Genomic DNA, 72,089 nt, shown 5'->3' with positions numbered 1-72,089 from the left:
TATTTTTTCACATTGACTTACAGAAATCAACACTGATTTACAGGAATAAAAACACAAAAAAAAGTCTTACCTGAAATATATTTTATAAAGATTAAATATTTGATAGAAATTTACAAAAGTGTGATCAATATTTCTGAAACATGATATAGACAGCTGTTATATTTCATATGATAACAATATCATGTAATTTCTGTTTTGCCAAAATACCTCATCAAATAATCGTCTCTTTTTATTTTTCATTACAAGGAAATCATCTGAAAATTTCAAGTTCAAAATTCTTCGAATTGGATGTGAAATTGTCATGTTTTAATTATAGATTTTTATTTTAAATTTTATATAATAAAACATAAAACTTGTATCTTAAAGATTGTAAGGCCGTAGAATTCAAATGTATTTTTTCTCATTTGTTCGTCAATTCGTTCGTTCGCTCACTATGTATTAATAACAAAATTCTGTTTTGTGAAATTAGGACCATTTTTTTTACAACATTACATCTAATCAAGTCCCTTTCAAATTTAAATTTTATTTAAAGCAATCGTACTAACAGTCATATAAGTTAAATCGCTAAACAAAATAAGGCAATTTGTCACATATAACTCAAAAGAATGCCTCTCTTAATCCTAATGACTATTTTAAAAAACGTAAGGTATAATTTGATTGTTTACAAATGAAGGTTTTTTTTAGGTTTTCCAAAAAAAAATATTTTCAAACGTAACTTCTTACGAATTACAAGTAAAATTTTATTTTTCATGATTTTTCAAATTAATTTACGGGTATTCAAATTAACAAACATAGACTAATGTTTATGCTTGGTGATAAACCATTTTGTTTCTACAATTACAAATAAAGTTTTGTCAGTTTCAAATCATAAACAATAAGACATCCTCCGTTTTCCTTTTGACTCTTGGTAAGGAATTTTCCGTTTTTGTTTCCCTTGAAGATCGTTTTTTTTGTTATTTACTTTTCAGGTAATTTTTAGGTTTCTGACATCCCTTGTATGCATTCACCCTTCCTTGTTAAATTTTACATGCACATTTGTTTACTTAAAAACATTACCAAATCTACATTGACATATGCACAATCTGGTTTACGGACGAGTATAAAATGCAGCTTTGTGATTACTAAGTCTCTTTAAATGTTATCAAATGATCTTTATTTCTATATATACTAAGGTTATATCTAGACTCCACTTTTTTATGTTGTCTACTGCTAAATGTTCTTACATATTTTGATTTCTTTTATTGAATAACATTTTAATATCTATGTTCATATTGCAATTGCAAGTTCGATATCGTCAGTTTATTTATTTCTAAATGTTTTACCAATCGCAACAATTATATATATACGCCTTAATTATAGTAAAAACACATTAAAATGAAAATAATACCAAAATCAAATCACGCTTTTTTTCTCTTTATATTCTATACGCTGTATGGCACATTTGGCATTTCATGCATTTTCTGCAAAACATCCACGATGAATACTTATGTTTATTTATTGTTTATCTGTACGTTTGTAACCAAAGTTATTTGGTGTGACACAGAAGCAAAGATGAAAATCTTGGGAAGTCTTACTGCCACTGGTATGTATAGATTATTTTGCTTGGTAGTGTCTTTCTTTTGAAGTCATTTGAAAATTAATGTTAATTTATCATTGGCCCTAGCATTAAAGTTTTAAGATTTAAAAAAATGTAAAAGCCAAAAATTTCATATTACTTGACCATAGATTGTATATCATTTTTTTTTATCTTATTTATAAAATAAACTTTCCAGTAAAAAAACACATAACACTATCGTTTCGGTTTATGGTGAAGATTGGTTCCTATAAAAATCTGTAAACACACTGCATTGGTTGCACTTGTCATAAATCAAGAACCAGATGTTCAGTGGCTGTCGTTTGTTGATGTGGTTCATAAGTGTTTCTCGTTTCTCGTTTTTTATATAGAGAGAGCGTTGATTTTCCCGTTGGAATTGTATTACACTGGTCATTTCGGGGCCTTTATAGCTTCTGTTCGTTGTAAGTCATTGCTCCGTGGTGAAGAGCGTACTTAGATCTATAAAAGTTTACTTTTACAAATAGTGATTTGAATGGTGAGTTGTCTCATTGGCACTCTTCTACATCTTTTTATATATCTAGTAAACAACTAATGAAAAGTAATGTTTAAATTATAGACTTAAATATTACCCTGCACATTTTGTTGATATGACTATTTTTTTTTATTCAGGTACAATGAAAAACTTTGCAAAGGACACCAGCAAAACAGTTAAACTTGCCACCGAGATTAAGAATATGCTGAACGGTTTGTATTTTGCATTATTACTAAGAATTGTTTCATAAAAATGAATATGTGTTCACCCCCTAAATTAATGTTCTATGTACTACATAAAATTGAGAAGATATTGGATAATGTTTGCACCTTTTTAAAAATTGATGCTTTGTTTTACAGGAATGTGTACGTACAGCAAATATCAAAACAGTTACGAGAAGATTCATAAAAAGGTTCAGAATATCTCTACAGGTACTTTCTATATTTAAAAAAAACGATGCCAGTAGTGGATATGCTGCAATATATGTTTATTTTGATAAATCACGTGACAGATGAAAGTGCTAGATTTTAAACATTTCTAAGTGTTTATTTTGTGTTAATTCTATTTCATATATATTATATAAAACTACATGTATGTCATATATGAAATACCCTCTGGATTCAAAGTTTTAGGATTATTAAAACATTTTAAGTTTTAAAATGTTTAAAGTAAGTTCGAAGGAACAGATGCATATTTGAGACTTAGTATGTAAGTCATTATACCAACAACTGATAGCTGATGTATTTGGTTTAATTTGAAGTCTGTGTCAAGTTATTATTTACCAAATACCAGTACAATGTTACATACAGTCATTTTGTGCGAGTTTGACATCTTAAAGAGTCAGACAATATCAACCAAAAAGGTTGCTCTGTATTTCGTTTTATGTACTTGAACTTGGTTTAGTCTTGTGTCAAAGTGTGTTTTCCAGATACTTAGTAGGTTACTATCACATGACTAGATGTGCAAAGGAATCTTGTTAGGATTTTGCAGGTCAAATCTTAGATTAAACATCTAAATCTTCATTTGACTTTGTAGAAATGATGTTAACACCTTAACCACAGCAAAAATACATCACTTCACATAATGATATAAAAACACAAGTGTACACACATTATTCATCGTAACTAATTTCGAATAAAATAATTAAAAAAAAACTTTTTAACTTTTTTAATTACAAGTGTTTATATTTTTTTGTAAATATCAAACATTGTAAGGGGTTGTATGTTGTTCTTTTTTTTACTCAGGAAGTATTCATTTGATTTGTAGACATGGAGGTGATCAAAGAAAAACTTGACAAAATACAGAACTTAGTCAGTAACATTCAATGTGAGTAAAGCGTTCACACAGTTTGCCAATATATTCGGTAACTTTAGCTACTCTTTGTTTAAAAAACAGAATATTTCTTTATAAATAGAATTTGTTCACAGTTTACAAAATTAAATAGACACCAAAATGAAGCTAACTATATTGAAATGGCAACAGAAACAAAACTAAATTTATGAGATTTTTATTACAATTATTTGAATTATTTATATAAAAATAAAACGCCAATTTCAATAATATCATCTAGAAAGCTATAATATTTGAAATCTCCTAATAATACCTTCAAGCTATTTGTTAAAATCACAAAAAAAACTGAACTCCGAGGAAAATTCAAAACTGAAAGGTATTGAACGTGGTTTTTTAGCGCTAAACCTCTCACTTATGACAGTCGCATCAAAGTCCATTATATTTACAACGATGTGTGAACTCAACAGACATAATAGGTAAGTTAACTGTTAAAGAGAAGACCATTTCAGAAATTTTCTATGTTTTATATAGGCAATCCAGATGAGATAGGAGGATGGACTGTAAGTATAGACTAAAATGTAGTACTAAGTAGTTGTAGTGGTGGCTGTATTATTTTGTAATTGTTTACTTACGTTCCTTGTTGTGAGAATCAGAATGTTTTATGCTATTATATTAATATCTTTTTTAATTATCATAAGAATTGCGTTGTACGAGTAATGAAATAGGGAATTATACCATAAATTAGGGATCAATTTGAAAAGCGGAAATTTTTAACTGTGTGATACGGAATTTTATGTGTACTAAACAATGAAGTCAAATTACTTTATACACCCTTAATAATAAAAAAAAAACGTTAAGTTTATTATTATACGGATTATGCATTTATTCAGAAAGGAGTTCTGTTCATTATTTGATAGTATTAGTGATGACAAAAAAATAAGTCAAGCAGTGATGTTCGAATTAACAAACCAGTCATGGGAAGAATTTGAATGTATGATTTGACCACCAATTCAGAATAACTCAAAGAAACTGACAGCTATCATCAGGCTTTTTTATCTTAATTAATGATGTTTGTTTGTCATATTTTGGAATTTCTGTCAGATTTGCGGAATCTTCTGGGTTTTTTTATACGTCTTTTACATGTATAACAATCAGCCATCTGTTAAAGTCTGATAGGATTATAATTTGTTTAAAGAGTTCTTGAGAACTTAAACTTGTCAATGATAAAGCTATGAAAAGTCATGACAGAATATGTCCAAGCCAAACTTTGTATGGCTTATATCTCGAAAGCAAGCACATTGACCTACATATATTTTTTTGCTCTTTTGATTCCTTTATTAACCCCCTATCAATTTAAACGAGTGTTTTGAAAAGCTTAAATGAAGAGATAAGACGCCATTAGTTGTACACCAAAAGTATTCCAACAAGTGGGTTTTTTTTATCGATTACTGAATGTTTGTCTGTGTTGATATCAGAGCTCCTGATATACTTTGAGAGTAGTTTCCTCAGTCCAAGTCTATATTTTTTTATATTACAATTACTTGTTCTGTATTTTGTTGTCTAAATATATACTAGAAATGAGGAGTTTTTATACGTGGTAAATTAAGTGCAGATGTATATATAAAAAAATGCTTTTAGTTGGAAATTATATTCAAATGTATAAGTTACATTATAGATTCATTATAATATCTACAATTTAAGAAATGTTGACAACAGAAAAAAATGATCGGATTTGTTCATATGGGTAATAACGCTTTTCTTTTGTTGTTTTATGTTAGGTTATTCAAAAGCGGTATGAGGGTAGTGTTGAATTCAACAGAAATTGGAAGGATTATGAAAATGGATTTGGAGACAAACGTGGAGAGTTCTGGTTAGGTAAGACAGATAAAATTGTATATACATTTCAAAGTAGGTTTATAATTTGTTCGTAATATAACGTTTTCACAGTAAATGTAAACTGTGGCGTAAAAACTCTCTGTATACACTCTGTATAGCAAACATCTTTCTTCCATTACATTAATTTGTGGATAAAACATACCTTTATTTAAAATGTAGTGTTTTGTTGTAGTCATTAATATACACATATAAATTTCAGGCAATAAGAATATAGCAAAACTAACATCTGAAAAAAATCATGAACTTAGGATAGATGTGGAGGACTGGGATGGAAACAAGCGTTATGCAGTTTATAAAAGCTTTTCAGTAGGCGACGCATCTACAAAATACCAACTCACAATCGGCAATTACTCAGGAAACGCCGGTAAATATAACAACTTATTTTGTGGTGTTAAAGATGGAGTGCTCTGTCTTCTTTTGCAAGAAAACATTGCATATATTGGCATTTGAAATAGTTATCAAAGAGTACCAGGATTGACGTGCGTTTCGTCTACATAAGACTCATCAGTGACGCTCATATCAAAATATTTATTAAGCCAAACAAGTAAAATATTCACATTTACATTACTGTTTATGGATGATAATTCACCAGCAGAATCTGCTATTTTGTAATGCCTATTTAATGGACAAGAACCATCAACATATTTTTAGCTCACCTGGCCCAAAGGGCTAAGTGAGCTTTTCTGATCACTTGGCGTCCGTCGTCCGTCGTCGTAAGGAGTTATTGTCATCAATAGTCAATTCTTAACAATTTTTTGTAAATTTTTGTTATCCTCTACAAAAATCTTCTCCTCTAAAACTATTAAAATAAATCGAATAAAACTTTTCCGCCATCATCATTAGGGTATATAGTTTTAAAAATGTGTCCGATGACCCCGCCCGTGAACTAAGAATTTTTAGATGGCCGACATGGCTAAAAATAGTATATAGGGTAAAGTGCAATTTTTGGCTCATATCTCTTAAACCAAAGCATTAAGAGAATATCTGATGCGGATAAAATTGTACATTAGGTCAAGATCTATCTGCCCTGAAATTTTCAGACCAATCGGACAACTTGTTGTTGGGTTGCTTCCCCTGAATTCGTAATTTTAAGAAAATTTTGCAGCTTTTGGTTTTTATCTTTAATATTATTATAGACAGAGGTAAATTGTCATCAGAAATAATGTTCAGCAAAGTAAGATCTACACATAAGTCAACATAACCAAAGTGGTCAATTGACCCCTTAAGGAGTTATTGCCCTTTATAGTCAATTTCTAACATTTTTGTTTAGCAAGATTTTTCAGTGAAGTAAGATCTACAAATACATCACCAATACCAAAACACAATTTTGTCATGAGTCTGTGTCCTTTATCTAATATGCACATAGACCAAGGTGAGCGACACATGCTCTTTAGAGCCTCTAGTTTTTAATGTTTTTAAGATTTTGTCATAAAGATAGTCATGTGCATACACACTTGGAGTTTTAAGCTTAAAAGCTATATATGTTCGTTAGGTTTATGATCATTGCATCAAATAAAAATGTGTAAGAGTTCCGCGGAACCCAGTGTCTCGCCTTCTTTTGATGTCAACTGCAGGTGAAACAAATATGAGAAAGACAATTAATAAAAATATTCCTCTCGATACTATCTTTTGATTGTAAGAAGCTTCTGTCCAAGTTTGGTAAAAATCAAGGATACTTCATGTATCTTTTATGTTTTAAAAACTTTAACTGCAGACTGTTATGTAATGTTAACCATTTATAAGTAAAATACGGATAAACAGGTACAAAATTTTAACAAAGTTTACTTCTATATACTAGCTTTTGGTCATAAACAAGCTTTGTCCAAGTTTGGAACAAATCCAGGATAGCTTAAGAAAGTTATTAAAATTTTAAAAACTTTTACCACAGAGTGAATGTAATGTTTCCTGGCAGAAAAACTAAGTTCATTTATGGATTTTTTTTTACAAAATTATCTTCTGGATACTATCTTGTGATTATTAACAAGCTTCTGTCCAAGTTTGGTAGAAAATCCAGAATAGCTGAAAAAAGTTATTAAAACATAAAAAAAAACTTTTACCATAGAGTGAATATTTGTGGACGCCGCCTCCGACGACGACGACGACGACGACGGAATGAAGGATCGCTATGTCGCGCTTTTTCGACAAAAGTCGAAGACTCGACAGTAAATGGTAATAATGACACCTTAAATTAGGTTTGATTACTTTTGGTAAAGAGTGGTAAAGAGACGTCAAATTTTATAAGAATAACCACTATGTTTCCGTGTAATTCTCAAAACAAAAAATTGCCCATTAGAATTGTGTTTAAATTAGTAATAAATAAACAAACATGGTCAATCTTGTTATTAGAATCTTTGGATACAATATCTAAATAAACTTATCATTGATAATATAAAAAAAAAGGGATAATGTATTGTTTTGGCAGTTTTCAACGTAATCGTTACATGAAGACAAAATGAATTATGCATATATTCTGACTTTGTTTGTTAACATGTTAGATATTGTGATATCTAATGCAGAATCGTTCTTATTTTCGCGCTAGAATAATTTTTAGAAAAATTAAGAAACGTTCATGGTCTTGTTCTATCAACCTTTAAACAAACGAAGAGATGAGGTCGGTCCTTTTAATTATAAGATTAAATGACTACTTCAATCTGAAGTTGCCCCGAATAGAGAAAGAAAGCCATTTAGGCTGTGTCCATTGATAAACAACTGAGAGGCGAAATATAGCAATGGAGTTTTCTAACCCATAAAACCAAAACATACTGACTATCAAAAATAATGACCAAAAAAAAAACAATGTTTTCAAAAACCCAGAACAGAACATAGAAAATTAAAGACTGAGCAAAACGACGAAATATATGGACTGTATATATCTAGCTGTAAAATAACATGTCGTGGTTAATATTGCATGTATTGAAATCTCGTATCATTCAATTCCGTCAGTGTTCACTTTATTTTCTTACTCATGATGATCCTGCATTCGTTGACATAACACCGTCTTATATATAGACAAAGGGTATTCTTATGATAACATTAAACAAGTTGATATTATACTTACTTCTTCGTAGATTTGTATAGATTATGAAGAACTTATTTGGAAGAAAGTGCTCGATCGTTGTTGGGGATGATACTTAAAAAGGCCGTGAAGTTTCATTCTTTCTTTTCTTTTACAGGTGACGGAATGAGCCAATTTAACGGGATGAAGTTCTCAACATATGATCAAGATAACGACAACTATAGTGATAACTGTGCTGATCATGCCCTATTCAAAGGTGGATGGTGGTACAATGGCTGTTGGAAATCTAATGCCACCATTCTAAATGGACATTACACCCATAGAAATAATACTTCTCAGGGTATTATTTATAAATCGTTTAAAAAAACCTCTCTGAAAAAATCTACCATGAAGATTCGGAAAGTGTAATAACAAGTCTTACAATCAATAAATGCAAGAAAAATATTGTATTTTAGTTTGGTTTATTTTCTCTACATAAGTTTAGTACATACGTGTGGAATGATTATATTGATGAAAATATAATTTTATAAAAGAGGGGCGAAAGATACTTGAGGGGTAGTCAAACTCATAAATCGAAAATAAACTGACAACGCCATGGCTAAATTAGAAAATGACAGACAAACAAAAGTACACAAAATATAACATAGAAAAAAGAGACTTCGCAACACGGACCATACCAAAAAATGGGGTTCATCTCAAGGGAACTGGATAGTAGTCTTTAAATTCTTATTTTATGTTGTGCATTCAATGTGGCTAGTGTTTTCTTTTTTTAACAAATATTTATGCAAATGAATTGACCTTTCAAATACAGCACTTTTTAATTCTCATTTTGAAACCTTCTTGAAGAACAAAAAAAACACTTGTTGTGTTTACTTGTATGCTTTCTATGGCGGTAATCATTATCAAAACAAGGAGATGTTGAATGAAAGAAATTTATCCATCAGACTCTAATGACGGTGATATGAATAGATATACGATGATGTGGTATGAGTGCCAATGAGACAACTTTCCATCCAAGTCACAATTTGTAAAAAAAAAATATACAGAGAAATAGATTTGTTGTGTGTACTTGTATACTTTCCTATGACGGTAGTTAAAATAAAAACAGGGGGATGTTGTATGGTAGACATTTATTCATCAGACTCCAAAGACGGGGATGTAAAGAGATATTATAAGAAAATGTGGTATTTCCCCTCAACATTTGATTACTGTTTCCCCGCAACATAAATTTTGATTAGTAGTGTTTCCTTTCAACATTTGATTAGTGTTTTCACCTCATCATATATATGCTGTGGTAGATGATGTGCTGTTTGGTATTACAAAGTAAATTTTGGATCCGCAATGCTCTTCAACTTTTTACTTGTTTGGCTTTATAAATATTTTGACATGAGCATCACTGATGAGTCTTATGTAGACGAAACGCGCGTCTGACGTACTAAATTGTAATTCTGGTACATTTGATAACTATTTTAAAAGAGAACAACAAAACTTTTTGAGGACTCGACTAGTAACAGTTTCGAAGTGTTTTTTTGGGGGTTTTTTTCCGATACATGAGTTATTACAGCATTTGATTTGTGTTTACTCTCAACATTTCATTAGAGTTTTCCCTTAACTTTTGATGCTTGTAGTAAAATAAATAGATACTAGTCATAAAGTGAAATATTTCTTAGAGAGCAACTGATATTCAATTAGTAAAAAAAAATTGTGAAGCACAAGAAATAAAATAATAAACATTATATAATTAGAGCTAAATACGTACAAAAAAGATCAAAAATGTTTGTTAAATCTAAATACAAGAAAACACAAATGGGAGTATTTATAATGAACCGAGATAGATTGATTTTTTTTCTTTCAATTTTCTCGTTCTTCCCTTATGTTCTTATCCGTTTACAACGGTATATATTTCTGTCTCTCGCATACCAAGTCCCCTTTTTTCGTTTTTTCATCATTCTCTCCTCTTAAAATTTCTTTTGATTCTATCCATTTCTTTTTTTTTTCTTCTCCTTGTCTACAAGCTCCCAAGTTTTACCACATTGCAGATTCTCCTTTTTGTAAAAATTAAGACAATATAAGTCGATCTTAACAAAATGAGATATTTGGTATCTTCAAAAAAGACATCAACCCAAAAACAACAAAGGAAGTCAACACTATATGTTCAATAATAAACAAGTGCCATTTCAATTACACTATGTCAAATTCTAAGTCGTTTTAAAGATTTAAAAAAAAAATGGTTTTGGAATATTTAAGACATGTCATCAATTCTGCCTTCCCCAGTCACACATAAAAAAAAATTTGGATAAGACAAATGATAATCACTAATGGTGGTAATGGGGAGTAATTCAATAAACGAATTTTGAAAGCATAAACAAAATATAAAATACAATTATTTATGTCTGCATAAAAAGGGTAAAAACAATTTCATCAAAATTAAGTTTCATGGTCACAACATATAAACATATCCTTAAAATCACTATTTATTAAAAATACCATTTCAAAGCCTTCGGTATCATTATTGCTTATAAGGAAGAACTGGAGCAGGTGGATCAAATCCAATTGGTGGTAGAGAAGCTGATACTATTTGTCGTTGGAAAAACATCCACATCAAACTTGTCATTGAAGCTCCCATAAACTGCATTTTAGTTGTTGTTGCTGGTGTTTGGAGTATGGTTATTAGTTCCCAACCTTGATTTCCCATATTTCCAATAACATTGTCCCAGTTAGTATCTATCACCATGGTAGATGTGCCAATCCCAGCTGAGACTGACCCTGGAGCTTGGTATTCAACCATGGTACCTTCATACATTGGTGTGTTGTCATTCAAACGAGACTGGGATATCTCAAATATAAAGATGATGTTTAAAAAGGATGTGGTTGAACTTGAACCAAATCCAGTCATACACGAGGAGGTATCAGCTGACATATCGTTAAACACTTCCATTAGACGCCATCATGTTCCTAGATATTGATTCATTACTCCTTGCCAGTCTAATTGTAACCCCCAATTCTGATTTGGTGTACCAAATCCCATGCTAACATTTAACTGCGCGGTAAATTTCAGTGGGACAGCTTGTTACTGGTACAACTCTGGTGTTGTGGTATTTCAAAGAATCAATCGACGCCATAAACTAAAAAAAAAACAGCAACAAGCATACTCACATTAAAAAGATATGTCGAATTGCAATAACGTTATCGAAACTTCTACAACAGCTTACTACACGCTCTATTAAGTGTTATTTGAACCATAAAAGTATTAAATAAGAAACTTTTATATCGTAAACTTAAACACAATATCTATTTCAGTTCCATTGAAGAATATCCTGAAATTAATAATTTGATAACTTAATGACAGCCTCTTTTATATATATATATATATATATACAACTCGTCTAAACATCAACCCAACAATGTTAGATCTGTAAATTTGCTTTCGCAAATTTTTGGTTCTTCCCTCGCCGGGATTTGAACCCATGCTACTGTGATATCGTGACACCAAATCGCCTGCACTGCAGCCGTCCCGCTAGACCACACGACCACCTGGGCTCTCAAAAAAAGAGCTTTCGGTGGTCATATGTTACCTTTCCACGTCAGTTTTAATCTAGCGGCGTACTACAGTACATGATATATAAGGCATGAAGATGTTGGTGTTACAGATCAGCTAAATTATCTATAGTAAAGGATCCTACAAATTAATGTAAGATACAGTCACAGAAAATAATTATATTCATAAGTACGTCTGAGTCAGTGACAACCCTACAACAGATGTATCCATCGGATCGCCATCAATGATGGTGATACATGGCTGTGTACATAATGTATATACAACTCGTCTAAACATCAACCCAACAATGTTAGATCTGTAAATTTGCTTTCGCAAATTTTTGGTTCTTCCCTCGCCGGGATTTGAACCCATGCTACTGTGATATCGTGACACCAAATCGCCTGCACTGCAGCCGTCCCGCTAGACCACACGACCACCTGGGCTCTCAAAAAAAGAGCTTTCGGTGGCCATATGTTACCTTTCCACGTCAGTTTTAATCTAGCGGCGTACTACAGTACATGATATATAAGGCATGAAGATGTTGGTGTTACAGATCAGCTAAATTATCTATAGTAAAGGATCCTACAAATTAATGTAAGATACAGTCACAGAAAATAATTATATTCATAAGTACGTCTGAGTCAGTGACAACCCTACAATAGATGTATCCATCGGATCGCCATCAATGATGGTGATACATGGCTGTGTACATAATGTATATACAACTCGTCTAAACATCAACCCAACAATGTTAGATCTGTAAATTTGCTTTCGCAAATTTTTGGTTCTTCCCTCGCCGGGATTTGAACCCATGCTACTGTGATATCGTGACACCAAATCGCCTGCACTGCAGCCGTCCCGCTAGACCACACGACCACCTGGGCTCTCAAAAAAAGAGCTTTCGGTGGCCATATGTTACCTTTCCACGTCAGTTTTAATCTAGCGGCGTACTACAGTACATGATATATAAGGCATGAAGATGTTGGTGTTACAGATCAGCTAAATTATCTATAGTAAAGGATCCTACAAATTAATGTAAGATACAGTCACAGAAAATAATTATATTCATAAGTACGTCTGAGTCAGTGACAACCCTACAACAGATGTATCCATCGGATCGCCATCAATGATGGTGATACATGGCTGTGTACATAATGTATATACAACTCGTCTAAACATCAACCCAACAATGTTAGATCTGTAAATTTGCTTTCGCAAATTTTTGGTTCTTCCCTCGCCGGGATTTGAACCCATGCTACTGTGATATCGTGACACCAAATCGCCTGCACTGCAGCCGTCCCGCTAGACCACACGACCACCTGGGCTCTCAAAAAAAGAGCTTTCGGTGGCCATATGTTACCTTTCCACGTCAGTTTTAATCTAGCGGCGTACTACAGTACATGATATATAAGGCATGAAGATGTTGGTGTTACAGATCAGCTAAATTATCTATAGTAAAGGATCCTACAAATTAATGTAAGATACAGTCACAGAAAATAATTATATTCATAAGTACGTCTGAGTCAGTGACAACCCTACAACAGATGTATCCATCGGATCGCCATCAATGATGGTGATACATGGCTGTGTACATAATGTATATACAACTCGTCTAAACATCAACCCAACAATGTTAGATCTGTAAATTTGCTTTCGCAAATTTTTGGTTCTTCCCTCGCCGGGATTTGAACCCATGCTACTGTGATATCGTGACACCAAATCGCCTGCACTGCAGCCGTCCCGCTAGACCACACGACCACCTGGGCTCTCAAAAAAAGAGCTTTCGGTGGCCATATGTTACCTTTCCACGTCAGTTTTAATCTAGCGGCGTACTACAGTACATGATATATAAGGCATGAAGATGTTGGTGTTACAGATCAGCTAAATTATCTATAGTAAAGGATCCTACAAATTAATGTAAGATACAGTCACAGAAAATAATTATATTCATAAGTACGTCTGAGTCAGTGACAACCCTACAACAGATGTATCCATCGGATCGCCATCAATGATGGTGATACATGGCTGTGTACATAATGTATATACAACTCGTCTAAACATCAACCCAACAATGTTAGATCTGTAAATTTGCTTTCGCAAATTTTTGGTTCTTCCCTCGCCGGGATTCGAACCCATGCTACTGTGATATCGTGACACCAAATCGCCTGCACTGCAGCCGTCCCGCTAGACCACACGACCACCTGGGCTCTCAAAAAAAGAGCTTTCGGTGGCCAAATGTTACCTTTCCACGTCAGTTTTAATCTAGCGGCGTACTACAGTACATGATATATAAGGCATGAAGATGTTATTGTTACAGATCAGCTAAATTATCTATAGTAAAGGATCCTACAAATTAATGTAAGATACAGTCACAGAAAATAATTATATTCATAAGTACGTCTGAGTCAGTGACAACCCTACAACAGATGTATCCATCGGATCGCCATCAATGATGGTGATACATGGCTGTGTACATAATGTATATACAACTCGTCTAAACATCAACCCAACAATGTTAGATCTGTAAATTTGCTTTCGCAAATTTTTGGTTCTTCCCTCGCCGGGATTTGAACCCATGCTACTGTGATATCGTGACACCAAATCGCCTGCACTGCAGCCGTCCCGCTAGACCACACGACCACCTGGGCTCTCAAAAAAAGAGCTTTCGGTGGCCATATGTTACCTTTCCACGTCAGTTTTAATCTAGCGGCGTACTACAGTACATGATATATAAGGCATGAAGATGTTATTGTTACAGATCAGCTAAATTATCTATAGTAAAGGATCCTACAAATTAATGTAAGATACAGTCACAGAAAATAATTATATTCATAAGTACGTCTGAGTCAGTGACAACCCTACAACAGATGTATCCATCGGATCGCCATCAATGATGGTGATACATGGCTGTGTACATAATGTATATACAACTCGTCTAAACATCAACCCAACAATGTTAGATCTGTAAATTTGCTTTCGCAAATTTTTGGTTCTTCCCTCGCCGGGATTCGAACCCATGCTACTGTGATATCGTGACACCAAATCGCCTGCACTGCAGCCGTCCCGCTAGACCACACGACCACCTGGGCTCTCAAAAAAAGAGCTTTCGGTGGCCAAATGTTACCTTTCCACGTCAGTTTTAATCTAGCGGCGTACTACAGTACATGATATATAAGGCATGAAGATGTTATTGTTACAGATCAGCTAAATTATCTATAGTAAAGGATCCTACAAATTAATGTAAGATACAGTCACAGAAAATAATTATATTCATAAGTACGTCTGAGTCAGTGACAACCCTACAACAGATGTATCCATCGGATCGCCATCAATGATGGTGATACATGGCTGTGTACATAATGTATATACAACTCGTCTAAACATCAACCCAACAATGTTAGATCTGTAAATTTGCTTTCGCAAATTTTTGGTTCTTCCCTCGCCGGGATTCGAACCCATGCTACTGTGATATCGTGACACCAAATCGCCTGCACTGCAGCCGTCCCGCTAGACCACACGACCACCTGGGCTCTAATTTTTACAAAAAGGAGAATCTGCAATGTGTTAAAACTTGGGAGCTTGTAGACAAGGGGAAGAAAAAAAAAAGAAATGGATAGAATCAAAAGAAATTTTAAGAGGAGAGAATGATGAAAAAACGAAAAAAGGGACTTAGTATGCGAGAGACAGAAATATATACCGTTGTAAACGGATAAGAACATAAGGGAAGAACGAGAAAATTGAAAGAAAAAAAATCAATCTATCTCGGTTCATTATAAATACTCCCATTTGTGTTTTTTTGTATTTAGATTTAACAAACATTTTTGATCTTTTTTGTACGTATTTAGAGCCCAGGTGGTCGTGTGGTCTAGCGGGACGGCTGCAGTGCAGGCGATTTGGTGTCACGATATCACAGTAGCATGGGTTCGAATCCCGGCGAGGGAAGAACCAAAAATTTGCGAAAGCAAATTTACAGATCTAACATTGTTGGGTTGATGTTTAGACGAGTTGTATATACATTATGTACACAGCCATGTATCACCATCATTGATGGCGATCCGATGGATACATCTGTTGTAGGGTTGTCACTGACTCAGACGTACTTATATATATATATATATATAAGTTATTCCACAGTCAGCAAACTTTTGTTTCTCTCTTAACAACGCTGTTGCTATGTTTTTTTGTCTCTTAAAAAGCTGTTGCTATGTTTGTTTGTCTCTTATTTACGCTGTTGCTGTTGGAAGAATTTGTGATTTGATTGTAGTTTTATATAACGAATTAAACAAACACGAGAGAAAAATGTGTGGAATACAGATTTGCCTGACTGACAGAAAGAAAGACAAACAGAGCGCAAACATAGTCCCCTTCGACAATGTCGGTTGGGGACTGAAAATACCGGTACCATTGTATACCAAGTGTGTTGTATCATTGCTGATCAGCCATGTGATTGTACTTTTGGCCACTGTGTCTATGCATATGGTATAACTGATTATCAGTTGTTATATCGAGCTCATTTTTAAATGGTTCAATTGAATCTCTGTAAATCAAAGCCACATTTTAGAATGTAAAAGATTGTGAATAAATTCTCATTGTGGATACATTCTTATTGTGAATACATTCTTATTGTCGATTAATTTTGATGGTGAATACATTCTTATTGCGGATAAATTCTTATTGTGGATACATTATTATTGTGAATACATTCTTATTGGAGATACATTCAATTTTATCATAGTATCTGATATATCGGTATGCTCAATCTGAAATTAAACAGATCATGTGTACCCAAGCTAACAAGCACAACTTAGACACAGATTGCTCTACTCTCAGTTTTTTGTTTGGTTTGTTTAGCAGGCAATATTTAGTTTAATTTTCTATGTTTTGTTTGTCTGTTTGTCTTTTCCTTAATAGCCATTAAGTTGTCAGCTTTTTTTTTTTAACTTTGAATGTCCCTTTGGTATCTTGATACATACGATTTTCTCTTAACATGTTAGTTAACTTTAGTACATATGTTCATAGTATACATTCATACATCCGATATTCCCTCTTATTGTTGCGATCTTATGACAGATCACATACAGCAACATAATTACACAATCAACCAAAACGAGGTTAGATTACATTAGCCGTATTTAACACAACTTTTTGGAATTTTGGGTCCTCAAAGCTCTTCAACTTTGTATTTGTTTGGCTTCGTCCCCGAGGGTAACACCAGCCCAGTAGTCAGCACTTCGGTGTTGACATGCATATCAATTATATGGTCATTTTAATAAATTTTTCGAAAAAGTAAGGATTTTCTTATCCCAGGAATAGATTTAACCTTAGCCGTATTTGGCACAACCTTTTGGAATTTTGGAATTTTGAGTCCTCAATGCTCTTCAACTTTTTATTTGTTTGGCTTTTTTAAATATTTTGATCTAAGCGTCACTGATGAGTCTTATGTAGACGAAACGCGCGTCTGGCGTATGAAATTTTAATCCTGGTACCTTTGATAACTATTTACACAACTGGGTCGATGCCTGTGCTGGTGGACGTTTCGTCCTCAAGGGTATCACCAGCGCAGTAGTCAGCACTTCGGTGTTGACATGAATATCAATTATATGGTCATTTTAATAAATTTCCTGTCGACAAAACTTTAATTTTTTCGAAAAACGAAGGATTTTCTTATCCAAGAAATAGATTACCTTAGCCGTATTTGGCACAACTTTTGGAATTTTGGGTCCTTAATGCTCTTCAACTTTGTATTTGTTTTATAAATATGGCTTTATAAATATTTTGATCTGAGCGTCACTGATGAGTCTTATGTAAACGAAACGCGCGTCTGGCGTATGAAATTATAATCCTGGTACCTTTGATAACCATTTGTGCATTCAGTTGGAAGAGAAACAAGCCAATGAATTTGATCAATTAATTGATTGGGGTTGAACACCACTTTCAACACTATTCTGATATTTCGAGGCCGACAATTTTTATTGATAGAGGACGCCAAATCGGCTTTCTCAATCAATAAAACTTCGACTGGCCGCCACGACCATTGATATCCACCGACGTTTAGTATGAAAACTGAATTATTGTCAAAAAAAGATTAGAGTGCCACGTGCGGGATTCGTGGATACAATTGTTAGAATATGTAGACATCTAGGCCAGCGAGGCCCTCGCCAAGGAATTAGAACACTGTTACTCTCTATGTGTTATACAGTAATATGCAACCAATTCTTTTTTACATGCTTTAATAAACATTTCGTAAAAAATAAATACTCAATGCTTATTTGACTGAAAAGAGTGAAATGAATCTAATTGCAAAACGATCGTCTCGCTTTGGTTTTCGTAAACAAGTAAAATTGTTACATACACAAGATACAAAATACTTTACAAATATTCAGAATTTAGTAGTATCTTTGGCATTTTTTTTAATTCTGTTATTATATGTTACGTTCTGGTACAGATGAACTTCATGTAAAATGTGATACGTCATAGATTTTATAATTACAAGAAGCAAATTAAATGAGATGCATTCAATTCGTTCTAGTTTTAGTTAAACCACAACTGATGATCTTTTCGTAGAAGGATAATGAATAATGTAACGCTCACCAAAATATTACCCAGAATGCAACCTGAAAAAAACTCCAATATCAAAAAGGGAACAAAGAAAATAAATTAAAAGGTATGGCCACACCAATTTAATTCCTTGTTCGACGAACCCGCCCGCATCTATTTTTCCTAAACAGAAATTTATTTATTTTTTAAATATTCCCGCTTCCCGCATCCGGAAATGTAATAATGTCCATTTCCCGCACCGTTTAATGTAAATATTATAAAGAGATATTAACACTAGTTTTTTTTAAATTCACAGTCTTACCAGTATATAATGTTTTTAAACCTATTAGCATCCCACCACACTGTAAATATCTATATGAATATTTGATTAATCATTAAACCCATATATCCCAAGTGGGAGTGCTCCGATTATATATATAACAGAGGAAAATACATGTACAGAACAGAACATTGGTTTTCTCCCCCCCTTACTTACATTCCCCATCACAATCTTGCTGATTTTCGTTGTTAAAATAAAGTACGCAGAACTTCTGAAGGAGAAGTATTGCCTTCAACTGCAATTATATTGTATGCCAGCCGAACATCACTATCCAACACCGCTGCATGTTTGTGCACCTGTCCTGATTCACGAGCTTGTTACTCAGTAGTTATCGTTTGTTGATGTGATTCATAGGTATTTCTCCGTTTGTATATATGGATTAGAACGTTGATTTTCCAGTTTGAATTGTTAACACTAGTAATTTTGTGGTCCCTTATAGCTTGCTGTTTGGTCTGGGTCAAAGCCCTGTGTAAAAGGCCGTACTATGTCAATTTCTGAGTCTATGACCTGTTTTTGTTTTTATCAGGTTGGGAAAAACCCTCCCTCGGGCAAGGGGTCATTTTACTGTTGTAGAAAGGAAAATAGAAAAGCTTAGAATTTTAACTTAAAAGGGGGAGAAATACATCATATTCGAAACAACTTTTTTAAAAGAGGGGTCCACTTATTTTGAATAATATAAAAGAAAATGATATATGTTAAAGTCCAGGAATATTACAAATTTCTTGGACATTTTGACCATTTAATACCAGATAGATGTATTGTTCTTTGGAAAAATATGAGCCCATTTGTACTCAAAAGTGGTTTTTTTACAAAAAAGATATATAAATTAAATTGACCCCTCATAAAAGGGATATTGATAACATTGAGGGGTTGTTCCCAACCTGGTTATGACTTGGATGGAGAATTGTCTCATTGGCACGCATACATGTAACACATCTAATTATTCAAATATTTATTGGTGAACAGGGAAAAACACTTCATAAATTAAAGAAATGTCGAAGTACAACTACAAGTGATAAATCAAGCTTAAGTATTGTCAAAACCTATTATTATTTTATGTTTACAAAAAAAAATTATAATTGCTCGCCTTTTCTGTTTAAGCTTCGCCGCAAAAAATTTCAAATTAAATACTTTTTTATAAAAATTTTCAAATCGCTCGCTCGCCACAATTTTTGGAGTCTCTAAAAATCAGTAGAACAAGAAATAAAATTGGTGTGGCTAAATCATACTATTATGGCGTATCAATCGAATTTTAGATTAAAGAGATTTATTTTTTTCCTGAATAGAAAACTTATTAAAGAACGAATTGCCGAGAAAAGACGGACAAAATTAGAAGAAAATGCATATGACAATCATACCGAGCTTGAGACTCGTGTCATTGATAATCCAGTGTCATTGCCAAACATATCCATTGAAGTTCCATTAAGCCAAAGTCCTATATATAGAAAATCAAAACGAATGGACAAATCATGCACAAAGCGTTCAGAAAAGACCACAAAAATTTCCCCTTAGATTAAACGTTCCGACGGGTGATACTCGTGAACCTGTACCTCCGTGGAACTATACTCCTTCTCCGAAGGCTACAAAAAACATATTGTTGGTGTGAATAGTTTAAACCCCAGAATGATTGTGCTATAGTTAGCCTGTGATCCTGGCGTACTTCTCGACAGAGGAGATTTAGGCAGAATAACAGGCTATTGTATTTAATGTGATATAGTTACCTGGACATCATCTATTCGTAAGACCAATACTGAAGTTGGCGTTCATTTGGCTGTATGGGTGTATAAATACGCAGCCAGGTCCGATTCGTTTTAATGGTTTCTGTGTAAAATCATAGATGATAGATATATAACATTATGCGTTGTTACATTGTATTATTTTGTGTGACCGTTTGAAAAAAAACATAAAAGAACATTAAAAAAAAAAGAATACCAATTGAACTTGATATTCTGCAACAAGAGAGTTGCTGAAGTAAAATACTTTACATCAAAATATCAAGTAAATACTTTTATAAAAAAGAAGATGTGGAAATGAGACAACTATCCACAAGAGACCAAATGACACATAAATTAAAATACAACATAAGAAATAGAACATTGATATAATGGAATATGAAAACAGCTCTCTCACAAGCAAAAAACCCTATATATGTATCTTAAACTATCATGACAACCTTCCACATGTACCGTGTACATGATGTCGAGGCACATAGATAAAGCATTATGCAGTATTTTGTACGAAAATTTGTCTTTGAAGAAAGTATAATGTTAACACATACGAAAGTAGGGGTCCTTTTACAAAAGGGATTATTTTACAACAATTAATGAAGTTTGTTAGCTTGTTAAATTTATATTCACCGATATGACTCAAATTCTCATATTGGACTCGATGATTTGTATCAACTTTTCGTGTGTATTTAGTCTAGACTTCATCTAATTAACCATCGAGATGACATCCAAAAACTGTCGACGGTCATATAACCCGATATCAACATAGTTTGATAGTTTATTTTAAACCAGAAGCAATACAGCTTATAGGTATATCATAAATAATTAAATACATATATGTTTATCATAACAGAACATTTTTAATACAATCGTAGGCAAGACGACACAGTATACATCATTCAAAGGATTGTCCTGAAAATTTTATATCTGTAGCGTATTTCAAATATTTTCCTAAATTAGACAATTCCGGTATGATTCTTTGTTGACAATAACGGAATTAATTTTAAAACAGATGCATCTGTATTTCTATAACATACGAAAGCGTATTAGCGCCACACAAATTATTTTTTATATTTCTTTTTATGTTTGCGTTGTAACGCAAACAGTAAATTTACATTTTATGTTTATTATATAATTTGAAAGCAGTGCTTTGTAAATTTCGGCATTTGAGTGAAAATCATTAATGTGATACGATATTCCAGTGCGGCTTGCGTTCGTGATCACGATTTTTTTTATAGAGGTTAACTATTTACAAGGAAGCTATTTAAACAAGCTCCCTTAACGGTTAAGTTGAAGTAATCCCTCTGATGAATCTACTTAATTGGGTTACCTGCTATTACAGGTGACCATGTATATGTTCCATTTGTCGTAGCCGCAATTTTGCCGAATGTAACATCGCCGAGCTTGACCTTCGATTCAAAACTATTGGATACGTCGAAGGAATATCAGGAACTATGTTTGTATCCCATGGTGTTGTAAGCTGTATATTAAAAACAAAGCTTGATATTGAAGATATTTTAGATAAACCACATCATAAATGTTCGAATAACTGAAGGTTTTATAACCGCGTGGGGATTGCAATAGTGTTTAGCATATTATGCTCGATTGATTGGTTCATTTTGGTTTACCTTACTTCTATGGTGGTAATTATTTCATATATGTTCAGGGGTTTTATACGAATATTTCAGAATGTTGTATACTAAACATGTTAAATCTACTACTTTCTGATAGTATGGTAGATATGTATGGAAAAAAAATCTGAATTCATTGCACAAATGTTGCCTTTTTTTAATAAGAGGCGACAGCAGTTAACCTTCTAGTTGGAATATACCCAACAAGATGAATAAACCTCAAGAAATAAGAGGCGACAGTAGTTTTCCTTCAACCACAAGGAGAAATATACATGAGATAATAAAAGGCGACATAAGTTTACCTTCCACTTGGAATATACCAACCAAGAGGAATAAACCTGGTATACACTACAAAAATCGAAAAGTCTGAAAAGACCAGTTTTTGTCTGAATTTGCATGAATTTTTACTCGACATTCTTAATTTGTCGTAATAATTTTTAAAAATTCTTGACATAGTATAAATTTGTCTAATAAGCTTCTTGATTTTTCTTGACAAGTGTCTTGACAGTATGAACATTGTCTTGTCTGAAAATTTCTCGACACTTCCTGTTTCATTTGATGAGAGTCTGGATTAGTCTGGACCAATTCTTGACTGTCTTAAATTTGTCTCGATCTGTCTTGACATTCTTAATAATGTCTGAATACGTCTTGACATATTCTTGACATTCTAAATAATGTCTGAATATTTCTCGACACATTATTGACAGTCTAAACATGTCTTGACACTATCTGAAAAGTATACTTAATTTCGCCTGAAATGTGTACAGACTTATTCTGTACTCTTTATGACATTCTATTGCTGTTATATACTTCTTTTTATTATGGCTAAACTGCACTTTGAAGAAACAAGGATAAATTTGTTATAGTAAGATACCTTTTTTGTGCACCAAAGTTGTAATACCTTGAATAATCCCCCATGTAGTTTAATTTTGATTTCTTTTTATTAAACATTTAATTAATTGTTTTCACTTGAAATATAAGTCGAAGTAACATGACAAACAGCATTTAGATTTTTGCCTCTCGCAAAACTGTCAGTCAAATTTGCTTTACTAAAATAGGTGTCTTGAAGGCAGTTATAAAATGTGACCATGTGTCTCTTTTGGACCCTACAATTCATCTTTTGGGTTTGAGTGGCTAAAAAAAGAGGGGGAGGGGGAGGGGGGCTTTCGTGTAGGTCAAATAATTTGTTCTCATCTTGATTCAAAAACCTTATTTATTTTTTAGATCAACCCAAAAACATTTTTTATTCAAATTTGAGTGTTGAATTTTATAACTTTTTATACAGAAAAAAATTGTGATAACTTCTTCCTGAAAAGAAAAAAAATATATTGTGCATGTCTGTTTGAGATGCATTTCATAAGCCCAATGATTTCTATAGAAAATAAAAAGCAAATTTGATTTCTATAGAAATCATTGATGGGGCCTATTATGAATACATTTTTTTTTATATTATTCCTGGAGTAGATAATAATTTTCTTTTAATCTTTGGAATGGTCAACTGATAAGTTGTATGGCTGCTTACAGGTAAATTAGTAATTTCTATTTTACAGTTGAGTGTATTTTGGGTGTGGAATACCTTTAATTTTATGGGAACATCCTGTCCATGTGTAATACTTAATATATATTCCAACAGATGACATTACACAAATTAATCTTCAAATGAATGCTTTAATTTGTATATCATCATAATTTGCCATTCATATAAAATACATTTATGTACAATTATTATAATTGTTTACCATATTTACATTGAATATTTTGAATGTAGAATAAAATATGTATACAGTATGATTGGTTTTAATCATTTAATTAATAAGATTTAGGAATCAAAATTTGATTATTTTTTTTAAACCCACATTTAAATGGTCTTATGTCAACACACTCACATTTAAATTATTTTATACATTAGATTGCATTGCCATATTTGCATTTGTAAAATTTTATCAATTATTGTACATGCCTAACTTTCATATTTTTTGTAAGTAGTGTAACTTAAAACAACAAGTAAATTTAAGACACTACTCAAAATGTTTAGAATATGTCAAGCCATACTGAGAAAAAAAAAGAATGTCGAGAATATGTCGAGAAATTTCAAGACAGTATTTAAATGTCAAGAATGTGTCAAGAAATTTAAAGACCATATTCAGAATGTCAAGAATATGTCGATTAAATTTCATACAAATTTGATATAAATGAGAATTTATCAAGAAAAATTAAGACACAAGTCATACTTTTGGAGAATGTCGAGTAAAAGTTCATGCAAATCAAGACAAAAACTGGTCTTTTCAGACTTTTTGACTTTTGTAGTGATAATACGTGGCGACAATAGTTTATCTTCCACTTGTAATATACCCACCAAAAGAAATAAGCATGCGTCAATAAGAGGCGACATAAGTTAATCTTCCACCTGGAATATAACAACCAAGAGGAGTAAACCTGAATAAAAAAGAGGTGACATTAGTTTACCTTCCACTTGGAATATACCAACCACAAGGAATAAACTGAGATTATAAGAGGCGACAATAGTTTATCTTCCACTTGGAACGTACCCACCAAGAGGAATAAACCTGAGTCAATAAGAGGCGAAAATAGTTGCAGTATAAAAACATGATATGTGCTAGTTGCAGTAGTTGCAGTATAAAAACATGTTATGTGCTAGAAGGACAAATACGTTAACAGATTGAACAAAATGCCATGGGTCCTGTGGTTGAATTATACTTCCTAACTTTCGTTTTATTTTAAACAAAAATATTGGCCTTTCAATCGCCCAGCGGTATTTTTTTTTAACACAAATGAAATTCTGAAATGCATATAACGCAGTCTTAACGGTCTAAAATGTCTCGACGATTTCCTCTAGCGGTAAATCCAGTCAATCAAGATGTGATCAGACCAAAATGACCGTTTCAGACTGAAATCGTGCTACTAGTGGCATTATACGCAAGAGTCAACATATGACTTTACATTATTCTTAAAGAGGCGTAGGAACATAAGAGTTGTCTTTCTTAAGCTTGAATTAAAACTCAAACTGGGCTGATATGACCCTTGTTCCCGATTGAAATATTCAGAATGTTACACAGTGTATGGCTATCAGCTAGTACATGAAACGGAAAAAATCCCGGAAACCAGGATAAGCTAATATTATTATTTCTTCCGACTTTGTTTTATTGCATTTCTGAAAATATTGACAATACAATTTCCATAGAAATTCCTGTAAGACTGAAACTGTGCCGCCTAAACTATGAAGTTTCTAAAAAAAAAAAGATCATAGAATAGAAAGGACAAAACATAGGGCTTTGAGGCATATTTTCAATATTTGTATGCCTCTAATTTTTAACCCCGTGCTAAAATTCTGTACTACCCCTACTTTCACTTTGGGTCTTCTTCAGAATTCAATTTGGCGGCTATGCATTTGTACTTATACTAGCAAAATTCCCAAGTTTTGTCTCTTTGAGTTGAAACATAGAGATCATACTTGGGGACCAGTACGTAGGCAAAACAATATATATATATATGTACAAATGTATATGAATATTAAATATCTCCCCTGAAGGAGGCGTGGTCAGTGAAACCGCTGTATTTACAAATTGTGTAATCTATACGCCCTGCAGTTTACATTACGTATCACTTATGAATGGTCTTTTGACTCTATTGAATATGTCGTACATGTAACGTCAGTGTGTACACAGTGTCTGAAAATTTTAACATGTGAATCATTTGGATGAAAGATGCGTATTCGAAACATTTCTTAACACTAAAAAACAAAAATATTTCAAAAATAAAATGTTCATAAATAGATGTTAGCCTTCAAGGAAGACTTGACCTTAGTTCAGGAAAGTTTAATTATGGCATTCTAACTCCAAAGGGGAAGGTGTCCCTGCTTACAACAGACATTATGGGAAATTTTAGCCAAGTATGATTCTTGTTGCAACAACTTAAATCCTGTGTTAGAACAAACAGAGAATACGGAAAAGTAGATTGATGTGTGATGAGAAGAGAAAGTTTTAAAAAGCTCATGGAAAGACGTACGAAAAGAAAGCTTAAACTAATGAATACAAGATTTATTATGTTCGTTATATAGTCCATATGCCGAACATAATAAACCATAATAAGCAACACATGTCCGTATGGACATCATCTCTGAAAATTTGCTTAAATATCATTTCAAATCTGTTCGTGGTGCTATTTTCATGTAACATCAACGTTTATTTTACATTTAACACCAATGGCTATGTCATTAAACCAGACATAAGAAATAAGCTATAATGGATAAGGGTTTAAAACAGATTAGAACAAAACAGTAGTGATAATAACAATACCAAATTGCTTGTTTTAATTGATCTGATAGCTATCTTCATGGTGGTTGACTTAAGATATGCATAACGGAATATGAAAAAACAGCAGCCCAAGAAGATAGAAAATAATGTCAACACATTGCAGGACGAGTAAACCATGTTCCACAGAAATACAACACATATGGAAATGGAGTTTGGATGGGGAAACAAAAAAGAGGAAACCTGCATGAAAAAGTACCATCAGTAAACAGAACATAGTCACTGATTATCTGAAGCACTTCCCCTTATTACGCGGAATAGCACATATAAGGTTTGTTCCGGAATCTAACAACATATTCGGGGAAACGAAACATAGCACAACGTTTGGTGACAGATCAAATAAAGCAGTTGAAGATTTCATCGACCAACAGGAACATTGAGGAGATTGAAACCACCCGAACCTCATTTTACTCAAAACGTTTAGTGATTTTTACAGAGTTACCTCCCTGTAGTGTTATGCACCACCTTAAAGACAAACATTATTATCGTTATAGTTATTGTGATAATAAAGAGTTAGAATATTTTTTTCGGGAGTTGTAATTTGTAAAGATTTGTACATCAAATATGTATTGTCGCAAGGAGACGTTTAAGGTTTTAATAATAAATCGGCATAGTCGAAGACAAGATGTAAGTAAAACAATAATTGGTATGTGTTTAACAAAAATGTGTTGATTTACTCCCCTTCAGATTCAGAGTTTTAAGAAAAAGTAAGAAAAAATTACATAACTAAAGTTTTTTTTATTGTTTCACATACGGTATAGGTGTTGTTCGTGGTTAAAGGTCGTACAGTACCCTATATTTGCTTAAATCATTTTGACTCGGATGTAGAGTTGTCCCACGACAACCATACCAATTATAACCAAGGATCAGGATTTGAAATTTAATAAAGTCAGATAGTTGATGTGTTAATTGAACTTCAACTCCTATAGATATGTTGGTTGACATTTAAACTTTGAAGTGTTTTTGATGAGGCTAATACCGAAGAAAAGCTCTTCGTACGTACAGAATATATAAAGATTATTTTTTTTCTTAAAATGTCTTGTACCAAGGAATATTGCAGTTGTTATTTGTTGACGTCTTTTCTATTATATTCATGTGTTATGGTAAAGAAAATTAATCACCGCCTTCATTTATTAGATTTGATTTTGTTCAACGTAATCTGTACGATGTTTTACGTTTGAAGTTAGATTCAAAACAAACCGGACATATATATAATATAGTTAATTGCTAATAATAAGTATTGCAATGTGCATTGTGTTTAAATGTAATATCAGTATTTAGTTCTATTATAATCTTAAATCAATCCTAATTCTATCTTATTTTTGAGATATAGTTTTTCAAATGTGACGTCATTTTTGTGTTGTTTCAGAATTCAAATGTGACGTAATTTTTGTGCCTTTTCACCACTTCGTATGTGACGTCATTTCTATGACTTTTTGCGTTGAGGCCTGGACTAAGTCGGGTGTGTCTATTTTCTGTGTTGGTCTGTATTTATTCGGGTTTTGTTTTCCGTAATAAGTTAAGACTTCAGTTTTATCATGTATATCTTTTATATTCATTTGATAAAATTTACTGTTTGCAATAGCATAAATTGTTCTAAATAATAAGGATGTTCTTATCACAAGCAGAAAACCCTAGCCATATTTGGCACAACCTTTTTCAACTTTTGATCCTCAGTGCTGTACAACTTTGTACTTTTTTTTACTTTCGACCTTTTATATCTGGGCGTCACTGGTAAGTCTTGTGTGGACGAGGCGCGTTTTTGGCGTATTGAATTTCAAACCTGATACCTTTTGTTATCTATTATCCATGTGTTTCTTTGCCTAATACGTTCTCCTATTTATTTGTATTGTAGTCCTGTAATATTATGTTGTCATTTTAATGTTATATTTAACATTGCCATTAAAGTGCGAGGTTTGGCATGCCACAAATCCAGGTTCAACCCACTATTTTTTTCTTTAAAAATGTCCTGTACCAAGTCAGAAAAATGGCCATTGTTATATCATAGTTCGTTTCTGTGTGTGTAACATTTTTCCGTTGTGTCGTTTGTTTTCTCTTATAATGAGTGTGAATTCACATTACTATAAAGCGTGTCACGGTACTTTTCTATCCCAAATTCATGTATTTGGTTTTGATGTTATATTTGTTATTCTCATCGGATTTTGTCTAATGCTTAGTCTGTTTCTGTGTGTGTTACATTTTAATGTTGTGTCGTTGTTCTCCTCTTATATTTAATGCGTTTCCCTCAGTTTTAGTTTGTTAACCCGATTTTGTTTTTTGTCTTTAGATTTACGAGTTTTGAACAGCGGTATACCTTTATTTATCTACAGTTCGTTTCTATGTATGTTATAGTTTGCTTTGGTTGTAGTTCCATGAGTGTTTCTGTTATTCCGTTGTTTTCCTTTTATTGTTGATCTGTTTCCCTCGGTTAAGTTTGTAAATCGGATTTAATTTTGCTTAATCGATTTGTGACACTATTGAACAGCAATATACTACTGTAACACTGTTGCCTTTAATTATCCTCATTTACACGTGGGCATTTATTATTTAAGAAGAAGCTCGTCACTAAAACAGAACTATTTCGTTTAGCATGATCTAATGTGACGTATTGCGGAGGTTGTAACGAAATTATTTGACAGTACTGAAAATCAGTAGCAGTAATTTGCACTTTAATCTCGGCCAATTGTGGGTATCGTTACAATGAAAAAGTAAACATTGCAATTTCCAACTGTCCTTCAAGTAATCTGTTTTTGTAAAATGGTTGCGTATAATATAAATGTATGTTAAATTCTCATACGGCATGATAAGCAGATAATGAGACGTTATAAGTAGTGTCACCAACTCATAAGGTAGCAATAAACAGTAAGGAAAAAATATTAAAATTTACTCTTATAATAAATTAAACCTTTTCCTTGGTTTCTTGCAAATTAAGCTAACTGTTTGGGTCATATATGTGGACATATGTATGCAATCAGTAGCTTTCATAGATTTGATATCCAGTTGTTAAATGGTAAAATATAATTTCGTGTTTGTGTTATCATGGCAACAATCTGCATTTATTTTCTATAATATATTGCAAAAAGGGGGGTAAAGATGTCACTTATTTCACAAAAAATTACCAGAATTAGAATTTAAATCCCTTATACCTTTTTCGGAAACTGTTTACATATATCTGTCCAGAAATCAAATAAAAATCATATGTCTCTTGTCTCATTATTTCGTAAAATTGCGTCAAAAACCTCGTGTAGAAAAAGACAGTTTGTAAACATTACATTATGTTCTGGACCTATGGTCAGTATAGCTTTGATAAAACGGACAGTCAAACAGAAAACCCATAAATATGTAACATAATAATCTTGGTGTTTTGTAAACCAACTTTGAAGACTAAATTAGTACTCAGCTGTTTAAAAATGAATTTTATTGCACAATAACTTTCATATTTGAAAAATCCTCAGGGGCCAAAATGCAAAACCACACTCCTTACTGTGTATTGCTACAAAAGAATCTAATGCGTGTGTGTTTTTGGGAGAGACGACAAATACCAAAAAGATTGTTTTTGAAAAAAAAAAGGAACGCAGAAACTTAAGTTGAATAGGCATGCAAGGAAAAGCATTTTTCATATCATATTTTTTTCCCATTGACCGAAATAAATCAACAAATTCATATTAACTGTTAGAGGAATGAATAAAAACTAGAAATAAAATCTAACCTGAATATATTTAACATAGATCCAACACTTGATAAAACTTTACAAAAGTTTAATCAATATTTCTGAAACATGATATAGACAGCTGTTATTTTTCATATGAAACAATATCAAGTAATTTCTGTTTTGCAAAATACACCATCACGTATTTGTCCTATTTGTTTTCATTACAAGGAAAATATGCGAATACTTCAAAGTGTAAAATAAACTTCAAAAAACCTTGTACTTTAAAAAAACATTAGTTCGAATTTTTAAAGAACAAATAAGAAAGAGATACAGAAAAACATATTTATGGTTTCCAAATTCTAAACTATTTTTGCGTCGTATTGGGTGCAAATTTGTTATCTATATCTTTTTTTCTTTTTATATCATATAAGATAAAACTTGTTGTACTATTTTAAAGATAATATAGGTTTTTTTTGTAAGGCCCTAGACATTGAATGTATTATACTAGTAGTGTATTTTTTCTCGTTTAGTCGTCCATTCGTTTGTTCGAACACATGTCTCAATAACGCAATTATGCTTTATCAAATCCGAACCAATTATTTTACAACATTACATCTCACGCAGTCATTTTCTAGTTTAGTTTTATTACGAGCAAGTGTACTACTGTCATAAGAGTTTAATCGCTAAAACAATTAGGCAATTTGTCACACATATTACAGGATAATTCAAGTATGCTTCTCCAAATCCTAATGATTATTTCACAAAATGGTTTAAATTGTTTTCAAAATGTAGGGTTTTATTTTATTTTCAAAAATTGTGAAGTTTTTCTTTCTTTTTTTTACTTTTTCTTTTTTTACAAATGTAAGGTTTAAAAATTATAAGTCAAATTTGAATTTTTATGATTTTCGAATGAATTTGTCAAGAATTTAAGGTATAAATAAAAATAGACTAATTGTATATGCTTGGTGATAACACAATTTTGTTCCTACAATTACAAATAAAGTTTTGTCAATTTCAAATCACAAACAACGAAAAAGCATCCTTTTCATTTTGACTGTTTACAGATTAGTGATCCAGTAAAATGGGAATTAATACGACTGTCATACACGTTAGAGGTTAAGCTTGCAATAAAATTAGGTTTCATTAACTATTGTCAGTCGTTGTTTTCCATTCGTTTGATATGATAGAGCTTTTTATTTTTTCATTTGTTAATGGTTTTCCGGTTAAATGTTCCTTGAGTTCGGTAAATTTGTTATTCACTTTTCAGCTCATTTTTCATATGTTTGTGACATCTCTTGGATGCATGCATGACTCCTTATGAAATTATACATGCATTTTTGTTTATTTAAAACATTATCAAATCTACATTAACGTTTGCACAACGTAGTTAATGGACGAGTATAAAATGTAGCTTTGTTATAACCATTTTTTGTTAAATGGTATCAAAGGATCTTTATTTCTGTACATACTAAGGTCATGTCCAGATTCTACTTTTATATGTCGTCTACTGCTGGATGTTCTTACATGTTTTGACTTCTTTAATTGAATTACATTTTAAGGTTTATGTTGATATTGCAAGATCGTCAGTTTATTTACATCCAAGTTTTACCAACCACAGTGACAATTATATATATACGCCTAATTATAGTTAAAACACATTAAAATGAAAATAATACCAAAATCAAATCACGTTTTTTTTTCTCTATACATTCTATACGCTGTACGGCATAATTGACATTTCGTGCATTTTCTGCAAAGCATCAACGATGAAGATTTATGTGTATTTATTGTTTATCTGTACGTTTGTAACCAAAGTCATTTGGTGTGACACAGAAGCAAAGATGAAAATCTTGGGAAGTCTTACTGCCACTGGTATGTATCGAATATTTTGCTTGGTAGTGTCTTCCTTTTGAAGTCATTTGAAAATTAATGTCAATTTATCATTTGCCTTAGTATTAAAGTTTTAAGATTTTAAAAAATGTAAAAGCCAAAAGTTACATTTTACTTGACCATAGATTGTATATAATTTTCTTTATCTTATTTATAAAATATTTTTTCCAGTAAAAAAAAGATAACACTATCGTTTCGGTTTATGGTAAAGATTGGTACCTATTAAAATCTGTAAACACACTGCATTGGTTGCACTTGTCATAAGTCAAGAACCAGATAATAAGTGGCTGTCGTTTGTTGATGTGGTTCATAATTGTTTCTCGTTTCTCGTTTTTTATATAGATTAGACCGTTGATTTTCCCGTTTGAATTGTTTTACACTGGTCATTCTGGGGCCTCTATAGCTTCTGTTCGGTGTAGGTCAATGCTCCGTGGTGAAGAGCGTACTGAGACCCATAAAAGTTTACTTTTACAAATAGTGATTTGAATGGTGAGTTGTCTAATTGGCACTCATACCACATCTTTTTATACCTATTAAATAACTAATGAAAAGTAATGCTTAAATTATAGACTAAAATATTACCCTGCACATTTTGTTGATATGACTATTTTTTTTTTCAGGTACAATGAAAAACTTTGCAAAGGACACCAGCAAAACAGTCAGGATTGCCACCGAAATTAAGAATATGTTAAACGGTTTGTAATTAACATTATTACTGAGTATTGTTTCATAAAAATGAATATGTGTTCACCCCTAAAATTGTGTCCTATGTACTACATAAAATTGAGAAGATATTGGATAATGTTTGCACCTTTTTAAAAATTGCTGCTTTGTTTTACAGGAATGTGTACGTATAGCAAATATCAAAACAGTTACGAGAAGATTCATAAAAAGGTTCAGAATATCTCTACAGGTACTTTATATATTTAAAAAAAACGATGTCAGTAGTGCATATGATGCAATATATGTTTATTTTGATAAATCACGTGACAGATGAAAGTGCTAGATTTTAAACATTTCATAAGTGTTTATTTTGTGTTAATTCTATTTCATATATATTATATAAAACTACATGTATGTCATATATGAAATACCCTCTGGATTCATAGTTTTAGGATTATTAAAACATTTTAAGTTTTAAAATGTTTAAAGTAAGTTCGAAGGAACAGATGCATATTTGTATGTCATTATACCAACAACTGATAGCTGATGCATTTGGTTTAATTCTAAGTCTGTGTCAAGTTATTATTTACCAAATACCAGTACAATGTTACATACAGTCATTTTGTGCGAGTTTGACATCTTAAAGAGTCAGACAATATCAACCAAAAAGGTTGCTCTGTATTTCATTTTATGTACTTGAACTTGGTTTAGTCTTGTGTCAAAGTGTGTTTTCCAGATACTAAGTAGGTTACTATCACATGACTAGATGTGCAAAGGAATCTTGTTAGGATTTTGCAGGTCAAATCTTAGATTAAACATCTAAATCTTCATTTGACTTTGTAGAAATGATGTTAACACCTTAACCACAGCAAAAATACATCACTTCACATAATGATATAAAAACACAAGTGTACACACATTATTCATCGTAACTAATTTCGAATAAAATAATTAAAAAAAAACTTTTTAACTTTTTTAATTACAAGTGTTTATATTTTTTTGTAAATATCAAACATTGTAAGGGGTTGTATGTTGTTCTTTTTTTTACTCAGGAAGTATTCATTTGATTTGTAGACATGGAGGTGATCAAAGAAAAACTTGACAAAATACAGAACTTAGTCAGTAACATTCAATGTGAGTAAAGCGTTCACACAGTTTGCCAATATATTCGGTAACTTTAGCTACTCTTTGTTTAAAAAACAGAATATTTCTTTATAAATAGAATTTGTTCACAGTTTACAAAATTAAATAGACACTAAAATGAAGCTAACTATATTGAAATGGCAACAGAAACAAAACTAAATTTATGAGATTTTTATTACAATTATTTGAATTATTTATATAAAAATAAAACGCCAATTTCAATAATATCATCTAGAAAGCTATAATATTTGAAATCTCCTAATAATACCTTCAAGCTATTTGTTAAAATCACAAAAAAAACTGAACTCCGAGGAAAATTCAAAACTGAAAGGGATTGAACGTGGTTTTTTAGCGCTAAACCTCTCACTTATGACAGTCGCATCAAAGTCCATTATATTTACAACGATGTGTGAACTCAACAGACATAATAGGTAAGTTAACTGTTAAAGAGAAGACCATTTCAGAAATTTTCTATGTTTTATATAGGCAATCCAGATGAGATAGGAGGATGGACTGTAAGTATAGACTAAAATATAGTACTAAGTAGTTGTAGTGGTGGCTGTATTATTTTGTAATTGTTTACTTACGTTCCTTGTTGTGAGAATCAGAATGTTTTATGCTATTATATTAATATTTTTTTTAATTATCATAAGAATTGCGTTGTACGAGTAATGAAATAGGGAATTATACCATAAATTAGGGATCAATTTGAAAAGCGGAAATTTTTAACTGTGTGATACGGAATTTTATGTGTACTAAACAATGAAGTCAAATTACTTTATACACCCTTAATAATAAAAAAAAAACGTTAAGTTTATTATTATACGGATTATGCATTTATTCAGAAAGGAGTTCTGTTCAATATTTGATAGTATTAGTGATGACAAAAAAATAAGTCAAGCAGTGATGTTCGAATTAACAAACCAGTCATGGGAAGAATTTGAATGTATGATTTGACCACCAATTCAGAATAACTCAAAGAAACTGACAGCTATCATCAGGCTTTTTTATCTTAATTAATGATGTTTGTTTGTCATATTTTGGAATTTCTGTCAGATTTGCGGAATCTTCTGGGTTTTTTTATACGTCTTTTACATGTATAACAATCAGCCATCTGTTAAAGTCTGATAGGATTATAATTTGTTTAAATAGTTCTTGAGAACTTAAACTTGTCAATGATAAAGCTATGAAAAGTCATGACAGAATATGTCCAAGCCAAACTTTGTATGGCTTATATCTCGAAAGCAAGCACATTGACCTACATATATTTTTTTGCTCTTTTGATTCCTTTATTAACCCCCTATCAATATAAACGAGTGTTTTGAAAAGCTTAAATGAAGAGATAAGACGCCATTAGTTGTACACCAAAAGTATTCCAACAAGTGGGTTTTTTTTATCGATTATTGAATGTTTGTCTGTGTTGGTATCAGAGCTCCTGATATACTTTGAGAGTAGTTTCCTCAGTCCAAGTCTATATTTTTTTATATTACAATTACTTGTTCTGTATTTTGTTGTCTAAATATATACTAGAAATGAGGAGTTTTTATACGTGGTAAATTAAGTGCAGATGTATATATAAAAAAATGCTTTTAGTTGGAAATTATATTCAAATGTATAAGTTACATTATAGATTCATTATAATATCTACAATTTAAGAAATGTTGACAACAGAAAAAAATGATCGGATTTGTTCATATGGGTAATAACGCTTTTCTTTTGTTGTTTTATGTTAGGTTATTCAAAAGCGGTATGAGGGTAGTGTTGAATTCAACAGAAATTGGAAGGATTATGAAAATGGATTTGGAGACAAACGTGGAGAGTTCTGGTTAGGTAAGACAGATAAAATTGTATATACATTTCAAAGTAGGTTTATAATTTGTTCGTAATATAACGTTTTCACAGTAAATGTAAACTGTGGCGTAAAAACTCTCTGTATACACTCTGTATAGCAAACATCTTTCTTCCATTACATTAATTTGTGGATAAAACATACCTTTATTTAAAATGTAGTGTTTTGTTGTAGTCATTAATATACACATATAAATTTCAGGCAATAAGAATATAGCAAAACTAACATCTGAAAAAAATCATGAACTTAGGATAGATGTGGAGGACTGGGATGGAAACAAGCGTTATGCAGTTTATAAAAGCTTTTCAGTAGGCGACGCATCTACAAAATACCAACTCACAATCGGCAATTACTCAGGAAACGCCGGTAAATATAACAACTTATTTTGTGGTGTTAAAGATGGAGTGCTCTGTCTTCTTTTGCAAGAAAACATTGCATATATTGGCATTTGAAATAGTTATCAAAGAGTACCAGGATTGACGTGCGTTTCGTCTACATAAGACTCATCAGTGACGCTCATATCAAAATATTTATTAAGCCAAACAAGTAAAATATTCACATTTACATTACTGTTTATGGATGATAATTCACCAGCAGAATCTGCTATTTTGTAATGCCTATTTAATGGACAAGAACCATCAACATATTTTTAGCTCACCTGGCCCAAAGGGCTAAGTGAGCTTTTCTGATCACTTGGCGTCCGTCGTCCGTCGTCGTAAGGAGTTATTGTCATCAATAGTCAATTCTTAACAATTTTTTGTAAATTTTTGTTATCCTCTACAAAAATCTTCTCCTCTAAAACTATTAAAATAAATCGAATAAAACTTTTCCGCCATCATCATTAGGGTATATAGTTTTAAAAATGTGTCCGATGACCCCGCCCGTGAACTAAGAATTTTTAGATGGCCGACATGGCTAAAAATAGTATATAGGGTAAAGTGCAAATTTTGGCTCATATCTCTTAAACCAAAGCATTAAGAGAATATCTGATGCGGATAAAATTGTACATTAGGTCAAGATATATCTGCCCTGAAATTTTCAGACCAATCGGACAACTTGTTGTTGGGTTGCTTCCCCTGAATTCGTAATTTTAAGAAAATTTTGCAGCTTTTGGTTTTTATCTTTAATATTATTATAGACAGAGGTAAATTGTCATCAGAAATAATGTTCAGCAAAGTAAGATCTACACATAAGTCAACATAACCAAAGTGGTCAATTGACCCCTTAAGGAGTTATTGCCCTTTATAGTCAATTTCTAACATTTTTTTTTAGCAAGATTTTTCAGTGAAGTAAGATCTACAAATACATCACCAATACCAAAACACAATTTTGTCATGAGTCTGTGTCCTTTATCTAATATGCACATAGACCAAGGTGAGCGACACATGCTCTTTAGAGCCTCTAGTTTTTAATGTTTTTAAGATTTTGTCATAGAGATAGTCATGTGCATACATACTTGGAGTTTTAAGCTTAAAAGCTATATTTGTTCGTTAGGTTTATGATCATTGCATCAAATAAAAATGTGTAAGAGTTCCGCGGAACCCAGTGTCTCGCCTTCTTTTGATGTCAACTGCAGGTGAAACAAATATGAGAAAGACAATTAATAAAAATATTCCTCTCGATACTATCTTTTGATTGTAAGAAGCTTCTGTCCAAGTTTGGTAAAAATCAAGGATACTTCATGTATCTTTTATGTTTTAAAAACTTTAACTGCAGACTGTTATGTAATGTTAACCATTTATAAGTAAAATACGGATAAACAGGTACAAAATTTTAACAAAGTTTACTTCTATATACTAGCTTTTGGTCATAAACAAGCTTTGTCCAAGTTTGGAACAAATCCAGGATAGCTTAAGAAAGTTATTAAAATTTTAAAAACTTTTACCACAGAGTGAATGTAATGTTTCCTGGCAGAAAAACTAAGTTCATTTATTGATTTTGTTTTACAAAATTATCTTCTGGATACTATCTTGTGATCATTAACAAGCTTCTGTCCAAGTTTGGTAGAAAATCCAGAATAGCTGAAAAAAGTTATTAAAACATAAAAAAAAACTTTTACCATAGAGTGAATATTTGTGGACGCCGCCTCCGACGACGACGGAATGAAGGATCGCTATGTCGCGCTTTTTCGACAAAAGTCGAAGACTCGACAGTAAATGGTAATAATGACACCTTAAATTAGGTTTGATTACTTTTGGTAAAGAGTGGTAAAGAGACGTCAAATTTTATAAGAATAACCACTATGTTTCCGTGTAATTCTCAAAACAAAAAATTGCCCATTAGAATTGTGTTTAAATTAGTAATAAATAAACAAACATGGTCAATCTTGTTATTAGAATCTTTGGATACAATATCTAAATAAACTTATCATTGATAATTAAAAAAAAAAGGGATAATGTATTGTTTTGGCAGTTTTCAACGTAATCGTTACATGAAGACAAAATGAATTATGCATATATTCTGACTTTGTTTGTTAACATGTTAGATATTGTGATATCTAATGCAGAATCGTTCTTATTTTCGCGCTAGAATAATTTTTAGAAAAATTAAGAAACGTTCATGGTCTTGTTCTATCAACCTTTAAACAAACGAAGAGATGAGGTCGGTCCTTTTAATTATAAGATTAAATGACTACTTCAATCTGAAGTTGCCCCGAATAGAGAAAGAAAGCCATTTAGGCTGTGTCCATTGATAAACAACTGAGAGGCGAAATATAGCAATGGAGTTTTCTAACCCATAAAACAAAAACATACTGACTATCAAAAATAATGACAAAAAGAACAAACAATGTTATCCAAAACCCAGAACAGAACATAGAAAATTAAAGACTGAGCAAAACGACGAAATATATGGACTGTATATATCTAGCTGTAAAATAACATGTCGTGGTTAATATTGCATGTATTGAAATCTCGTATCATTCAATTCCGTCAGTGTTCACTTTATTTTCTTACTCATGATGATCCTGCATTCGTTGACATAACACCGTCTTATATATAGACAAAGGGTATTCTTATGATAACATTAAACAAGTTGATATTATACTTACTTCTTCGTAGATTTGTATAGATTATGAAGAACTTATTAGGAAGAAAGTGCTCGATCGTTGTTGGGGATGATACTTAAAAAGGCCGTGAAGTTTCATTCTTTCTTTTCTTTTACAGGTGACGGAATGAGCCAATTTAACGGGATGAAGTTCTCAACATATGATCAAGATAACGACAAATATAGTTATAACTGTGCTGATCATGCCCTATTCAAAGGTGGATGGTGGTACAATGACTGTTGGAAATCTAATGCCACCATTCTAAATGGGCATTACACCCATAGAAATAATACTTCTCAGGGTATTATTTATAAATCGTTTAAAAATACCTCTCTGAAAAAATCTACCATGAAGATTCGGAAAGTGTAATAACAAGTCTTACAATCAATAAATGCATGCAAAATATTGTATTTTTAGTGTTGTCTTTTTCTCTACACAATTTTATTAGATACATGTAATATGATTATATTGATGAAAATATAATTTTACAAAAGAGGAGCGAAAGATACTAGAGGGGTAGTCAAACTCATCAATCGAAAATAAACTGACAACGCCATGGCTTAAATAGAAAATGACAAACAAACAAAATTTCACAAAGTACAACATAGAAAAAAGAGACTACGCAACACGGACCATACCAAAAAATGGGGTTCATCCCCAGGGAACTGGATAGTAATCTTTAAATTCTTATTTCATGTAGTGCATTCAATGCGGCTAGTGTTTTCCTTTTTTAACAAATATTTATGCAAATGAATTGACCTGTCAAATACAGTACTTTTTAATTCTCATTTTGAAACCTTCTTAAAGAACAAAAATACAGAAAAATAGATTTGTTGTGGTTTCTTGTATGCTCTCTATGGCGGTAATCGTTATAAAAACAAGGAGATGTTGAATGAAAGAAATTTATCCATCAGACTCTAATGACGGTGATATGAATAGATATACGATGATGTGGTATGAGTGCCAATGAGACAACTTTCCACCCAAGTCACAATTTGTAAAAAAAAATATACAGAAAAATAAATTTGTTGTGTTTACTTGTATACTTTCCTATGACGGTAGTTAATATAAAAACAGGGAGATGTTGTATGGTAAACAGTTATTCATCAGGCTCCAAAGACGGGGATGTAAAGAGATATAAGAAAATGTGGTTATTCCCCTCAACATTTGATTACTGTTTCCCCGCAACATAAATTTTGATTAGTAGTGTTTCCTTTCAACATTTGATTAGTGTTTTCACCTCATCATATATATGCTGTGGTAGATGATGTGCTGTTTAGTATTACAAAGTAAATTTTGGATCCGCAATGCTCTTCAACTTTTTACTTGTTTGGCTTTATACATATTTTGACATGAGCATCACTGATGAGTCTTATGTAGACGAAACGCGCGTCTGACGTACTAAATTGTAATTCTGGTACATTTGATAAATATTTTAAAAGAGAACAACAAAACTTTTTGAGGACTCGACTAGCAACAGTTTCGAAGTGGTTTTTTTAGGGTTTTTTCCGATACATGAGTTATTTCAGCATTTGATTTGTGTTTACTCTCAACATTTCATTAGAGTTTTCCCTTAACTTTTGATGCTTGTAGTAAAATAAATAGATACTAGTCATAAAGTGAAATATTTCTTAGAGAGCAACTTATATTCAATTAGTTAAAAAAAATTGTGAAGCACAAGAAATAAAATAATAAACATTATATAATTAGAGCTAAATACGTACAAAAAAGATCAAAAATGTTTGTTAAATCTAAATACAAGAAAACACAAATTGGAGTATTTATAATGAACCGAGATAGATTGATTTTTTTTCTTTCAATTTTCTCGTTCTTCCCTTATGTTCTTATCCGTTTACAACGGTATATATTTCTGTCTCTCGCATACCAAGTCCCTTTTTTCGTTTTTTCATCATTCTCTCCGCTTAAAATTTCTTTTGATTCTATCCATTTATTTTTTTTTCTTCTCCTTGTCTACAAGCTCCCAAGTTTTACCACATTGCAGATTCTCCTTTTTGTAAAAATTAAGAAAATATAAGTCGATCTTAACAAAATGAGATATTTGGTATCTTCAAAAAGACATCAACCCAAAAACAACAAAGGAAGTCAACACTATATGTTCAATAATAAACAAGTGCCATTTCAATTACCTTATGTCAAATTCTAAATCGTTTTAAGAAAAAGTTAAAAAAAATTGGTTTTGGAATATTTAAGACATGTCACCAATTCTGCCTTCCCCAGTTACACATACAAAATATTTGGATAAGACAAATGATAATCACTAATCGCGGTAATGGAGATTAATTCGGTAAACGAATTTTGAAAGCATAAACAAAATATAAAATACAATTATTTGTGTCTGCATAAAAAGGGTAAAAACAATTTCATCAAAATTAAGTTTCATGGTCACAACATATAAAAATATCCTTAAAATCACTATTTATTAAAAATGCCATTTCAAAGCCTTCGGTATCATTATTGCTTGTAAGGAAGAACTGGAGCAGGTGGATCAAATCCAATTGGTGGTAGAGAAGCTGATACTATTTGTCGTTGGAAAAACATCCACATCAAACTTGTCATTGAAGCTCCCATAAACTGCATTTTAGTTGTTGTTGCTGGTGTTTGGAGTATGGTTATTAGCTCCCATCCTTGATTTCCCATATTTCCAATAACATTGTCCCAGTTAGTATCTATCACCATGGTAGATGTGCCAATCCCAGCTGATACTGATCCTGGAGCTTGGTATTCAACCATAGTTCCTTCATACATTGGTGTGTTGTCATTCAAACGAGACTGGGATTTCTCAAATATAAAGATTATGTTTAAAATCGATGTGGTTGAGCTTGAACCAAATCCAGTCATACCCGAGGAGGTATCAGCTGACATATCGTTAAACACTTCTATTAGACGCCATCCTGTTCCTAGATATTGATTCATTACTCCTTGCCAGTCTAATTGTAACCCCCAATTCTGATTTGGGGTACCAAATCCCATGCTAACATTTAACTGCGCGGTAAATTTCAGTGGGACAGCTTGGTACTGGTACAATTCCGGTGAAGGGTGTTGTGGTATTTCAAAGAATAAATCGACGCCATAAACTAAAAACAAACAGCACATTAAAATATATGTAAAATTGTAATATCGATATCGGAACTCCTACAACAGTTTACTACACATCCTGTTATGGGAACCATAAAAGTATTAAATAAGAAAATTTGCATTGTTAACATAAACACAATATCTTAATTCTTGTTCAGTTCCATTGAAGAATATCCTGAATTTGATAATTTGTTAATTTAATGACAACTGTTTTAATATTTGAAGTTGTTCCACATTCAGCAAACTTGTTTGTCACTTAATATAGGTGTTGCTGTTTCAGGATTTTGTGACAAATAGACAGGCTGTGAGACAAACAGATTCTCAATCTGATAGAAAAACAGATCATGTGTACCCAAGCTTCGCTAACAAGCACAGCTTAGACACATATTGTTGTACCCCCACTGGTTCGGTTTGTGTAGTTGTCAATCTTTAGTTTTCTATGTTGTGTTTTGTGTGTTGTTGTGTGTTTGTTTGACAGACAGACAGATGCTCAGTCTGATAGAAACACAAATCCTGTGTACCCGAGCTTCGCTAAGAAGCACAGCTTAGACAAATATCGTTGTGCCCTTACTGGTTTGGTTTGTGTAGTAGTCAATCTTAATATGTCTATGTTGTGTTTTGTGTGCTGTGGTGTGTCTGTTTGTCTTTGTGTTGGTTTTTTTTTCTCATTTTTTAGACATGGCGTTGTCAGCTTATTTTTAACTTATGAGTTTCAATATCCCTTTGGTATATTTCGCCTCTCTTTCGTATAAGCAGTATATTGGATAGAATTCCTAATTTTAATTGTACTCACTTCTGCTCCTCGAATGCAAGTGACCCTGTCCATAAGCCATACCACTCCCTACTCCCATAGTCTGAGGACCGTACATATTTAGATCTTGTGGAGGTCTGTAACATCCGGTGATTTCTATACAGCGCAGACGACACCCTCGACATGCGTAGTCGTTTATCATTTGATACAAATGCTGAGTTTGCGTCTGTGTTTGTGACGATGTATGGGACATAGAATGAACTCCAGTAAGAAAGGTTCCAGATTCAATCGATGATTTTATTACTTGCAGCGAAAATCTTTCGTCTGGTTGGAATTTTGGTTCATTTTTTCGGAATATTGCCTGTGCACGAAGTGTTGTTGTAGATGACATGGTCATAAATCCCGATGATTGAATAGATCCCGGTGTTAGCTGGAAGGACAAAAGCCGGTATCCAAGGTCATACATCTGTGTGAGATGCGGTACATATGCATTTGGATCTGATGTAGCCATTTGCATATTAGGGTTACTAAGGAATGATAAGTTCATTTGAATAGTAAAAGGAATGTCTATTCTAAGGAATTGGTAATCACATGGAATGCCATTGTAGGGAGGTTGCGGAGGCTGAACAGGCTGTTGTTGTAAAACTTGCCCCTTATTAGAGTGTCCATTTTTGCTTGAAGTAGTACCCATTCTGAAAATAAAAAATAATAGTTATGCGCCGCAATGAAATTTTAAATCTATGAAAAATTATGCACTTTTTCACCAAAAAATATAAAACATTGTTGTCTTTTTTTCCCTTGAATACTAATATAGCTTATAACCTTTATACTATAAATACATACACTTTACGGAACTTCTATTTAGTTCGTCAAACTGAATTTACATGCGGGTAGTTTATCCCCATTAGAATACGAATGTTGTTTACAAAATAAATGAGAAAAGCCAAAAAATAAAATAAAACAACAAGTTTGATAGTTATTAGGGTAACTATAACTTAACAAATATAAAGTAAATGCTATATTTTAAAAGAAATTAAAAATATAACTATAGTATATCATGCCGTAACTAATTCTTAATGCTTTATAATTCAGATAGTTATTGTGACAGCTTTAGACAACTGAATAATTATCAACCGGTAAAAAAACAAAATCTTCAATTGCCTATGCTTCTAATAATAATAATCTTTATTTGTCATATAAGTAACATTATATTTGTGACATAAACAAAAGTAACAACAACAATAAAATAACTGAGTTGAACACACACACATATCTATATGTATACAAGTAAAATAATGCTGTAGTTGTTATTGAGCTACATCATCGTTATTTGTTTGTTCCTTGTTATCTGACTGTTGAAATAAAAATTAAACGATCGAAATATTCCTTTTTTATTTCATATACTTGCAATCGGAACCGTTTGTGGTCTCGAGGTGCTAGTTACCATAGGCGGATCCAGGGGGCCATGAGGGCCGGGCCGCCTTTTCGTGGGAAAGGTCCGGGTTCCCTTTTCGTGGAGAAAAAATGGTTGCTTATATAGGGAATCACTGAAGCGTGACTGGAGCGCCCCTCCCCCCTTTACAAAAAGTTATGGATCCGCCACTGGTTACTGATCCACATCGTCATCATCACATAACTTCGGAATGTCTTTCCACCTGGCTATTATATATTATACTTGTTTCAAAGCATCTAATGCCTTTATGTGTCATACATTGTACATAAAGGCATTAGTTTCTTTGGTCACACAATTACATGTATTATATCGGTGGAAAGCTACGATTAGGGGGTAGTTTTTGGCGTCACGGTTTAACGCTGGTACACAAGAACTTAAAGTCTGACGGAGCTACATATACTGAATGATATTATATGTTCATCCGTATATTTGAACGATTAACAACATTACTGAATGGACCATATACTGATATAATGTGCATCCGTATATTTGAACGATTCACAACATTACTGAATGGACCATATACTGATATTATGTACATCCGTATATTTGAACGATTCACAACATTACTGAATGGACCATATACTGATATTATGTGCATCCGTATATTTGAACGATTCACAACATTACTGAATGGACCATATACTGATATTATGTGCATCCGTATATTTGAACGATTCACAACATTACTGAATGGACCATATACTGATATTATGTGCATCCGTATATTTGAACGATTCACAACATTACTGAATGGACCATATCAGTGGCGGATCCAGAGGGGGGGTTCCGGGGGTCCGCACCCCCCCTTTATTTTGGCCGATCAATGCATTTGAATCGGGATAATTTTGCACCCCCCCCCTGCACCCCCCCTTTGCCCTGGGCTAGCACCCCCCCTTTCGAAAATTCCTGCATCCGCCACTGCATATACTGATATTATGTGCATCCGTATATTTGAACGATTCACAACATTACTGAATGGACCATATACTGATATTATGTGCATCCGTATATTTGAACGATTCACAACATTACTGAATGGACCATATACTGATATTATGTGCATCCGTATATTTGAACGATTCACAACATTACTGAATGGACCATATACTGATATTATGTGCATCCGTATATTTGAACGATTCACAACATTACTGAATGGACCATATACAATACGATGTCAAACCTTCACCAGAGACATCTCTGCCTTCACTGACAGGAAAATAAAACCAATAAAAATGTATTGTAATTACAGTTTTTGCCGGAAGCGGGGATTATGAATCTAGAATTGCTTTCGCTCTTAGCGTCAAATAATGTCCATTGTACAACGACAACTTTAACCTATTTAAAGTGAAAAATACATGTTTTTATCGTTATCTGATCGAAAAAGACAAGAAATTATTGTAAATTAATATCAAGGATTCTACAAGTAGGTATTAATTGTAATGAGAAAGGAATATTGACAAAAAATAAATAAATGCGATAGTTTAATATTTGATTCATATACTTATTTACTTTTACCTAAAATGGTTTCCATTTACGAGAGCCACATAATACAATGGTATAATATATAATTGTCTTTTTTTACACAAATTGATAATTGGATGGAGAGTTGTCTCATACATTGTCACTCGTATATACAACATATTCTGATATCTAATTACTCCAACTTATTACAGTTACGAAAGAGATGATGCGTCTAGGCCCTTTTCAGTTTAATGAAAAATAAATGTTATAGTTTTAGCCCATTATGTAAGCCAGCTCCCTCGGGTATCGTCTCGTATTAATCTAATACATTAGAAATTTATCGGCTGTCTAGGTGATAAAGTTAACTTACCTGATACGATTGTTTTGGATCGATGCTTTACATATCAACAGGAAAATGATGTATTATCATAAGTTAAAAGGTGTATCGGGTATTTTTACACAAATAACATCACTACATACATGTACATGTATGTGTACATGTATGTTTTCAAAACTAAATGAAAGACTCCTCTGTTATTTTAAATATATTTTTAATACGGTCATTGCAATAATGTGACGTGTAAAATATTTCCCACTGGACGTTTAGGCAGACAACACTGAATCAATATCTGCCAGTGCTGGGATCTGAGACATACATACAATGACCGTATTAAAAATATATTTAAAATAACAGAGGAGTCTTTCGTTTAGTTTTGAAAACATACATGTAGACATACATGTACATGTATGTAGTGATGTTATTTGTGTAAAAATACCCGATACACCTTTTAACTTATGATAATACATCATTTTCCTGTTGATATGTAAAGCATCGATCCAAAACAATCGTATCAGGTAAGTTAACTTTATCACCTAGACAGCCGATAAATTTCTGCTGGGACTCGATCTATTATATATTAATAGAATGTTGATCCAAATGATGTTTATATACAGACGTGTTGTGTATTTTCATACCCGTAGCCAGGGGGGTTCGGACGACCCCCCCCCCCCCCCCCCCCCCCTTGAAAACAAATAAGCACTGTTAAAGTCGATGTTCTGTTCGAATTATGACTGTTAAAGTCGCGTTTGTGAGTCAAACGAACCCCCCCTTTGGAAATTCTTGGCTACGGGCCTGATTTTTTTATATATAATACCCAGACTAGTGTAATCTTGTATTTGATTCCAGTGAAAATCTTCTAAATTGTACGGTCTCCGAAACGTGATTGAATCTTTTATAAAAAAACAAAATCAAGAGAAGCTCTAGCAGTTGTATTGCTCGACCTCCGTCGATATGTACTCTAAAAGTTTCACAAAAATATATTGTCGTATGTAATGCCAGGGTAATAAAGGCCTGGAAATGGCTATTTCCAAATAACGTAATGACAGTTCATAATCAATTGCATACAATGTATAACTATTGATTTATGTACATAGACACTGCATAGTACAAAAAAACTAGATAATCTTTAGCTTTACTTACATCCGTGATCCTCTAGTTCCGCTTCAGGAACTGGTCAGTTAGGTCACTTATTTAGGAGTGTGTAAAAAGTCGTTTATAAATATAAACCACGTGACATAAATTTGTAAAAACTAAAAATAGCGCATTCAATAAAATAAACAATAATTTAACTACAGGTAAAATCTTCAAAAACACACAATTCATATATCTGATTGAAATTAAGATCCTGTGTTCACGCTTTGGGTTAAATTTAACCTTATTCGGCCACAAATTATCATCACCATAGTATTTTGTCTAAAAAAAATGTGTAAGGGTTCCGCGGAACCCAGTGTCTCGCCTACTTTTGCTGTAAATCGCAGGCTCAACAAAAATGAGGAAAAAAATCAATAAAAATATTCCTGTTGATACTTACTTATGATTGTAAGAAGCTTCAGTCCAAGTTTGGTAAAAATCTAGGATAGTTGATGAATCTAATAAATGTTTTGAAAACTTTAACTGCAGGCTGTATGCTAAATGTTAACTGGAAGAAAATCTAAGTCCATTTAAAAGTGAAATACAGAAAAAATGGAGTTATCTTTTTACAAAATTTACTTCTGGATACTATCTTATGATCACGAATAAGCTTCTTTCCAAGTTTGGTACAAACCTAGGATAGTTTAAGAAAGTTATTAAAAAAAATTAAATTTTAACCACAGAGTGAATGTAATGTTTCCCCGCAGAAAGACTAAGTCCATTTAAAAGTAAAATACCGAAAAAATGGATTTATTTTTTTACAAAACTTACTTCTGGGTACTATTTTATGATCATAAACAAGCTTCTGTCCAAGTTTGGTACAAACCCAGGATAGTTTAAGAAAGTTATTTAAATTCTAAAAACTTTAACCACAGAGTGAATGTTATGTTTCCCCGCAGAAAAAACTAAGTCCATTTATATAAGGAAAATAAGGAAAAAATGGAATTTTATTTTTACAAAATTCACTTCTGGATACTATCTTATGATCATAAACAAGCTTCTGTCAAAGTTTGGTAGAAATCCAGTATAGTTTAAGAAAGTAATTAAAATTTCAAAAACTTATACCACAGAGTGAATATTTGTGGACACCGCCGACGACGACGACGGAATGTAGGATCGCTTAGTCTCGCTTTTTCGACTAAAGTCGAAGGCTCGAAAAAAGTATCCGATGACCCTGATAGAACATAAGGGTAAAATATGCAAGGCCCCGTGCAGGTCTTGTCTAAATAATTATATCGAAAACCGATATCAAACTATCAATAAAAAAAAGTATGAAGAATTTAAATTCAGAACACGAATTTTACCTTATTCTAAATTATAGAAGATAGAGAGCATAGGTAAATCCACAAGCAACACAAATAGAAAGAATATTGTATAGTGTTAAAGACATATTTATATACCAACTGAATTTGAAGTGAAAAATTTTAATTGACTCATTGATCTCTGTTGTATAACTATAAGGCCGTACTTTAACCTATAATGGTTTACTTTTTAAATTGTTATTTGGATGGAGAGTTGTCTCATTGGCACTCACACTACATCTTCCTATATCTATTTGCCTATAATGGATTACAAAACAAGTACAATCTATGACAATGTGACTGAAAATTAGTTAAATTGGTTTTATATCAAAAGAAAATTGATTTTACAGACAGTAAATTATAAACCAAATATTAGTTTATGATTTGACAACAAACAAGCTGAGTATGCTTGAATCTAATAGTAATAGGTGTGATGATCAATCGAATATTTTTGATGAAAATCAAGGATTTTTGGTTCAAAGCCTGTACACACAAGTATATAGGAAAAATTAGAAGCTGTGGTTAACATATAAGTATCATGAAAAAACGATGTGCGGAAAAAAAGGAGAGCATAACATAAAAAAAAGACAAAAGTTGGTAAATGTATAATCAAGTTGAGATTAAAATGTGGAGACGAATAGAGGTTTCAGTGCTCAAAAACTTGTATAACCCCACCACATTCTTTTATGTGCCTGTCCCAAGTCAGGAGCCTGTAGCTTAGTGGTTTTTGTTGGTTCATATCTGACATATTTGTTTTTCATAAACTGTTTTGAAGTAAAATATATTAAGGAGGTGCATTTAGCTTCCTAGATTGAAAAAAGAAAATATATAAAGGAGGTGCATTTAGCTTCCTAGTAATTATTTATTAAAGAAATAGAGGTGCAGTTATCTTCTATTGAGAATTGTATTGTTTGCTTTAAACATGGATCTTCGGAATAGAAAAATCCCAGCTCCAGATTTTGGAAGGGGGGAAAGTATGAAGAATATGATTATTTCACAGAGCGGAACTGTTGAGCCATGTAATGTAATAGATTTGGGTACAGAAGATGATATTAACTTATCCACCTCCACCCCCGCAGTAAGTCCTATGAACTCGCCTGTGCAGAAGACTAGGACGATTGAGGAAAGTAAAACGAATTGGAATGATAACAATATTATTACGATTCTAACGGACATTCAGAGACAATTAAGAAATCAAAATGATAGATTTTCTGAGCTCAAGACGAAAGTTTTTGAGATGAACATGCAAGTTTCCGAGATAAGCACACAAGTTAAGCTAAATAAGGAAAATATAGCTCAGTTAGCAAGGGGTAACCATGTGGCTGAAAATAACACCAATACGCAGAATTGCAGTCAAAATAGCATAGGCTTTAACATGGCCACAACTGAACAAAATAACCAGGTACCAGTAACCCAACAGTTAGCAGCTGGTCCATGTACTGATAACACTTATACACCACGTCCAGTCAGTACAAATTACGTAAGAGAAAGTAGTCGTGTTCAGCACATGCAAAGGGAGGAACCAAAACCTAGAAGTCCATTCTTTAATGGAAAAGGTGATTTCAAGGCCTTCTGGACACAGTTTAGTTTACTGAGTAATAGGTTTAGTTGGTCCAATGACAGACAAACAGAGGAACTTATTCTAAATTGCTTGAGAGATGAAGCCCTATTATATGTAAATGAGCTTCCTATGTCACTTCATAAAGATATCAAATGTATTCATGAGGCTATGTCACAGAGATTTGGGGACCATATATTACCAGAGACTTATAGGACTAGTTTGCAGTTTATTAAACAGGACCACAAAGAAAGCATACAAGAATATGCATTTCGTGTGGAGAGACTAGTAGGTAAGGCATACCCTGATGTAAATGACTTGGGTTTACTGAACCGTTTCAAAACAGAACACTTTATTAAAGGTCTGCCAGACCAGTCACTAGCTTATGAGGTCCTCATACAAAAGCCAGCAACATTGCAGGATGCAATTAATATAGTCACATGGCACGAGTGTTGTCGAGAAAATATAAATAAAAACTTTAATGTCAGACACTTAAATACTGGTGCAAACTGTATAGCACAAGAGAAAACAGAAGACTTCGAGGTATGTAGGAGGGAGAATCCAACCCAATATGTCACTCATGCAGAATTTAAAATGGGCTTAGACAATTTGAAAAAGGAGTTCAAAATGGATGTTGAAGACATAAAGCAGGATTTAAATGAGATAAAAGATCTATTTAAAACCGAGAAGCAAGAAAGAGAAAATTTTGGTCCATTAAATAAACATAATGTTAGGAATAAAGACCAATTTAATACCAACAACAGTAACAGAGTAAATACATGTTACTCATGCCACAAAGAGGGCCATTACAGCAGAGATTGTCCTTTCTCAAGAGGAAAAAGAGGGAAACTAGAAAATATTAATAGTTTCGGAGGGAACCCGCAGTTTGGTTTTACAAGTCAGAATTATCAGAAATAGTTAGGACTATATAGCAGATAAGCCTACTGGACAAATATGAGAATATGTTTTTATGTAGATTCGGATTTTTTATAATGTAGATATGAAACTTGTGTGATTTTTTGGTTATTGATAAAATGTAAAAAGTGATTTATTGGTTTATGGAGAAGACTTGTAATATTAGTTTATACACTGAGTACATTAAGCACAAATATGTAGAGTATACAGTATTATAGATTTTTGAAAGTATATTGTGGTATTGAAATTGTTTTTGAGATTTTCAGAAAACAAGTGATTTTTTATCAGAATCTGGAATTTGATGGTCCTATTGAATTGTTGTTGTTCTTGCAGTAAAGATTGTTTAATACTATTTTGGTGGGAAGCTGCTTTCGGTGGGTGTATATTGGCAGTTGGGATACTTTAGGTGCCACGTTTGTTTTGGTGCGAGAATAAGTTAAGGCTAATGATTAGTCTAGATTGCAATATACATTTAGGTGACACCATGGGTATGCTGAGCTACATGTATAGTCTACACCATTTTAGATATTTCTCGGGGAATACTGATGACCATTTTTTTTATTCGTTGTACCTTGTACTAATTTTTCTACTTATGTTTGTATGGTGCATCAGTATCGTGGTTGTGTATATATTTATACACGGTGGTACCCTTGACGGCGGTATAGTAATTGGTAGGACATCTGTCGGCTTATGGTTAGTCGGGTGTTTATATGGAGTTGAGCTTCATGATGTTTTTAATTCCAGCGTCTGATAGAACGGAGAATTTTGGAATGAACTTTTAATGTAGTAACTGTATATAAGTGCTGTAACTGTATAAAAAATAGAACTAGGTGTTTTCGTGACACCTTACTGTTATATAAGTCTAAGAGAAGATATTTATATGTGGAAGAAAATTTTAGTTAACTTGTTTTGTCTTTTAAGTATTAACAGGCGCATTAGTTTGTTATCGCAGATATTGTTTTTGTTAGAACATTAACAGACGCAGTAGTTTGTTGATGTATGTTTAAGTTTAAAGAAAGCTTAAATATTTGTTTGTTTTTGACAAATTGGAGATGAGTAATAATAGTTTTATTTGTATGATAGAGTAATATGTACAAAGAAATATTGTGAAAAGAAATTTTAGACGTATTGTCAGAATTGCAAAGCCCATATTTCGAGGACGAAATGTATTCTGGTGAAGGGGCAGTGTTGTAAATGTGTGTTTTGGTTATTTCCAAGTAAAGGAATATTGTTATTATTGTATTAAGAGTTTATATAAGTTGTCAGAAGTTATTTCTAGTATTAAGTATATTGAATTAGCGATTAACGTACGTTTTACTTTATGTTATTAGCTGCATCGATAACGTCGTATTTGGCGCAACTTTGTCATGTATTGTTCAGAACGTTACCGTTGGGTCAATATTTTAAGCGTGAACCCAAAAGTGTTCATTTGCGAGCTCTTAACTGGAAGAATTAATATGTCTATATTTGATTATTCATAAGATTGTATTATTATAAGCATTTTGAGTCGAGGACTCCTATATTTTATGTAAGCGTTTTACGTTAATGTTTTTCTTCCTGCTTAGAATATTTACTTCCGGTAATTTGAAATAAATACCAGTGCACGGGGGGGGTCTCTTCCTATATAAAGGTATATACATATGTGCCGCTGGAATGGGTCCCTTTTTTGATCCGTCAAATATATCAATGGGGTGCAATTTTACCGAGGAAATATATCAATAGGTAGTAATTGACCGATTGTGATATATCAATGGGTGATAAATATATGAATGGGTTATGATTTCGCTGTGAAATATATGTATAGGTAGGGATTTCACAATTATTCAATATATGAATGGGGGGTGTTTTTAAAATCACAGCTGCACACCTGTACCCAAAATCCCACGTTGAGACCCCCCCCCCCCCCCCCCCCCCCCCGTGTACCAGTGCAACGTCACGTTCGTTAGTCTTTGCTGTGTTTACGTTTGGCTTGCAGCAAGGCTCATCCCGGGGGGTCCTAGAGGTAAGAAGCAGCGCATTAGCTGTATGCCTTGCATTTTATTTATATTGTCTTTGAAATGTATAATATTATCCCAGTTGACCCGTACGAAGATACATGAGAAAGATTATCATTTTAGTAGCTTCGCCCCGTATGTTAACTTATATATTATTGTTGGAATATTGTACTTGTATGGAAACATATCGGCTGTTTAATAAAGGTATTATTTTTACTTATGATTATTTCTTCACGCTACCAATGATGAGAGAGAACAGACAACAGTTTTGACGTCCGTATTTATTTATTATCCCGTATATTTACTAGTTTTATGAGTATTCGTATTTGCTGGCTTTATAACTATATCAAAACATAGCAAGAAGCAGAAATTACGACACCATTGATTTTCTCTTTTGAATTGTTCTATATTTTTCATGTCAGAACCTTTTAAGATCTTTTAAAGCTGACTATACAGTATGTATTTTCTCATTGTTGTGACGTTAAGCACGTTATTGCGTCAATGCCGTGAAATGCGACAGAGCAATTTGATAAATAGCTCTTCTATGAAAACTAACTAGTTCAGCTTTATGAAATTTATATCCATAGATTAGGCAGGTATTACTGTTTCCAAAAATATTAAAAATATTCTTTAACTTTTTACAATAGTTTCAAATAATGAAACAAATATTACCAAAACGTCAAAAATATGCGTGTCAGACGTAACAAATTATTCGCAAAATAACTGTTGCGGGAATTTTTGTGGTCTAATAAAAAGTTTAAAATCCGCGAAAATTCGCATGAATGATAAACGTCTAATATAATTTATGACACCATTGCTGTTTTTTGTGTTGATCGAACGGTAAAAAAATATTTTTTCAAAAATTAATATTCCTCGCCATGGTCAGGTTTCTGAAAATGGTAAGTTATCAAAATTTATCGCTTTTTAAAGTATCAGATGATATAAAATTTTGTTTTTATGAATTATTCCTACAAATGTGCCTAGATAGACCATTTCAAATCCGGAATTTTACAGCACTCGCACCACAAATAAAAACGTATTGGCCTTGGGAAAATGTCTTGCAAGATTGTCCAATGTCGAATTTCGCCGCTTTTTACATAAACACTGTCAGTTTCAACGTCATTTTATTAAATATTCAATTTGTAGCATATAAAACAGTGCTTTTTCGTAATTGTGCTTTCACCCCACAATACGATAACATACTTTTTGATAAGCTGTTAAGTCGAAAGGACTTCGTTTTTTAACAAATCAAATGTCTTGCAAGTTTGTCCACTGAGCATTTTTTTTACGTTTTGAACGTTTTCGATTCGGGACGCTATACATATATGTGTTTCAAATTATTTCTAAAAGTTTGTTCTTTGTTTTGGTGTTAAACACCACATCATGTATAAGCGACATTTGTTGTATTTTATTGACCTGTCATCAAAGGTAGGAGAAGCCGGACATCAGGCGACCTTAAGTTAAAATCGTAGCAATAACTGTCGATTAGGATCGGAGTCGAACAAATCTCGCCACGAGCGTATCTTAAAATTACCATGCTTTTTATCACTTTATATGAACTCATTAGGCCAATCATCCTCCTAGTACATCGAATTTGAAAGCAGTTCGTATTATCATATGATATATGAACGATATTTCATTGTTTTTAAATAACAAGTACGGTTCGATTTTATGTTTTAAAATCAGAGGATAATACAAAATAACCAAATTACAAATTTCGAAAATAGATAGAATCATAGAAACCACGATAAGAACTGCAATACATAAAAGAAGTTATAATCAAATAGAAAATGAATAATTATCTAAAATGAAAAAAAAAAACATATGGTAATTTGTCAATTATAAATAGGTAAAATATTAATTACAGAAAAGAAGAATTTCATATCCGAGACAGAGAGAATTAAATATTGTAAAGAGATGAAGAAACTAAAAAGAAAAGAGCAAAAAAATAAAAGTTACAATAAATATAAAGAAAAATACAACACAAGCCGAATCAGAAGTCCGAAAAGTTCATTTGATTGTGTATCTACCAGTAGCAAATATTTCATACATATTCAAGACTTTGAAGTATCCATATCGATCAAAAATGATTACAATCAAAACGAAAAAAGTATACTCGATTACCGACGTAAAACGTCAAATTTTGACGTTACCAATTGGGACGCAATATCGTGCGTAACGTCTAAGGGCTATCATCCACTTCATTTGAACTTTGGTGGAATAATTGTCTCATTGGCAGTCATACTACATCTCTTTATTTAAAAAAAACAACATTTCTGATACGAAAATTGTTTTTCCACAGTATGATTATGACATAAAAACAAATGATCTATTAAATTAATGAAAGTGAAATTTTGTCAGTTGTTTGATTTTAACTCATAAAGCTTGTAGCAAATAACAGTTAAACCAATATATGTCATGTTCCAGGGCCTGGTCAGTATTTTCTTTTCTTTATATTCAGCACCCTGTTAGTTTGAACATATTTATCTATAGTGGATTGGGAAACAAGTTTTGCAACTAATATTAATCCCTTTCCACTTTGCGGGTGCGAGTGCTGCCTTGTAGCGGCATTAGCCTACTCTTTTTCGAAATCTATAAGGGTGTCTTTAACGTGCAAGAGATATGGCTCTCTCTTAACACGGGTCAGCCATTTATCGTCCCCTTTCGACGGACTATCATCGTTTCCTCAAGACCATACTCGCCAATGGTGTCAAGGGAGAGCCGAAAATCAGTCCCTGAAATTTTCATCCCAGACGGGAATCGAACCAGGAACCTTTGTGTTAGTAGTCCGATGCACTAACCACTACACCACGGCTCTCTCTCAGCACCCTGTTATTCTCTATTTTGTATTTTTATTCACCAATTGTTCTCTATTCTTTCATTTTACCCCCTTTATTGTGTATGTTTTGTCCACTATTCTGTAAATTCCATAATGTTGAAGTTTGTAATTTTGGTTTTTCAAAACGGTTTTTGCTTTTCTATGATGATGACCTCCAGGAAGATCAATTAATTGTTCTGTAGGTGGTATTGGTCATTGCTGTATACCTCCAACATACACCTTATCGCTATTTGTGCACCATTACTTGACATTACAAAAGTTCCTGTGAAAGGAGTAAGTTCGGTAAGGGCCATATTTGGCCCCCAATTATAAAGTTCATAGTTATAAGACAATAAATGTTTTAAGTTGCCTTAAAGACATGTTAGAAAGTTAAACAGAACTGCTTTTGTCAAAGTTTAATTCTAACACGTTGATTTTTACATCCAAAAAATTTGTAAGGGTTCAACAGAACGCAGTGTCTCGCCTACTTTTGCTGTAAATGGCAGGCTCAACAAAAATGAGGAAAAAAATCAATAAAATATTTCTCTTGATACAATCTTTTGATTGTAAGAATCTTCTGTCTAAGTTTTGGTAAAAATCCAGCATAGTTTATGAATCTAATAAATGCTTTAAAAACTTTAACTGCAGACTTTACACGAATGTAATGTTAACTGGAAGAAAATCTAAGTCCATTTAAAAGTAAAATACGGAAAAAGTGGATTTTCTTTTTTACAAAATTTACTTCTGTAAAACATCTTATGATCATAAATAAGCTTCTGTCCAATTTTGGTACAAACCCAGGATAGTTTAAGAAAGTTATTAAAATTTTAAAAACTTTAACCACAGAATGAATGTAATGTTTCCCCGCAGAAAAACTAAGTCCATTTACAAGTAAAATATTGAAAAAATGGGATTTTATTTTTACAAAATTTACTTCTGGATACTATCTTATGATCATAAACAAGCTTCTGTCCATGTTTGGTAGAAATCCAGTATAGTTTAAGAAAGTTATTCAAATTTCAAAAACTTTAACTACAGAGTGAATATTTGTTGACGCCGCCGACGACACCTACGACGAGGGAATGTAGGATCGCTTAGTCTCGCTTTTTTGACTAAAGTCGAAGACTTGACAAAAAGGTCAAGATAAGGGATTTTGGTGAAATTTGACAAAATTAGCTAGATTTCGACAAAAAAAAAGTCCAGGAAACATAGAGCGCAGGCGTCGACAAGCTTAAGATTCAAATAAGACATGTGAAATGTCTTCACAAACATTATTTTAAAAGATCTTTGTTGTCGACGTATGCACTCTATGTTTCCTGTCCAATAATCTATAGAAATTCACCCATTTTCATTGATTTTCTCGTTAAAAATCAATATTAGTACAACTTGTGACGTCATAATGAAACGCAGAAACGTAAAATTTTCAACAAAATGGTTTAAATCCTAGCTAGTCAATGTATTAGCTATAATTTATCGTGATATTGGTCGATAAATCCGAATTTGAAATTTACGCTTAAAAAGGGGGCCATTTTAGGACCTTATCGAACATACTCCTTTGACGTCCTGATAGAAAATATATGAAGCCACAAGGGAAAAGTGATTGTTGTATGACGTCAAAAGATCAAGCTGGACATATTCTCTGGTCAAGCAGGACAAATTCTCTGGTCAAGCAGGACAGATTCCTTGGCCAAGCAGGAAAGATTCTCTGGCCAAGCAGGACAGATTCTCTGGCCAAGCAGGAAAGATTCTCTGGTCAAGTGGCACAGATTTCCATAAAGCTATAAGGTGTATTGGTTTGCAAGGGTTAAAAAGATATCAGTCAAATTTGTGTGGCCTAATGTGACAAAACAAAAAGTTAAAACTACTATGATTTTTATGTTAAATTGTATAATATTGCAGTATCACAAATAAACATGTACATATATGCAACAGAATGGAAAGGTTTTGTCCACACATCATGTGATGAAAGCAAATGTAGTGACTATTACGAAAAATTTTCGTCATTCGATCACAAGCGCTCCAGATGCATAACTGACTGACGAGTCTCTCATAGATTTACACTGACTGGATTGTGCATATTTAACAAACTTAAATGACATTTTATGTCCATTTCCAGTTTTTGTAATAGCATGCACTGCCTGAAAAATAAAATAAATTCTCAATAAAAAAGTATGTATAAGTTAAGCATACAAATGAAGAGAAACATGTATACCATGATGGATGGAGAGTTGTCTCATCGGCACTCACACCACATCTTCCTATAGATATCTATTGTAAAAGTTGTAGGCTGTGTTATTGCTTACATCCACTTTATTTGAACTCTGGTGGATATTTGTTTTATTAACAATCATACCACATGATCCTTATTTTTATTTTGGTTTGTCAAACTGAATCATGAAATCACTACAAACAAGGTCTTTCAGTTTAAAATCACTCTTGGTGATGATTTTACACTGACATTGTGAAAATATCTCTGTATATATTCTATTGGTAATACATGACAGCATCATTTCGTTGAAACAACCCTTTTACCATTGATTCAACTGAATAATTGAAGCTATCATATAAACGAGTAAAGGTAATCTCCCTTGATATCAGGGAAACCTTTTTAACCAGAATGCAATTGTTTCTGACACAATTTTTGTCATCTGATTAAAATTCCAAAGAAATTTTTAATTTATGATCATTTATCTGAACATATAAAACATGCTTAAATTGTTGTAGAACGGAAGCCAGAAATGTGCAATTTCAAGTTTAAATATAATTATTGATTGTCCAGTGAAATTTGGTTCAGATCTGTGAAAAACGAGTTTCCAACGTACAATGCACTTTGCAATCTACCTTACAAAGATATAATATATTTATTCAGTGTAGGACAGTCGGGCCAGCCGAAGGCTGGCCCGAAATTTTTTTTTTGGGCCAGTAAAAAAATTACTTCACAGGCCCAAAATGTAAATTGGTAGCCCAATTATTTTACTCAATTACTTTTCCGTGTTGAGCCATAAAAAATGAAAAAAAACAAATATAAATTGATGTTCTTAATTCTTCAATCAAACCTTGCCGACACATATTAACCCTGAAAAACACATTCCCAGTCTGATCCAGTCTATATTGTCACTGAATTAATGAAACCTCACTGTACAGTCCAGTGCCTTATATCGATCAATATAGGGTTTTGAAGAGGAAAAAGTGACCTCTCATTCCATAAGAATAGCGAGAAGTGAAGTTCCATTACTGTGTCGGTTGCATAGTGATTTCGTGCCCATAACTGAAGATTTTGTTGTTGCGTTTAAAATTAAACAGTTTTCTGTGAGTTGATCTATAAAAAATAGGACTGGGAATTTCCGCGATATTCTATCCGGTCAGTCATTTCCAAAATTTGTATTTCAGTTCAAAATGTCTGACAGTGCAAAACAAAATCAAAGACATTTTATAGTGGGTCTCATTGGGGTCTAAGCGTGACGCAGGATTGCTGATTTTTTGTAAGCGTGAAACGTGAAAGTCGTGAAAACGGGAAATGAGGTCTTGCGGGACCCGGGAAATGACAAAAACGTGAGAATTGCTTACGTATATAGTGTAAGCGGGATACGGGAATCTGACAAAACAGTAAAGGGATCCGGGATCGGAACCCGCAATGAGACCACCTTTATAAACGTAATATTTTCTTATCACTTGTTTCTGTCCTTGGGGGTTTACTATCCACAATCGTATGAAAAATAGTTTGACAGCTTATCAGTTTTATCTGCGTTTGTAGTCCGAGATTACTCTGACGTCCGTCAGAGTAATCTCGGACTACTGCGTTTTGAGTTCTTTTCAGAATTCACTTGTCCTTGTTTGGTTTAGCGGGTCAAACGAAATTTTACTGTCAATGACTGTCGTTATCTTTTATAAAACACAATTTGTTTAGCGACCACCATTGCCAGTAAAGCCTAAGCTTATTTGACCCACTAAACAAGCAATATCACGCACGATGTGTTTGTCATTCGCCATGTTAATATTCTATTGCACTTATTCTTCTTCTGTATATCCTTCTAATTATGGAACACCTCTTCAACTTGTACGTTTTTAAGTAACGATGTGACCAGAGGATTCCCGAAAATGATTGTTCCGAAGTTGGGGTGTGTTATTTATAGGAGTAATTACGATTTTGAGAAAAATAATGCACTCGCCCAATGATTTATTTTTGGGTCAGTAACTATCTATCTTTTTACAGTTTCTAATCGCCCAATCAAGGTTTTGGTCGCATTTGGCGACCAGGCGACCGGCTGTGTCCTACACTGTTTATTGGGAACTAACAAATCATACAATACTCACATTTAATAAAACACCTATAGGATACCTTCCACAAATTGTGTTATGATATTGCTTTAGGTAATCAGTAAACTGTGCTGGGTTCAAAGATTCTATTATATCCATTCCCTGAAAAAAAATGTTGTACCATATAAAACTACTAATTTTGAAAAACTTTGTCAACATTTTTTTCAGGACTACTGTATAGCCGGTTATTTTCGCAGGGTGCTAATTTTCGCTTATTAACGCCGCGTCACAGAAGAACAAAATCGCTAAAACAAATTCTGCCAATTTAAAAGTGTATATGCAAAGGTATTGATAAAAGTTTTGAATCCCCCAAAATAATAACCGCCAAAATATTTCGTATACCTTTTTCAATGGAAATCCCGAAATTTTAAATCCATGAAAATAACCTGCTATACGGTATTCCGTTCAAATAAATGTGGAAGGGCAGAAATGGAATTTTAATTTTATGACATGGGTTGTGGTTTGATACTTCAATGTTAAATTTCCAATTGATACAGTTGTATACAAATTACTCCTGATTTCTGAAAAAAATAAAATAGCTTTTAAATCAAAATTCAGTAAATATATAAGTCACAGTAATTTATTTCAACAGGAGATAAAAATTTAATAACGTCCAATAAAATATCCATACAATATGGATAATTGGCTCTGTTTTTACGAAATCATTATCACAAGATATTTTTCTTAAATGACTATACAAAATAGCAGAAATATTTTCATCTGTGTCCCTAATTGGGAGATCTATGCTTTCAGCACAATGAAAAGCTTTTTCAACATTTTTCTTCATGCATAATATGTAGCCAGCTGCATGTCAAAATTTCATACTCTATCAAACATGCTACGACGGGGTCATAATAAAAATTCATGATTTTCCACTCAATTTTCAATCAGCTGACCTAATAATGTTTACAAGATAATCTCTTAGTCTGCAATGTCACTTGTTTTTCTGTTTTTTAAAAATAACATGAAAACTTATATTTCTGAGAATCCCAGACACTATAAATTGGTGTATAGACAGAAAAAACCTACCATTTTATCTAATGCTTCTATGGACTGCCATATCTGACCACATGATTGATCATGGTAAGTATAATGGAATCTCTGACCTAAAAATATTTAAACACATGATTATTTTGACCATCAATATCACTTTATTACCTAGAAATAATGTTGAGGTTTATGAGAGTAAAAAAAGTTCTATTCTGAATATATTTTCATACATTATGTTTAAGATCCTAAATATGTAGGATGTATAACTATAGTTCACAAATATTGTGTATGTAATCAATGTTGTTTTGTTGATTTTTTGCTAAAGAAAAAAAAAAACACTTAAGAATTCGGTGTTTATGTGTTACATGTGCATAAATTTACATTTCTATTTCTTACTGAATTACACATTTTTTAAAATAAATTAACAACCTCGTCATCATATTTAGCCAATTGCACCTTTAAATTTGGCTCAAATAATCTTAGCACTTTAAAAAATACTTGAAAGTAGACGGTGTATCACAAATGCTAAATATTCATACCATGCAAAAAAATAAACCCAGTACAAAGATGAAACTGTTTTATAATACATTTACTTTACCCCAATGACAGAAGTCAGATGAAATAACAAAGAGATTCTCGGGATCAGCCAAATAATTTGCAAATATTCTGCCATACAATTCTTCCTTCTCCACTGATAACGACCCTACAAGTACTGGAATGATTGTAAAATGACCTTGCCTCCTGAAAACAAACAGTAGTTATAATGAGTCAAGCATTGGTAAATATTCTTTTCAATTTCAAAAATATGCGCCAACCTGTCAACAGGTTTTTTGTTAAAAAGCAGACATAACTATTAGATCTGGGTCCTCATTTATTATTTTGAATAGATCCTCAAGGACTTAATAAAAAAAACTTAACCAGTTGAGCATTTGTCTGACCTTTTTAGATTAAACTTGTCAATATGAATACAGCCATAGAAAAGCAGTTACATCTGAATTATACCACTCCATCAAGAGTGATACAATATTCCTTTTCTCAAGACAACTAAATTATTTGAACTTTTTGGGTTGCACTTTGTAAATAAAGCTGTTTCTCAAACCACCTCTCTTTTGGGGAGATCTTGAATATTCATAGAAATTTAATTCTGTTTACATAGTGGTTCCCAGTTATGCTCTCTGTGTTCCATATCACAGAGACATAACTTGGGAAAGTTACCAGTAAATAAACATGTGTATATTGTTTACATTGAAATCTGTGGTAACCTTTCATTCGAGGTAGGGGTAGTTAAGAAAATTAGATTTAGTTTAAACTCTGAGAAGATCAGGGCATATACATGTTGAAAATATGCCACACAGCCCTATATTTTGACCTTTGAAAAAAGTTGTAGTGCATATAAACTTTCAATTCTAGGATAAGATTTTCTTCAAAACTTCATAGTAAAAGTCTTAAAGTGATACAGTTTTAGCCGTAAAAGGAGTTCCTATGGGAAATTGCATTGTCAATATTTACAGAAATGCAACCCTTAGATATTTATAATCAAATTATTGAAGGTTGAGAAATATCATAGCTCACAAGATAATGGATTTGTTTTGCTAGTATTAGCATAACATATCATATAGACGATAATATGTTGGCAAATTTATCTTACTATTTCTTTGATCTATGAAAGATTGCATCAATTCTATGTAACATCAATAATCAAGGTTTCCTTTTTTCTTTACATCAAAATCACAAAGAAAAAAGAAAATTGAATGACATAATTGAAATTTGACAAAACTTAGAAAATTAGACCAAGCAAACCAAAAAATCATCTGTTCTGATTAAGTATAAACATAGTCATACTTGGAGAACTATATATATATATATATATACCCTATATGCTCATATCTATTATAAGGCATGAATGAATACAATATATATAGTATTGCCGATAGCCCAGCAAGCATAGTGGACAACGGAATTTATTAATTTATTTACATACATGTATCTCAATAAATATATATATATATATAAACATTGGAAAACAACAATAACCACAATGACTCCTAATAGCAAAAACCTTGAAATATCCTGTTAGGTACAACTTAGCTAGAAAAAAGTAAACCTTGTACCAACGAGAGCTAAAATATAGCCGACATGAATGAAAACATGTAACTAAATACATACATAAATAACTCGATCATCAACGACCTCGCCAGCCAGGAACAACCAAACAAAACCCATTAATGGGGTATACTGGAAACCTGGGTCCGACCTCATGCGACAAGTCATCTCACGAGACATACTCAGACGAATATATTGTTTTGAAAAATATATATAAATGCATGTATCAAATTATATACATAATTTTACTGGAACTTGAATGTTGCCCTGTCTGCGGCGGGCTAGAAAGTGATAATATCAGGGAAAAAATTTCCCGCTATAAAATTAGTCACGTGTCTTATACCTAGTGACTTAAACTTATAAAATTACTACGCTAGTACCGTATATACAATAATTTCTCCCTATACTACGAAACGTGAGAAATTATACTTATTTCCTCATATAATTAGGAAAGTTATCATAAAAACAAACAAAGCCATTATGTCAAAATGTTATTTTGAATTTTATCTGGAATAGAAATTATGAATGTAATTATAGTTGTTTTACCGTCTAAAATATATAGCTTTATACATGTACAAGATAGCTATTACCATTAGGTGTCATACCACCAATAACTCCCTCAAATTTAGAACGTATGTGAAAGTAGGCCTACTCTGACAAAAAATAGTTTATTTGATGTCATTGTTCACCAAAACTACATGTAACCAACAAATTTGCAGAAATGAAACTTTTGTTGAAAGAGAAATATATTTTAGACCATTTCGAGCCAAATTTTATTAATGCGCTCCATGGTATACTAATTTAAGATTACCAGAAAACCAGGGATTATTTTTAGTGATACCTCCATTCTTTCTTATATGATTTTGAATGTATGTTGAAAATTGGCATGCAGAAAGGTGACACCTGTACCATTCAGGATATACCTAGTTTCTATGAAGTTAAACTTAAGATAAAATATTTAGAAAGCTGTGAAACTTGCAAAATTTGGTTGAACAGATAGGGACTTTTAATTGGTGGTATGACACCTTACTTAAATTTTCCTAAAGGCTTAACTTAAATTATTAACAGAAGTTGTTTCCCTTTCCCTTTTATTAGCTCATGACTTTAGATGTACACAGCAGTTTGGTCAATATCCCTAATGTGTCTCAAATTGAGGAACACAAAAGTAGTGTGCAAACAAAAATTATCTGTAAAGACATTTTTGCCATATTTCAAATTTTAAACAAGTGACTGAGCTTAACCATTTGTGCTGATTTGGAGAGCCTATGTGTAAAAATGTCTCAGAAGATAAACTAGCAATCATACATATCAAGTTTGCGAAATGAGCAAAGGAATTAAGGAAAAGGCTACCATTACTGTCATCCTAAAATGACTGGTGCAGATGTACCCAGTTACTTTACCTTTCCATTACTTTAGCTATATATGGCAGTTGCATTTCTATACTATGTTCATCTTCGTCTGTATCTATTTTCATAGTTTCAAACCGTCCAGTTGCATATAACTCTTCATTCACTGCATAAAAAACAAATCTTAATTAATAAATATTCACTTACTTACCCTGTAAATATCTTTGTTTTAATCTCTAATGGCCTATTCCATTAAATTCACCATTTTTTTTTGCATGTCATTATCTTAATAATTATTATTTTGCAAAGTACATGTTTTGTTAATACAGTAAAATGACGATATAAGAATTTCTTTTGTTATAATCACATTTGATGCACAAATAGGTTTTCGAAAACAATCAAATGGAGCAAAGCACTTTTGATATCAGATCTTTTAAATTAACCAAAAAAATATAATTTAAATTTCATGCATCCCTACCTTCCATAACACATTATTAAGTCCAGAAAATGTCTTTTTATCATTGTATATATAGGTACCAGAAGTCTGTAAAGATTTCTTTTTGGAAACAAGTAATCAATATATATTTTTATTTTGGTCTTGTTAAATTTAAGCTTAAGTTCAATCATCTCAACAATGAAACCTGGAAAAGTAATTTGATCAAAAAGTATGTTTCAAATCATCATAATTTTTTTCAATTTTAATTACTTACAATCTATAAAGTCCATACGGAAGTGCTTCAATCCATACTTACTGGACACTAATATATACAAATGTACTTACTTTGAGAATCTACGACTAGATCATATAATGGTGTTTGATATTTTTCTGTAGCAGTTAAGGCACAACCAGACAATCTAACATGGTGGGAAGGTCCTAGTATAAAAATACGTTTTCTGAAATAGAATTTATTTATTGTGCATGTAAAAAAACTGTGCATTATATTAATAAATGTTTTATTTAAATTGACAGTGTATATCAAGATATTTACAATTCAATGGATTCACATAAAGAGAGATGGTTTATTTTTTCTTCATTTCAGGTAAAAACCATTGTGGCTCCAACATCAGTGGCGGATCCAGAACTTTCCATAAGGGGGAGCCTGCTGACTGACCTACAAATGTAGGGGGGGGGGGGGGCATTCCAGTCATGCTTCAGGGATTCCATATATAATCAACAAACTTTTTCCCATGAAAAAGGGAGCCCCCTGAATCAGCCTATGAACATGGTGAAATCTAACCAACTACATTGGGAGTACTGGAATCCATCAATTACGATGCAATAAGACATGCAAATCTAACTTATTTCTGGATTTTTTTTCAGATTTCTTTTTTTTACATCTAAAATGATATTTTAGGAATTGAGTGCACGTGATACCACACAATTTCACCTAAATCACCTAAATCTCAATCACTTGTATTACAAAAACAGGGTTTCCCCTGGGTCAATTATTTTTTTCGCCACCTCTTTCGCCAAAACAATATATTTTTCGCCACTTTATTTTTTTTTTCGCCAAATATATTTTTCTTTTAAAATTTTCTTTTTTTTTCAAGCCCTCCCCCTGCTCTAAATAAGAAGTGTTTTTTTTTCTCAACAAAACGAAGAATCTTTATCACTTGGAATTGATCCTTCGTGTAAGGTGTAGTCATTACATTGAAGGGTAATTCTCATGCCAACCTTTTTAATAGATTACTTCATAACGACAGTTTTCTTTTCTTATCTAGACCATCGTAAATAAGTAAAACTATATGCTTGAAACACGTGTGTTACCAAACGACCAACTCAAATCAATGATCTTTATGAAGGTTAAATAATAAAGTTTTAAATCAGAGACCTTTCTAACTTTTGAACATTTTTCGTCATAACAACAGTTTTCTTTTCAAAAGAAGGAGAGAAAGCGTAAATTTTGCTTCAAACACGTGCGTCAATAGCGGTAAATAAATCCCTTTTGTGACATGTGCAGAAGCCATTTAACCATATCATTTTGTCATATCATACATATTAATTAGTCCTTTGATGTGGATAGCTATAAATGCAATCAGCCGATTATTGATTTTCTGTCAAAATCTTAACGAGTTCAAGGTGAATTCCGAGTAATGTCTGATAGGTTAAGTCAGAGAAACCCGAAAAAAGTAAATAAACAAGATGGCTGAAAATAAATCGTTATATATATATTTCTTTCGCCAAATTCTTTCGCCAATGACGAATTTTAATCGCCACAATTATTATTTTTTCGCAATTTGCGAAAATGGCGCCCGCCAGCGGAAACCCTGAAAAAAGTATACCTATTCTGACATTGGACTTCTTTGAAACTGAGTTTAACTGTGCATATTGCTGTGTGTTTCTTTTTTGTACATTGGTTAGAGATATCACAAAACATGTTAATTACCCAGCAAATTTTTTGTGCATGTTCCAAGTCAGGAGCCTCTGGCCTTTGTAAGTCTTGTATGTTTTTTAATTTTAGTTCAGTTGTATATTTTGGAGTTTAGTATGAAGTCCATTTTCACTGAACTAGTACACACTTTAATGTACATGTACATGTAGGGGCCCGCTGAGGCCTGTCTCAGTCCTTGTTGTAATGAAGACCCATTGATGGCTTTCAGCTGTTATCTTGTCTTTTACTGGGTTGTTGTCTCTATGACATAATCCCTGCTTTCCATTCTCAATTTTATTTTTACAAGTCTCTTTTTATTACATGTACTTTTGCATAGTTATACTTACATATGGGTTGGATCTATTTGTTTGTATGCATGGCCTCCACAGGCTCCACAATAGGAATATCCTGCATGTCTGAAATAGTTGTTTAATTTTGTAAATCACTTGCTATTTTGCTGAGGATTAAAGAAGTAAGCAAGATTTTCATCTTATTCTACTACCTCATAAGGACAATTTTACAATAAATTCTAGGAGATATTTTTGAATTATCTCCCTTAGGATTAGTTTTATAATACATACATGTACTATAGGATTTATATCTCACCTGGTAAAGGTTCATTTGAAAATTATATAAAATTTTAACTTTATTTTACATGCAAGATATGAAAACAATTATTTGCAGGCTTTCTATCCATGGATCACATTTTGCACGATTTTGTTACATTTTGTATTAATGATAAACATGTACAACATTTGAAAATGTCTGCATTTCTTTTTAATTACCCATATTATACCTATTGATTTAAAATTATGTCATTATGTACAAAATGCAGTTACTGTCAAATGTTTGGCCAGCCATTTGAAAAAGCTTTTTTAAACTGGACTTTGGACTTTTTTGGATAGTTGTCTCATTGGCAATCATACCACATCTTCTTTTATATATTTTTTAATGGAATCTTTACTTCATTGTACCAAGGCATGGATTCTTTTTATTTCAACAGGTTTCTATTCTTAAAGTGTTTTTTTTTATCTTTTGGCTTATATTGAATATTCTTATTGTGTGAGCGATCTTAAGTCTAGCATTTCTACCAACAAGCATATGTGCTGAAATAAAGTGCTTCCTCAAGTCCTCGAGAGGTTTAGCTAGTTGTAAAACCAAGTCTAATTCACCATTTTCTACATTAGGAATTTATGTACAGTACTAGGATATCGATAGGGATATGACAGTTGTTTTTCATTTTGTTTAATGTGTTTCAGCTTTTGATTTTGTTGTTTGTTAAGACTTTTAGGTTTTATTTTTCCTTTAAGAGAGTTAAGATTTTATTTTTTTTACTTTTTACAAACTATGAATTACAATACTTGAAACTGTTGTACTCCAACCATGATTGTATGAAGTGAAGAAATTGGTTTACATTTGTAACTTTTGAGCCTTTTATACCTTGTTTTGTTCATTGTCAAAGCCATAAAAAGTGACATATTTATAGTTACATACATGTATATGTCTTCATCGTTTGGTCTTTGGTGGAGACGAGGAAGTGTTTAATTGTCATCTATAACGTCTCCTTATTTTTTAATATTGATCAAGTGCTAAAATGTATGTACATGTATCTCATTTATATTAAAATTAACATATTTACGGTGCAATAATTGCTCTAGCTGGAGACTGAATAGGTTTGGCTGGAGCTAACCAACCCGACAACTGTGAACTCAGCTCTGCTCCTACAATAGAATAAAATTTGCTTATTATAGTGGTGGATTGATGCAGGAGAACTTTAAGAAGGGACATATATGTATTATATACATGCCTACAATACATTTATCAGTGGACACGCCATGGGATGACCTTTGTAAACAATGTTCATGTAAATTAGTGGGTCTCATTGGGGTCTAAGCATGACGCTGGATTACCGATTTTCGGGATCAGAACCCCTGTAAAGTGAATGCATGTTTTCAAGGAGGAAATTTCATATCTATATAGTCTACCATGCATTCTAAGGGGGTCTTGTTGCGGGGTTCCAATCCAGGATCCCGCTTACTGTTTTGTCAGATTCCTGTATCCTGCTTACACTATGTACATTTTTGTACATAAGCAATTCTCATTTTTTGGTAATTTGCCGGTTCCCGCTATACCTAATTTCCTGTTTTAACAACACAATAATTTGACTTTCATGTGTCATGTTTACAAAAAAATCAGCAATCCTGTGTCACGTTTAGACCCCAATGAGACCCACTTCTGACATCTCAAAGAAGGCTAAAAATTTGATGCACTACATAAAAAAAGATCCAATTAAGTTTAATTTACTTGCATGCATGTCTTAATGAAAGATTCATAAAACAATACTGACAGGTTTTTAAAAACACTACAACATTTATTTTAAAAACATGTTTATCTGACATCAGATCATGTCTATTATTGTGTATAATATGTCCCGTCAAGGCCACTCAGGCGCAGATCCAGAGGGGGGTTCCGGGGGTTGCATTTGCATTTGAATGGAGACATGTAATTGGAACCCCCCCCCCTTTTTAAAATGGCTGGATCTACCCCTGCCACTGGTCTTCAGCACAACACCCTACATCTAATTACATGGATTAAAAGACTTCATGCGTAATAATTTAGGTTTATAGTAACAAATGTGCCTTTAATATCTGGTTTTAGGATTATTGCTTTTTGAAATAAAAATCTGCAGAGGCCCTGTATCTTTATATATAACTTCAATTAACTAAGACATATTTTCACATTATTTTTTAAAGGCTAGCTGAAGCCCACCTACAGATGTAGGGTGCTGTGCTGAAAACCAGTGGCTTTGACTGGCTTGTGCTGTTTTCCAATTTCCATTCCCTATTCTATGCATAATGATCCTTGTTTTGATTTTTTCAATTCTTTTATTTTTAAGATCATTTTCCCTAGTAAAAACATATTCTTAACTTATTTTGTCCATTTTCTCTAATATTCTCTATATTTCATTATTTGTCTTATTTTTCACTATTTCTTTTTTCAAACTATTTATTCAGCACTTTTTACTTATTATTCTGTATTCTGTAACCCTATTCAGACCCTTATACATAATTTATTGCACAAAGAAAAGTGAGAGCAGTGGTAACGATCCGATCAGCTGATGGTATTGCAGTGAAATTGTTGACATTTAGGCCTTCTATCAATCCAATTTTGTCTAATATGCATACCATCGTCTGTATACCAGCTACCTGCATGCGTGGCACGTCTGACTTTCGACATTTTCGAACCTATTTTGTTGAATATTTGTTTATCATGCACCTTTGTTTATGTTCAGTCTAAGATCCCGGAAGTTTATAAAAGTATGATGCGCACGCGTAAGAATGTATCCAATAGCGGGAAATTCAAAGTACATGAAATAGCCAGAATAAAGGAGAAGGTATGACAAATAAACATGATGATAAAATCCACTTTTTGTCCATGAATTAGAAAAGTACAAGTGACAAGATCGAACTGAACGAAACAAAGCATCCATTTGTTCACATTTCTGTCACCATGGTCACCTGTACAGCAATCCTGGAAGATTTTTTGAAGTCGATGAATTGTGCCCCCAATAGACAACTTTCGAGTTCATCCGTCACCGGAAAAAACTCGTCAATTATACGCGCCTTTATCGCAGTCATCTGTGCGTTTAGGGGCGTCGTCACTTCCTTACAAGGTTGAGCGAGTGGTTGGAAAATTATAATTCTATATTGTACGAATTATTTGGCAAATTGAATTCTAAAAATAGACAATCAACACTGCTGTCATTAGGGAATTGTCAGTAAGTACCTACAGAGCAACCATTATTTCTAGTTTATCCTGCACAAAAACGATCACTAAGACGCTTGATGAACGTAAATAGTGCAGGGATACAGGCGAGCCCCTCTATCTGGTAAATGACGTCATAAAGGCGTGCATAATTGACGAGTTTTTGCCGGTGACGGATGAACTCGAAAGTGGTCTATTGTGCCTAAAATAACTTTCTTAACTTACAAAAAAATCGACAATCTTTAAAAATCCATTTCTTAACACGAATATTTTCTACACAGCACAACATAAGCCACCCAACGCTTCCATGGTAGGTAGGCTGTAACTGTCTTTTGCCTGTACAATATTTTAGTTACGGTAGTCTATGCATGTACGGTACATTTTGGAGTTCAACACTCCCAAATACCAGTACTTCAATTTCACGTGGATAAAATATATGATGTTGCAAGATTTCAATTTCTGTTATAAAATTATTTCTCAGTATAAATAGATTTCAACTTTCGGCTACAATTTACACATTTTAGTGAATGTAAATTTTGCTTGACTAAATATTTGATGTCTGTGATGTGATAATTTCACGCTCTTCTTGCATCAATGAACTATTACTTACTCAAAGATGATTTTGCAAATAAGGAAAAGGTAAAATAACACAAGATCCGAACTCAAGGACAAATTCAAAAACGCAAATAAAATGGCAAAATCAAAAGCCCACACACTTCAAAAGAATGGATAACAACTGTAATATTTCTGACTTAGTACTGGCATTTTCTTATATAGAAAACGATTGCTCAAACCTGGTGTTATAGCTAGCCGAACCTCTCACTTAATTCTCTTAATCAGAGATATTGATTAATATACAATTTTGTGTTGATTATAAATATGCCTGCATCCTCCTTTTATCTTTTTTTTACTTAATTGTAAAATAAGAATTCTTTTAAACCGTTGGTTTTTCAAACGTACTCTCGATGACTGCACTTTTATATCGTGACTGAGTTTGATGACGTTTGGACTCACGGTTGTGTGGCAAAATTTGTAATTTACGAAGATTAAATTTGGTTACTAAAGTAAATTGTTCGTCATTATATTAAAAACAAGTACATGTTTTGCTTCATCATCCTCAAGATTTGTATTGGCTACTGAAACTATTCTTCCAATGTATTTACTCTTTTGAGGCATGGGGACAGACTTTAGGCTGCATGTGTTACTGATGGACAAAATTATGATCGTTTTAACAGTCACACGTTGAGTTTATTGTTACTATATGAAAGTATGAAACTGTCTTATCGCACAGACTCTACATGGCACTTATAATGCATAGCGTGTGAAGTTGGTTTCAATGTGGGTTTTTTATCATATGAAATGTATCTATATTTCTGCAGAAAAACTGTTACACCCACGTTTCATCTTTAATAAAAGGAAGTCAGAATTTAGTCTGAAAGTTATCTTGCAACAGGCACACATTACAAATTCGAATTATAGGCTAACACATTCAGAACTCTCTTTCCGTCATTATAAATTTGTCTGTGAGAATGGAGGCACGCATATAACTGGAAAACAAACTTGCGTCTTTATAGTTGCGATGTACATATATAACACTCGCTCATAACAACACACAATTGATGTTTATAATCGTAAACTTGAGTAATTCTTTTTAACCATCAAATTATGCAATTCAACAAAGACTATTTCTATGAGCATGATTCACCTGCAGGTTGACAATCACCCAGTAGGATAGA

At 32.6% G+C, this 72,089-nt stretch overlaps 4 protein-coding genes across 6 annotated transcripts; 2 read left to right on the top strand and 2 right to left on the bottom strand.

Annotated features, from left to right (window-relative positions):
• The first annotated feature begins 1,458 nt into the window (after positions 1–1,458).
• LOC134710902 (fibrinogen-like protein 1) lies at positions 1,459–8,720 on the top strand. 2 transcript variants are annotated; one of them, XM_063571311.1, is made up of 8 exons: positions 1,459–1,582; positions 2,225–2,299; positions 2,447–2,518; positions 3,354–3,413; positions 3,909–3,937; positions 5,156–5,252; positions 5,473–5,637; positions 8,447–8,720. In XM_063571311.1, the coding sequence occupies exons 1-8, from the start codon at positions 1,477–1,479 to the stop codon at positions 8,695–8,697; spliced, it is 855 nt and encodes a 284-aa protein (XP_063427381.1). In that variant the 5' UTR covers positions 1,459–1,476; the 3' UTR covers positions 8,698–8,720. The 2 variants fall into 2 exon arrangements, with proteins under 2 accessions (XP_063427381.1, XP_063427382.1); XM_063571312.1 differs by lacking the exon at positions 2,447–2,518.
• A 23,076-nt stretch (positions 8,721–31,796) lies between these two features.
• Positions 31,797–39,005, top strand: LOC134710569 (fibrinogen-like protein A). The gene is made up of 9 exons (XM_063570944.1): positions 31,797–31,917; positions 32,556–32,630; positions 32,777–32,848; positions 33,673–33,732; positions 34,228–34,256; positions 35,475–35,571; positions 35,792–35,956; positions 36,863–36,964; positions 38,755–39,005. The coding sequence occupies exons 1-9, from the start codon at positions 31,812–31,814 to the stop codon at positions 39,003–39,005; spliced, it is 957 nt and encodes a 318-aa protein (XP_063427014.1). The 5' UTR covers positions 31,797–31,811.
• Positions 39,006–40,155: 1,150 nt separating this feature from the next.
• LOC134710870 (uncharacterized) lies at positions 40,156–47,022 on the bottom strand. 2 transcript variants are annotated; one of them, XM_063571280.1, is made up of 3 exons: positions 46,884–47,022; positions 42,526–43,175; positions 40,156–41,731 (listed from the first exon to the last, which is right to left on the bottom strand). In XM_063571280.1, exons 2-3 carry the CDS (start codon positions 43,172–43,174, stop codon positions 41,109–41,111), a joined length of 1,272 nt encoding a protein of 423 aa, XP_063427350.1. In that variant the 5' UTR covers position 43,175; positions 46,884–47,022; the 3' UTR covers positions 40,156–41,108. The 2 variants fall into 2 exon arrangements, with proteins under 2 accessions (XP_063427350.1, XP_063427351.1); XM_063571281.1 differs by lacking the exon at positions 46,884–47,022 and adding an exon at positions 45,774–46,030.
• A 10,293-nt stretch (positions 47,023–57,315) lies between these two features.
• Positions 57,316–69,900, bottom strand: LOC134710861 (protein MEMO1-like). Its single transcript, XM_063571271.1, has 9 exons — positions 69,774–69,900; positions 68,228–68,309; positions 66,936–67,004; positions 64,998–65,110; positions 64,271–64,382; positions 61,366–61,508; positions 60,807–60,883; positions 59,775–59,879; positions 57,316–57,598 (listed from the first exon to the last, which is right to left on the bottom strand). Exons 1-9 carry the CDS (start codon positions 69,823–69,825, stop codon positions 57,461–57,463), a joined length of 891 nt encoding a protein of 296 aa, XP_063427341.1. The 5' UTR covers positions 69,826–69,900; the 3' UTR covers positions 57,316–57,460.
• Positions 69,901–72,089: the final 2,189 nt, after the last annotated feature.

Source organism: Mytilus trossulus, chromosome 3 (assembly GCF_036588685.1).
Source record: "Mytilus trossulus isolate FHL-02 chromosome 3, PNRI_Mtr1.1.1.hap1, whole genome shotgun sequence".
NCBI lineage: Eukaryota > Metazoa > Mollusca > Bivalvia > Mytilida > Mytilidae > Mytilus > Mytilus trossulus.
Note: the sequence above shows the minus strand (reverse complement) of the source record. Positions and strands in the feature narration are given on the sequence as shown.

Bases quoted from the DNA above. Each gene is read 5' to 3' on its own strand.
- LOC134710902 (XM_063571311.1), top strand. From the start codon at position 1,477: ATGAATACTTATGTTTATTTATTGTTTATCTGTACGTTTGTAACCAAA. The intron at 1,583-2,224 runs GTATGTATAGAT...TTTTTTATTCAG, and splicing joins GGGAAGTCTTACTGCCACTG to GTACAATGAAAAACTTTGCA. The intron at 3,938-5,155 runs GTAAGTATAGAC...GTTTTATGTTAG, and splicing joins ATGAGATAGGAGGATGGACT to GTTATTCAAAAGCGGTATGA.
- LOC134710569 (XM_063570944.1), top strand. From the start codon at position 31,812: ATGAAGATTTATGTGTATTTATTGTTTATCTGTACGTTTGTAACCAAA. The intron at 35,957-36,862 runs GTAAATATAACA...ATTTTTTTTTAG, and splicing joins CAATTACTCAGGAAACGCCG to CAAGATTTTTCAGTGAAGTA. The intron at 36,965-38,754 runs GTGAGCGACACA...TTTCTTTTACAG, and splicing joins TAATATGCACATAGACCAAG to GTGACGGAATGAGCCAATTT.
- LOC134710870 (XM_063571280.1), bottom strand. From the start codon at position 43,174: ATGGGTACTACTTCAAGCAAAAATGGACACTCTAATAAGGGGCAAGTT. The intron at 41,732-42,525 runs GTGAGTACAATT...GTTTGTTTTTAG, and splicing joins CTTGCATTCGAGGAGCAGAA to TTTATGGCGTCGATTTATTC.
- LOC134710861 (XM_063571271.1), bottom strand. From the start codon at position 69,825: ATGTCGAAAGTCAGACGTGCCACGCATGCAGGTAGCTGGTATACAGAC. The intron at 68,310-69,773 runs GTATGCATATTA...ATTCTATTGTAG, and splicing joins TAGCTGGTATACAGACGATG to GAGCAGAGCTGAGTTCACAG. The intron at 65,111-66,935 runs GTAAGTATAACT...ATTCTATTTCAG, and splicing joins CAAATAGATCCAACCCATAT to AAAACGTATTTTTATACTAG.